The following is a 60,273-nucleotide window of genomic DNA, read 5'->3' on the forward strand; positions in this document are numbered from 1 at the left end:
GACTGAAGGTAAATTTGGGGATGGGGGTTGAGATTTGGGAGGGCAGCGTATTCAGAGGGGTACTGTCTGCGGAGAAGTGAGGATACCTGATGCTGAGGCGGTTGATGTCTAGTTGGCAATTAGTGATGAAGATATCCCAGAACAGGCAGAGAACCAGCGCGCTGAGTCCAAGAAGAGGAGGAGGGTTGGAGACAGGAGAATGTACCGTCACTGCTGGGGTAGTGAATCCTCGCCGACAAGGTGTGCTCGGAGACGGAGCTCAATGGGAAATAAATTTCACCTTCCCAGCAGCACCTCCTGAGCGTCTGAGAAGCTCCAACCAATTGTTTATGAAAGTGTCTGCAAAAATACCACATAATATTATATGTTGTGAAGTCGAGGCATTACGTTTTCACCGAGGGTGTAGTACTCCGGTTAATCCCCACGCGGAATTGAGACAACCAGTTGGCTGCAGGCAGGGAGTGAGAGACAGAATGGAACCGAATCCGCCAGGTTTTCAAAACGACCGTGGCAGGACTCGAACCTGCAATCTTCTGATAACTTCCACCATGTCAAGCACCGAAGTCAGACGCCTTATCCATTAGGCCAGACGGCCGTATTTTGTGAGAAAGGGAACATGCTGAATGCTGCAAGGAGTTTCCACCTGTTAAGTGGCTTCCTGACCGAGATAAAAGTACACGCAAACAGTGATTTCATCCCAGGTGAACATTCGACCTGTTGTCAATATCTCTCCATGCATTCCTGCTTTGGGCTGTACAATATTTAGTTTCTGTCACACAGAAAGGAATTCTCAAAGGCACATGCCACGGTCTTTTACAGCGGCGTTATATTCTGGGATTGGAATCAGTGAAATGGTCCACCACATTCAATACATTATTGATAGAGTGAACTCGATTTCTTTTCAGGTTTTCAGCCGTTGGTTTGGTATCCCGAACCGAGCAGCCATGTGTATGTGTCGGGTAAGCGTTCGGGTGTTCGGATCTGCGGCTGCGCACAGCCGGGCGTGCCGTCAGCGCGTCATAATGTGGTAACTATCGGGTTATTGCATTTGCCCAAAACAGGGAAAATCGTCATTCTGAACCAGATGGCAAATTCCTATAATATCTGTTTACTTGAAATCAAGCAATATGATAACAAAGCTATTCAAATTTTATTTAATTCGACATAAATTTATCTCATTTTACAACTCAAAACATTCACAGTGTCTCCGAGTTACAGAGCACGGATTCGATAGGTGTGTCACAGCACGTCCATGGGGTCCAAAGTGCATAAAATACCTATTTCCATGTTTCCTGTGGTTGGCACACATCTCTCTAAACTGTCCTTATCCAAACTCCATGAATTCTGGTAAGCACGGCGAGCAAAGTAATTCGGCCTAGAATCTGAACACACATGGGTGGGCCTAAAGCAGAAGTTTTAAATGCTGTGAAGAAAATCAGAACTTCGGAGCACAAGAGAGAGAAGAGCAGACGAGGTGGCCGAGAGGTTAAGGCGATGGACTGCTAATCCGTTGTGCTCTGCACGCGTGGGTTCGAATCGCATCCTCGTCGCGACATGTTAATCGGGGGGACCACTTTTGAAACTGTCACTTTAAAACATCCAAGCTTCCAAATTTTGTCACAGGGACGCCAGGCGGTTTGTTATCTGAGTCATGAAAAGCGATATTCATCATTAATTTATCACCAAATTTGGCCTCAATACCACAAGATATAGGAGCAAAATTAGGCTATTCGGCTCACCGATCTCCGCCATTCCATCACTGCTGACGTCTCACCTTGAATATTGTGAACAGTTTTGGGTCCCTCACCTTAGAAAATACGGGCTGGCACTGGAGAGAGTCTAGAGGACGTTCACAAGGATGATTCATGACTCCGGGACTGTACTCGCTGGAATTCCGAAGGATGGGAGGGGGATCTAATTGAAACTATTCGAATATTGAAAGGACTAGACAGAGTAGATGTGGAAAGGGTGATTCCCATGGTAGGGGAGTCTAGGACAAGGGGGCACAGCGTCGGGATGGAGGGGCGCCCTTTCAAAACAGAGATGCGTAGAGATTTATTTGGCCAAATGGTGGTGAATTTGTGGAATTTATTGCCACATCCAGTTGTGGAGGCCAGGTCGCTGGGCGTATTTAAGGCAGAGTTTGGTAGGTTTTTGACTAGACATGGCACCAAATGTTCTGAGGAGAGGGCTGGGAAGTGGAGTTCATGAGGAGAGAAAAAGAAAGATCAGCCATGATTGAATGGCGGAGCAGACTCGATGGGCCAGATGGACGAATTCTGCGCCTATTTCTTATGTTCTTATGGTCATACATATCATTCCTCTCAACTCAATTCACCTGCCTTCTCCTCGTCACATTTGACACCCTTACTACCTGTCCACCTCCTCAACTACCGCTTTAAATATACCCAGTTACTTGCTTTTCACGGCTATGCGTGGCAATAAATTGCACAAATCCATAACTCTCTGGCTACAGAAATTGCTTTAGAAAAGGGACGTCTTTCTCTGAGGTTGTGCCCGCTGGTCCTTGACTCCAGTACTACAACTCTAGTACTGTATGTCCAGTCTATCTTGGTCTGTCAATATTCGATAGATTTCACTGAGATCCCCGACTCGTTCTTCCAAATTCCAGCGACCAAGGCCCAGGGTCCTAAAATATTCCTCATAGGTAACTCTTTTATTCCGGGCATCAGTCTCTTGACGGTCCTCTGGACTCTCTCCAATGCCGGCACATCTGTTTTAGATAAGGGACCCAGACTTTCACCATATTCCATCTGCAGTCACATAAAAGTCTTATAAAGGCTCCGCATTACACATTTGTTTTTATTTTCTAGTTCTCTAGAAGTAAATGTTGACAGCCCATTTGTCTCCCTTTCTACCGTATAGTCCATCTGGCACTTCATTGCCATTTCATCTGACCAAGGTCTTCTGCAAATTTTCTGCTCCCTCAAGACCACCTACCCTTCAACCTACGTTGGATTGCCCGCATCTTTGGCGGCAAAGTCACCAAGTTCTGGCATATAAGTTGAAAAGATGCGGCCCTAATACCGACTAGTCACCGGTATCCTGACCAGAGAAGGAAGGGGCGGGAGGGAGGGGAGGGAACGTCGACTCAGACCATGAGAGGCCTGCGCCGGGCATTTTCATGCCTTACAAGCCGCAGATTGGAAGTCTGTGTGGGGCGCTACGCCTCGCATCTACTAGAGCAATGTGTGATTAACAGCCTTGCTCAAGGGCACAAACACGCTGACACAGCTGAGTCTCGAACTAGCGACCTTGAGGTAACTAGACGAACGCCTTAACCACTTGGCCACGACCAGAAAAAGTCCATTTTATTCTAACTGTTTCCACCCAAACAGTGATCCATCTATCTACGGCGGTATCTTTGCAGTATTATGAGAGGCCTTTCGCGTTTTTTAGCAGAATCGTGTGCTGCACTTTGTCAATGACCTCCTGAAAATCCAAGTAAACAACATTCAGTGACTCACCTTTGCATATGCTGCCTGTTATTTCCTCAAAGAATTTCATGCGATTTGTCAGGCTAGATTACTCCTTGAGGAAACCGTGCTGAATTCGGCCTATGTTATTATGTGCCTCGAAGTGCCGCGGAAACTTCATCGTTAATAATAGCCTGCAACATCGTCTCAAACACTGAGGTCGGGCTAACAGGCTGATATTCTCTCTTTTCCTTCCCTCCCTTCTTAAAGAGTGAATGACGTTTCCAATTTTCAAAACTATTCGAGAATATTGTGCTTCTCGACGGATCACTACAAGTGCCTCCACAATATCTTGGGAGAAGTAGATTGGCGTGAATGTGGACACAATATGCCATGGCGATTAGTTTCGCTTTATCGCTCTCCCTGCGCCTGTCCCGTCATTTATCGTCAAGGTGTGGAGACTTCATACAGCCTTCGGATTCGTCTCCATAAAGGCAGCCACGAATAAAAGAAACCTAATAAAACTAATTAAAACGAAAGAGGACTGTCAAACACCCGGTGAGCAGAGAGAGCAAGAGATACATATCGTACAAAAATAAAAGCATGAAAACAGTATTCAGGTCACAAAGCCAGGCATCACTGCAGCGGACAAGCAATCCACCAGTTGCAGGTCACAGCCTCAGGCCAGCACAGAGACGAGCAAAATCCCGCGGAGCAATAAGCAGAGCCGAGCAGTCACTTACCTGTAACAACGGGCCATTTCTATCTGGTCTGTTTCTTAAATTGTCAAAACTTTGTGACATTCCTCGCTCTCTGTTACTTCGATCGCCCTCGGGATCGGATTTCGTAGCTTCGATTCGGCCAGTATCCAACACCGGCGTCGTCTGTATTTCCATTTGACTTAGAGTGTGTTTCCAAGTTTTCTGATAACTGGAAAGGAGGTGAGAGGGCCGGTTTTAACGCGCAACTTTGGACTTACGTACTGGTAGATAGAAAGAGTAAGTGAAAAGTCGGTATGTGGAGGTTAATGGTGGAAAATGTGAGGGAAGAAGAATCCAGTAGAGAACATTACACGTAAGTGATGTTCAAAAGAGATTGAAATGTTCTTGTGTGTGAGAATAGTATGACGCTGCATGAAGCTGTCAAGGCAGCAAACGCCACAATGGTATTTATTACAACAGGGCTGGGGATTGGGAATACAACTGTACAGAGTATTAGCACAGCCACACCTCGACCACTATGTACGTTTCTGAATCAATTATTTAATAGAGAGTACGTTCACGTTGACAGTCCAGAAGATATTACCTCAGCAAGTTCCTGGATCAAAGGTGTTTTCCTATCACGAATGGCTGAAGATGATAGAATGAGGGGTGATCTATTTGGACCAGACAGAAGCTGAGAGGACACAGCAGGGTGGATGTTGAGAGGGAGGCAGTGAGATAAATAGCATGGAAATGGGCTCCTCAACCTGTAAACTTCATGATAGCCATCAAGGACTATTATAAAACTAAATATGCCCCAGCCCTTTATATTCCCCTCACATGACCACTTGCTCTCGTCTGCAGGCTGCCGCTCACCTACATTTAAAGAGACACATAAAGTAAATCAAAATCACACATATATTTGGGATGTTGGAGGAAACTGGGACATCGAGTCTAAATCACCTGTCATTACGCGGATTTGTGTAATCTCCACTTACCCCCACCCAAGGGATAGGTTTCGTTTTGCAATAGAGCTTTCAAAAAGGGACATAATGGTGCTGATGTACAACTGAGGTAGCTCGTAATTTCTTCCTGCAGAAAGAGCGAGTGGCTGGAATTGTCTACCTTAGAGGTTTGCTGAGATTAGATCACATAATGAGGTAGAGGATACATTTTCAAAGACTGGGGATTTTGACATGAACGAGGAGAAAACTTATGAGAGGAGAAAGATTCATAGATAGTATCGACTGGCAGGGCATTTTTGATGGGCCGAATAGTCTGCAGTTGCATCTATTTGTTTATGTTCCTGTCTAAAGAGAAAGAGCGATCTCGGGTGGTAACCTCAGAACACAGGGACTTGGCGGGCAGGTTTGGAGGATTACCTTCAGGATGATAAAGTGAATAGGGCTGGGCAGCAACGATATCCAGAGGGAATTCACACCTCTCCCCGCCCCTCGTCCCTCTTTCACCTCAGTCTCATTTGTATTGGTTGTTCAAAGTCTTTGGGAAGAGTCTGGTCACAAAATATTCATTGTGCATTCCCCCCCGCACAGATTAGTTGCCTGACCTTCTGAGTTCCTGCAGCAATTTCTTATTTTATATATACGAATCTGGAGTCTCTCGTGTCTCCATGGTGTTCAATGCTTCTGTGAATTTTCACCAGATGTTATCTCTGTCTCTGTGGTTCCCATGGTGACTCCATCTTACTCTGTCTGACAACCTCCTGTAACAAACACCACATCAGTCAATACTGCTGCCGCAAAACAAATAATTTTACGACTTACAGGTCAGTGATGATATATCTGATTCTGATTGGAAATGACCTATGGAAAGTATAACAGGCAGCAAGAAATTCAAAGTACTCCAAGCAAAATCATAGGTTGATCAACTGTGGCAATTGACTGCGTCGTGGGATAGGAATTTATAATCAATTTTAATAAATGTACTCACGCAGTAAAAGCCCATTCAAACCAAGTAGACTTAGCCTGCGTTTGTCATCTGTACCAGCTACATTAACCACGTCCCTTTTAAGTGACCGTCACATTACCTATCCCCATCTCTCATCATGCAATAAGACAGAGTCCCTTTGAATAAATATTAAGCTGAATTTATAGGAATTATCTCCATGTGTAAAGAATTCCCAATGACAGCTGCAGATATCAGCTGAGTTCCCAGGAATATAATGGCAACAATTCCCTGTGGAAAATGGCAGTGCACAGAATAAATCCCCCCACATTAGCACAATGTCCGTGTTGGACAATGGGATGTGCATACAGGAATATAATAGATATAGAGTGAGCGGGGCATACATCCCCACGATCAAACCCCATACAATAATGTTGAACCCACTGTGTGGTGCGCTCCCACGCATGAACATTTCCACCCGTAGAATGGCCTTTCATCATCAGTCCTCTCTTTTTTCTCACAATCTTCCTCAGTACCTGGATCATCAGAGTTTTGGTCACTCTGTTGTTGGAATAAAATTAATAAACTGGAAGTAGTGTAGGAAGGTTTGAAGAGGATGTTACTTGTCTACAGAGTCAGATTTATGGGGTGAATTTGTCCAGGCTGGGTATTTATTCCTTTGAACGTAGAGGAATGGGGACAAAAGTTACTGGAATGTTTAAAAACAGAAGAGTCATATATAAGGCTGTCGCTGACAGTTTTGCTCCTGAGTAGGAGTGTCGAAAATGACTGGCACATTTTTAAGTTGAGAGGGAAAAGATTCAGAAGGTGCTGAGAATCAGGAATGAGGCCAGAAAAAGTGGCTGACGCAGCTTCACTGGGATAATTTAAGGAGCGCTTGACATCGTCCGGTCCGTGAACTCCGTATTCCGGTTCACAGTCCGGTCCAACGACCCTTGCTCCAGGTTTTCCTGTCTACCCTGTTTCTGTTCTTGTTGAGCTCTAATTGAGGCAGCCGATGCTCGTTGGGGTTGGCTGCATAAATACCTCCAGAGACCAGGGCGTGGTTGATGGATTGTTCTTGTCCTTACTGCTTGTATCCCTTGCTCTGCTTTCTGTTTCCTCGCCTGAAGCCCTGCCTTGTCTTTCCGGTAACTCTCGCCTCACCTGAAGTTCTTGTCTCGCATTGCATTGCCTGAAGCCTTGCCTTGTCTTGCTGGTAACTATCGCCTCGTCTCGCCTGCAGTATTGCCCTGGAGCCACCCTGTACCTAGTTCCCTTCCTGTCTCTTGCCTCCGCCCCGGTAAGTCAGGCCGTCTTGCCGTTACCTGCCGTTGGTTCTGTCCCTTCCAGTCCCTTGCCTCCGTCGGGTAAGCCAGGCCGTCTCGCCGTTGCCTGCGGTTGGTTCTGTCCCTTCCTGTCACTTGCCTCCATCGCGTAAGCCAGGCCGTCTCGCCGTTGCCTGCGGTTGGTTCTGTCCCTTCCTGTCCCATGCCTCCGTCGGGTGGTGATCCGCGACCTGCCCAGGTGAACCACGCCCTGCCCAGGAGGATCCTGCCTAGCCTCAAGCCTGAAGACTCCAGCCTCCTGCTTCCTGCCAGGCCTCACCTCTAGCTTCAAGCCTGAAGACTCCAGCCTCGTCCTGCCTGCCTGCCAAATCTCGTCCTTGCCTAGTTCTGGGGTCTGAGCCAGAGGCAAGACCCAGGTACAGGGTCCTTGTCCAGTCTCTGGCCCGGAGTCCAAGCCCGGGCTCCTAGCTCTCTTGTCCAGTCCTATTCCGGGTTTCCGGTTTTCGTGACAATGTCCTTGCCCTCTGCCTGTATCCTAGTCCTGACCCTAGTACTTCAGTGTCTGTGTCTTGCACTTGGGTCGGTTCCCAGCCACCTCCGTATGAGAGCGCTTCGATCGGTACACGGGCGATGTTTAAGTAAGTTGATAATAGTTGGTCTGATTATTTATCTAAGGCATCCGTTAGTCTTGCGAGACCATGGATCTGCGCCTGGAAAGTCTTCACTTTCCAGGGCGCAGGCCTGGGCAAGGTTGTATGGAATACCAGCAGTTGCCCATGCTGCAGGTCTCCCCTCTCCAAGACACCAATTTTATCCAAGAGAAGGGTATTAGGACCCATACAGCTTGGCACCAGTGCCGTCGCAGAGCACTGTGTGATTAAGTGCCTTGCTCAAGGACACAACACGTTTCCTCGGCTGGGGCTCGAACTCACGACTTCTGGGTCATTAGTCCAATGCCTTAACCTCTTGGCCAGTATCAATATTGAAATGTAAGGGTCAAAGCTAAAGTCGAATTTACAATTATAATTAGCACAAGAGCATGGATGCACACTTACAATGTGCGAAGTTTCTGTACATCCAAACTCACCTGGAAGGACTGTTTAGAGTTCTGAATGGTAGTGAGGGAGGAGGTGTAGGGGAAGGTGTAGCACTTGCTCCGCTTGCAAGCGTACGCGCCAGGAGGGTGATCAATGGGGGGGGGGGGGGGGGATGGCCAAGGAGTCGGGTGGGGAGCGATCCCCGCGGAAAGCAGAAGGTGGCGGGGTGGGGAGTGAAGCGAAGATACGCTTGGCGGCGGGATTCCTTTGGAGATGGCCATAAGAGGAGAGAGATGGAGAGATTAAATATGAAGGGCATCATGCCAATAACATGAGCAATCATACATTTTTTTTCAGATATATAAATAGTAAAAGACATGGGAAGGCAAACATTCCATTGCTGGAAAATAACCCTGAAGAGACAGTAACGGAGTTCAGGGAAATTGCGGACGAACTGAACAGTATTTCCGCAGTCCTTATTGTGGAAAACAGTAACAGTATGCTGAGAGTTCGAGGGTGTCAGGGGGCTGAAGTGAGTGCATTTGCTTTGACTAAGGAAAAGCTGCTTGAGGAACTAATCAGTCTGAAGGTCGATCGGCCACCTTGAAATGACGGGAAGAGTTCTAAAAGTGGCGGCTAACGAGATTGTGGGTGCTATAGTAATCACCTTTCAGGAACCAATATATTCTGGCATGGCTGCAGACGACTGAGAGTACCAAATGACATTTCACTCTTTAGAAAGGAAGCCAAGTATCAGAAAGGAAATTATAGGTCAGCGAGCCTGCCTTCAGTGTTTGGGAAGATGTTGGAGTGCATTGTTAAAGATGCGGTTTCGGGATAGTCAGCATGGTTTCCTTAGGGGAATCTGACAAACCCGGTAGAATTATTTGAGGAAATAACAAGCAGGGTGGACAAATGAAAATCAGTGGATGTTGTGCAATTCGATTTTCAGAAGGCCAGGTCAAGATTCCACACATGAATCTGCCCAGTGTATTACATGAAAGATCCTAGCATAGGTGGAGTATTGGCTGATTGACAATCGGAAAAGTGGGGGAACAAAGCTATAACTTTCGGATTGGCTGCCGGTGACTAGTGGTGTCCACAGGGATTTTTGATACTTTTAAGTCCAAGTTGTGACGATTCCCTCCTAATCTATCTTCTCCACATCTGTAGGATCAGTATATGTATGTGTGTGTGTGTAGAAGAACCTCTTACATATCCTGTAATATATATGCATGACACTTCCTACTTGTTCTGTGGATTTTGAAAAGGGTAAAGTGACGGACAAAGCCGTTGTTGAATCTACCAGAGGAACAGTTAGATGCTGAAATACTGTGGCGTTCAATTGTCTATAGGAATATAATGGGCTGATAAGGCCGCCATTCACTGCCCTGTGGGTTACCAGCACTGCCATCAACACGTTTCACTCTGGTTTAAACAGTGTCATGACATTTGCTTTCATTTATAGATTCAACTCCCTAATCAGATGTCTTCATCTCCTGCTTAACATAAAGTACCTCTGTACTTGGGATTACTTCCACAGTGCCCTTGTAGAAATCAATGCAGGACCGCCAGATAAGGTCACACATCCAATAAACTCAAATTAGAATGCATTGTCACCACAGACGGACAGACAGACAGAGAGACAGACACACAGACACACACACACACAAACACACATGAACAATCACAAGCACTTTCTCCATTTCTGACACACACGCACTTCTTCCATTTGTCTCTATCATTCGCTGTCTCCCTCCGCTCCCTCTCTCTCCCTCTCCTTCTCCCTCTCTCACACCCTCTCTCTCTCCCTCTGCTCCTCTCACTCTCACTCACTCCCCCAATGTCTCTCTCTGTCTCTCTCTCTCTCTCTCTCTCTCTCTCTCCCCCGCCCCCCACCTCTCTCGATATCACGCCATTGTCCCTGTTCATGCCTTTCCCTTCTGTCACTGAAGGAAATAAACAATATTTTAGGTTGTGGTCTGCATATCGATTAACTGACAGAAAAAAACAAAACGAAACAAAACAAAACTGAAGTGACATTGAAACAGCCGCAGGACCATGTTGCAGAAACGAGAGCGGAATCAGGGAACAAAAACTGGGAGTCTTTCCTCTTATTTCTCTCATAATGGGCTGTACTATTCTGTGCTCTATGTTCTATATTTCTCCCAAAGGCATCGAGTAACAGCTCAGTCTACTGGAAATGAGAGGATTCAGAATGCAAGCAACACACATCAAAGTTGCTGGTGAACACAGCAGGCCAGGCAGCATCTCTAGGAAGAGGAACAGTCGATGTTTCGGGCCGAGACCCTTGGTCAGGACTAACTGCCCGAAACTTCGACTGTACCTCTTCCTAGAGATTCTGCCTGGCCTGCTGTGTTCACCAGCAACTTTGATGTGTGTTGCCTGAATTTCCAGCATCTGCAGAATTCCTCGTGTTTGCGGATTCAGGATGCAGTAGGTTTGAAGACGAAATTGAAGAGAGGGTTGATAGGAAATTCACATAAATTATGGATTAGTGATAGAGCAACAACAGTGCAGAGACAATCTACAAACGGGAGATATTCAGTCGGATAACATGAGAGTGTGCTGTTCAGTCTGTACCTGTTTGTCGCGGGTATAGTGTGCAGAGAGGTGGTTCATTTTGTACCCACCGGTCTCAGTGGGCTGTGAGAGTGTGTGGTTCCTTCTGTAAATATCAGTCCCTGGAGCAGCCTGAGAGTGTGGGTTTCGTTAGGTGTCACTCTCTGGATCAGTTCTAGTGTATGCATTTCATTCTGTAAATACTAGTCTATGCTATATTATGACAGTGTGGGCTTCATTCTGTATCTCTCAGTTTCTGTTACAGTGTGAGAGTGTGGGTTTCATTCTGTATCTGTCAGTCTCTGCTACAGTGAGAGTGTGGGTTTCATTCTGTATCTCTCAGTCTCTGCTACAGTGTGAGAGTGTGGGCTTCATTCTGTATCTGTCAGTATCTGCTACAGTGTGAGAGTGTGGGTTTCATTCTCAATCCGTCAGTATCTGCTACAGTGTGAGTGTGGGTTTCATTCTGTATCTGTCAGTCTCTGCTACAGTGAGAGTGTGGGTTTCATTCTGTATCTCTCAGTCTCTGCTACAGTGTGAGAGTGTGGGTTTCATTCTTTATCTGTCAGTCTCTGTTAGTGTGAGAGTGTGGGTTTCATTCTCAATCCGTCAGTATCTGCTACAGTGTGAGTGTGGGTTTCATTCTGTGTCTGTCAGTCTCTGCTACAGGGTGAGAGTGTGGGTTTCCATAAGACCATAAGACAAAGGAGCAGATGTAGGCCATTCGGCTAATCGTGTCTGCTCCGCCATTTTATCATGAGCTGATCCATTTTCTCCTATCTAGCCCCACTCCCCTGCCTTCTAACCATAACCTTTGATGCCCTGGCTACTCAGATACCTTCACTCTGCATCTGTCAGTCTCTCCCGAGCGTTAAGTGAGTTGTACCAGTCCTATCGCTCTGAACCTCTGATTCAGTGTGAGTGGGTGTATCTTTATCTCCATTTCGCGCTGCTCCTCAAATCTAGTAAATATCCTTAAAATAGATTCTGAATTCCCTGAGCTATTTTTAGAACAAGAGTCTCCTGCGTGGGTTTATAAGACCATGAGACCATAAAATATAAGAGCAGACGTAGAACATTCAGCTCATCGAGTCTACTCTGCCATTCAATCATGGGCTGATCCAATTCTTCCAGTCATCCCCATGCCCCTGCTTTCACTCCATACACTCTGCTGCCCTGACTAATCAAGAACCTATCTACATCTGTCAAAATAACCATATGACCATATAATAATTACAGCACGGAAACAGGCCATCTCGGCCTTCCTAGTCCGTGCGGAACTCTTCCTCTCACCCAGTCCCACCGACCTGCACTCAGCCCATAATCCTCCATTCATTCCCTGTCCATATAGTTATCTAATTTAACTTTAAGTGACAACATCGAACTTGCCTCAACTTCTTCTGCTCGAAGCTCATTCCACACAGCTACTGCTCTCTGAGTACAGATGTTCCCCTTCATGTTTCCCCTAAACATTTGCTCTTTAACTCTCAACTCATGTCCTCTTGTTTGAAACATTCCCACTCTCAATGGGAAAAGCCTGTCCACGTCAACTCTATCTATCCCCCTCATAATTTTAAATACCTCTATCAAGCCCCGCTCAACCTTCTACGCTCCAGAGTATAAAGACCCATCTTGTTCAACTTCCTCTGTATCTTAGGAGATGAAACCCAGGTAACACTCTGGTAAATATTATCAGTACCCTCTCAATTTTGTTGACATCTTTCCTCTAATTCGGTGGCCAGAATACTCCATAATACACAATACTCCAAATTTGGCCTTACCAATGCCTTGTACAATTTCGACATTACATCCCAACTCCTATACGCAATGCTCTGAGCCTACCAAAAGCTTTCATCACCACCCTATCCACATGATATTCCACTTTCAGAGAAGTATGCACCATTATATTCCGAAAGCCCTCTGTGTTCTATTCCATTATTCAATGCCCTACCATTTACCACGTATGTCCTATTTTGAATAGTCCTACCAAAATGTAGCACCTCACATTTATCAGCGTTAAACTCCATCTGCCATCTTTCAGCCCACTCTTCTAACTGGCCTAAATCTCCCTGCAACCTCTGAAAACATACTTCATTATCCACAACTCCACCTTTCTTACTATCGTCTGCATACTTAATAATCCAATTTACAACCCCATTATGCAGATCATTAATATATATGACAAACAACACTGGACGCAGTACAGATCCCTGAGGCACACCACTAGTCACTGGCTTCCAGTCTGACAAACAGTTATTCACCACTACACTCTGGCGTCTCCCATCCAGCCACTGCTGAATCCATTTTACTACTGTAATATTAACACTGTCACACTGCGAGGCATTGGGAACGGACCCAAATGCGAGACACAGACACTGAAGAGGACTCGACTGGAGTAGGGACGTGACAGGATACACACAAGGAGCAGGGACAAGAACGCAAACTTGGGCTAGGACATGGACTAGACAGGGAACCCGGACAAGGAACTAAGAAGTAGGAGCCTGTGCTAGGGAGAGCGGGAGCAGGACTAGAAACCACGGACTAGGAGACAAGGCTTGGAATCCTAGCCAGAGACTGGACAAGGACCTCGAGCTCCGGTCGTCCCTCGGGCACGGACCCCAGAACCAGGCAAGGACATGTCATGACTTCAGTACAGGACGTGGCTGTGGTCTAGAGGCCTGAGCTTGGACACAGGCTGGGGTCTTGGGTTCTTGGCTCTTGAGGCTTGAGGCCTGGGTTTTGGCTCTTGCGGCTTGAGGCTGGAGGCTGCAGGCTGGGGTCTTGAGTCTTGGAATGCAGAGGCTGATAACTCGGAGGCTGGAGCTCGGAAACAGACTGGGAACTGTACATCAACATAGAGCCGGGACTTATCCTTCGACAAGCCGGGACTCAACTTCATTTCCACACCAATGTGGGACAGATCCTTCCGTTAGGTAATGGTAGAACGACCGGACTTACCCAACAGAGGCGAGGACAAGACAGGACAGATCCCCCGCAGGGCAACGGCAGAACAGGCTGACTTACCCCACGGAGGCGAGGACAAGAAGAGACAAACACCAAAAAACAACAGACAGATCCATCTCTGCATTGGGGTTGCTCCAAGTCGCAGTTACAGCCAGCAACCTAGGTTGGCTATGGAAACAGGTTGATCCCTACCTAGCTCAGAGTGACTGACGGCCAATCAGCTGGCTCGGGAAACAGCCGAATCGATACCGCAAAGACGGCTGCGACTATCGAAAGCAAGGCTCCATGAAGCGATGGTTTTGTAACGCGGCCTAAAGATGGCAAGTGGCCGCTCTGGCCTTCCACCGGCAGGTTGCTCCCAGGGAATTTTGATAAGACATCCAGCCGCCCACACTTAACCGCAAAGCTACTTATATTCTAACCCCCAAGATGGGAATCAGGTGACTATGATTAACTCAACCAAAACAAGGGACAGCTGGAAGACCCGGAGTCCTGAGTCCAAGGACCGGACCTTGAACTGTAGTGCGGATTTCACGGACCGGACCATGACAAATACCTAACGATTGAACCTTCCTAACTAACCTTTGGTGTGGAACATTGTCAAAGGCCTTACTGAAGTCCGTATAGACAACATCCACCGCTTCAACCTCGTCCACTTTCCTAGTAACCTCCTCAAAAACTTCAATAAGATTTGTCAAACATGACCTTCCACGCACAAATCCATGTCCACTGTTCCTAATCAGACCCTGTCTATCCAGATAATTATATATACCATTTATAAGAACACTTTCCATCAATTTACCCACCACCGACGTCAAAATCACAGGTCGATAATAGCTAGGTTTACTCTTAGAACCCTTTTTAAACAATGGAACAAGATAGGTAACACGCCAGTCCTGAAGCACCATCCCCGTTTCTAATGACATTTGAAATATTTCTGTCAGATCCCTGCTATTTCCACACTAACTTCCCTCTAGATCCCAGGGAATATCCTGTCAGGAAATACACCCAATGACTTGGCTCCACAGCATATCTACAAATTTACCACCCTCTGACTAAAGTAGTTTCTCCGCATCTCAGTTCCTACTCCCTAAAGGGAGTAAAGGGAGGCCGTGGCTGACAAAGGAAGTAATGGACAGTATAAAAATAAAAGAGAAAAAGTATAACATAGCAAAGACGAGTGGGAAGCCGGAGGATTGGGAAACTTTTAAAGAGCAACAGAAGGTAACTAAAAAGGCAATACGCGGAGAAAAAATGAGGTACGAAGGTATATTAGCCAACAATGTAAAGGAGGATAATAAAAGCGTCTTTAGGTATGTAAAAAGAAAAAAAAAATACTTAAGACCAAAATAGGGCACTTGAAGACAGAAACGGGTGAATTTATTATGGGGAACAAGGAAATGGCAGACGAGTTGGACAGGTACTTTGGATCTGTCTTCACCAGGGAAAACACAAGCAATCTCCCAGATATAATAGTGGCCAAAAGACCTAGGGTAATGGATGATCTGAAGGAAATTTATATTAGGCAGGAAACGGTGTTGGACAGACTGTTGGGTCTGAAGGCTGATAAGTCCCCGAGACCTGATGGTCTGCATCCCAGGGTACTTAAGGAGGTGGCTTTAGAAATCGTGGACGCATTGGTAATTATTTTCCAATGTTCTATAGATTCAGGATCAGTTCCTGTGGATTGGAGAGTGGCTAATGTTGTCGCTCTCTTCAAGAAGGGTGGAAGAGAGAAAACGAGGAATTATAGTCCGGTTATCCTGAAGTCGGTGGTGGGAAAGATGCTGGAATCAATTATAAAAGATGAAATTACGACACATCTGGATAGTAGTAACAGGATTGGTCCCAGCATGGATTTACGAAGGGAAATCGTGCTTGACTAATCTTCTGGAATTTTTTGAGGATGTAACTATAAAAATGGACAAAGGAGAGCCAGTGGATGTCGTGTACCTGGACTTTCAGAAAGCCTTTGATAAAATCCCACATAGGAGATTAGTGGGCAAAATTAGGGCACATTGTATTAGGAGCAGAGCACTGACATGGATTGAAAATTGGCTGGCTGACAGAAAACACAGAATAGCGATTAACAGGTTCCTTCTGGAATGGCAGGCGGTGACCAGTGGAGCACCTCAGGGTTCAGTGCTGGGACCGCAGCTGTTTACAATATATATTAATGATTTAGATGAGGTAATTAAAAGTAACATTAGCAAATTTGCCGATGACACAAAGCTGGGTGGCAGTGTGAAATGTGAGGAGGGTGTTAGGAGATTGCAGGGTGACTTGGACAGATTGGGTGAGGGGGCAGATGCATGGAAGATGCAGTTTAATGTCCATAAATGTGAGGTTATCCACTTTGGTGTTAAGAACAGGAAGGCAGATTATTTTCTAAATGGAGTCAAGTTATGAAAAGGGGAAGCACAACGAGATCCTGGTGTTCTTGTACATCAGTCACTGAAAGGAAGCATACAAGTACAGCAGGCAGTGAAGGAAGCTAATGGCATGCTGGCCTTCATAACAAGGGGAATTGAGTATAAAAGCAAAGAGGTCCATCTGCAGCTGTACAGGGCACTGGTGAGACCACACCTGGAGTACTGTGTGCATTTTTGGTCTCCCAGTTTGAGGAAGGACATTCTTGTTATTGAGGGAGTGCAGCGTAGGTTCACAAGGTTAATTCCCGGGATGGAAGGACAATGATATGTTGAAATATTGGAGCGACTGGGCTTGTATACTCTGGAATTTAGAAGGCCTAGAGGGGATTTTGTTGAAACATATAAGATTATTTAGGGATTGGATACGCTGGAGGCAAGAAGCATGTTCCTGTTGATGGGTGAGTCCAGAACCAGAGGCCACAGTTTAAGAATAAGTGGTAGGCCATTTAGAACGGAGATGAGGAAAAACATTTTCACCCAGAGAGTGGTGGATATATGGAATGCTCTACCCCAGAAGGCTGTGGACGCCAAGTCTCTGTATGCTATCAAGAAAGAGATGGATAGAGCTCTTAAAGATAGCAGAATCAAAGGTTGTGGGGATAAGTCAGGAACTGGATACTGATTGTGGATGATCAGCCATGATCACAGTGAATGGCGGTGCTTGCTCGAAGGGCCGAATGGGGTACTCCTGCACCTATTGTCTATTGTCTATTGTCTATTGTAAAAGGACGTCGTTCAATCCTGAAGGCGTACCCTCTTGTCCTAGAATCCCCTACAATGGGAAATAACTTCGCCGTATCTAATCTGTTCGGCCTTCTAACATTCTGTAAGCTACTATGAGATTCCACCCTACCCTCCCTCCCCCCACTCATTCTCCTGAACTTCAGGGAATACAGCCCAAGAGCTACCAGACGCTTCTCATATGGTAACCCTTTCATTCCTGGAATCATTGTCGCAAATCTTCTCTGAACCTTCTCCAATGTAAGTATATCCTTTCAAAAATAAGGAGCCCAATACTGCACACAATACTCCAAGTGTCGTCTCAACCGTGCTTTATAGAGCCTCAAAATCTCATCTCAACATCACACCTGCGCTGATCTTCTATCCCTCTAGAAATGAATGCCAGCACTGCATTCGCCTTCTTCACAACCATCTCAAACTGGAGGTTAACCTTTAGAGTATATTGCACGAGGGCCCTCAAGTCCCGTTGCGTCTCTGCATTTTGAATTCCCTCCCCATCTAAATAATAGTCTGCCCCGTTATTTCCTCCACCAAAGTGCATGACCATACAGTTTCCAACATTGTATTACACTTGCCACTTCTTTGCCCATTCCCCTAAACTATCTAAGTCTCTCTACAGGCTGTATGTTTCCACAACACTATCCGCTCCTCCACCTATCTTTGCATCATCGGCAAATTTAGCCACAAAGCCATCAATGGCGTCGTCCAAGTCATTGACATACATCGTAAAAAGCAACTGTCCCAACACCGACCCCTGTGGAACATCACTGGAACATCACTGGTAACCGGCAGCCAGCCAGAATAGGATCCTTTTATTACCACTCGCTCTTTTCTGCCGGCCAGCCAATGCTACACCCACGCTCGTAGTTTTCCCTGTAATTCCATGGGCTCTTAACTTGCTAAGCAGCCTCATGTGCGGCATCTTGTCAAAGGCCTTCTGAAAATCCAAGTACTCCTCGTCTACTGCATCTTCTTTGTCTACCGTGCTTGTAATTTCCTCAAAGAACTGCAATAGGTTTGGCAGGCAGGAATTTCCTATCAGGAAACCATGCTGCCTTTGGCCTCACTTGCCATGTGCCTCCAGGTACTCCGTAATCTCATCCCCAACAATCGTTTCCAACAACTTCCCAATCACTGATGTCAGGCTGACAGGTCTATAGTTTCTATATGTCAAAATTGTGAGATGGACAGCGCACTTATGAATGATGACGTATTACGGAGCAGTACATTCTGCGTAATAGAGTCATATAGCAAACAGACTGTTCGGCCCGACTTCATTCTGCACGCTATTCCTTGCTCAACCTCATAGAGCCAATTGAGCAGCGCCTGATCTGTAACTTTCTATGGGTTGGCAACACAACTTCTTAAATGTTGAATAAAAATAAACTAAATAAATTAATTAAATTACTTAAATAAGTAAGTGCGTATTTAAATTCGTAATTTACTCGAAATAAAACTCTCAGAATCAGCGCGTTTACGTTCCAGCAGCGTTTATATGAATACATTTCTCTCTCAGCAATTCCAAATTGCTCCCTTCACCGTGTATCACTGTACACTTAAGTTTGCCGATTCCGTTATCCGTTCCACTATATCTGCACCACAGTATCAATTTATTCGAGCGATGTCCCATTCATAAATAATATAATATTCATTTCGGTTTTCTTCTGACAGCTTCAGACTGGTCTGTAATATGTCTGGAATATTTTTCATGGAGTGTGATGGGACGGTGCAGAAGGAGCTACACTCTGTGTCTGACCCCGGGAGAGTGTACGATGGGACAGTGTCGAGGGTGCTTCACTGTTTTCGGACATCCGTGATATACTGTATTTAATCAACCAACTAATGCTGTCGAACCCCTGTCATGCTATCGCGATTGCATTACCGTGCTGGATTTATGCTGGATCCTCGGAGGTATTATCGCCAGAGATTTTGACACTTCTCTCCGTGTCCACTGCTGAGCCATCAGAGAGGGTTACTGTTTTCTCCAGAATTCCTCTTCCGGAATGCTGCCATCAGTCCCTCTGTCATTCTGATGTTGTTGTGTGGGGTATGCGTTTCCGCAGCATTTAAGCGACCGGACTGGTCATGGACGATTGCGTTGAGAATTTCTGAAATGCTGATGGGTTTACTTTCCGTGTTAACCAAAGCAACTGCAACGGGATATGGAACAAATTCGCTGTGAAGAGTGGGGATATGTATGATATAAACATAGAAACATAGAAAATAGATGCAGGAGTAGGCCATTTGGACATTCGAGCCTGCACTGCCATTCAGTATGATCATGGCTGATCATCCAACTCAAAACCGTGTACCTGCCATCTCTCCATACCCGCGATCCCTTCAGCCACAAGGGCCATATCTAACTCCCTCTTAAATATAGCCAATGAACTGGCCTCAACTGTTTCCTGTGGCAGAGAATTCCACAGATTCACCACTCTCTGTGTGAAGAAGTTTTTCCTCATCTCGGTCCTAAAAGACTTCCCCTTTATTCTCAAACTGTGACCCCTCGTTCTGGACTTCCCCAACATCGGGAACGATCTTCCTGCATCTAGCCTGTCCAATCCCTTTAGGATTTTATATGTTTCAATAAGCTCCCCACTCAGTCTTCTAAATTCCAACGAGTATAAGCCTGGTCGATCTAGTCTTTCATCATATGAAAGTACTGCCATCCCAGGAATCAATCTGGTGAACCTAATTTGTACTCCCTCGATGGCAAGAATGTCTTTCCTCAGATTAGGGGACCAAAACTGCACACAGTACTCCAGGTGTGGTCTCACCAAGGCCTTGTACAACTGCAGTAGTACCTCCCTGTTCCTGTACTCGAATCTTCTTGCTATGAATGCCAGCATACCATTTGCCTTTTTCACCGCCTGCTGTACCTGCATGCCCACTTTCAATGACTGGTGTACAATGATACACAGGTCTCGTTGCATCTTCCCTTCTCCAAATCGCCCAGCAGTCAGATAATAATCTGTTTTCCTGTTCTTGCCAACAAAGCAGATAACTTCACATTTATCCACAGTAAATTGCATCTGCCATGAATTTGCCCACCCACCTAAACTATCCAAGTCACCCTGCATCCTCTTAGCATCCTCCTCACAGCTAACACTGCCTCCCAGCTTCGTGTCATCCGCAAACTTGGAGATGCTGCATTTAATTCCCTCATCCAAGTCATTAATATATATTGTAAACAACTGGGGTCCCAGCACTGAGCCTTCCGGTACCCCACTAGTCACTGCCTGCCATTCTGAAAAGGTCCCGTTTATTCAGTGGAAGCCAATTCTCTGGATGCTTTCAGGAAGGAGCTAGATAGGTATCTTATGGATAGGGGATTCAAGGGTTATGGGGACAAGGCAGGAACCGGGTATTGATAGTAGATGATCAGCCATGATCTCAGAATGGCGGTGCAGGTTCGAAGGGCCGAATGGTCTACTTCTGCACCTATTGTCTGTGGTCTATTGTCTATTGAGACTCGTTTATTTAAACTTCGCGGCACTGGCTTTTAAGCAGTTCCCTTCCAGCCCTCCCGGGCGGAAATGACGTCAGAGGTGCTGTACAAAAGTCTCTCCCCGCGCACGGGCTATTTTGTGAGCCGGCTCGCTTGTGTGGAAAGTGGGTCGCCACAATGCGATAATTTAACTAGCATTATCGGTGTAATTTTCGAGCCTGAATGGCAGGTTTGATATAGAAACAACTTAACAACCATTTATCAGTATACACAGCAGAATTGACTTCCGTCATATTAAGCTGAGAGTAGGTGGAGGAAATTTGTACATGTCAAGTTGTAATTCGTTCAGATTACTTTTCGGATTTGATGAGTCTGAAAACAGGTCATTCTTGCTGTAGGTCAGATTTACTGTTATAAAATCATCAAATGTAATTTCATGTACAAAATATTGATTTACATGTCATCTTCTGAAGGAGACTTGCACACAGAGGTGTTGGAGGGAAGGAGCGAGTTGAGTCCTTAGCTGCAAAAGATGTTAAAATACAACTCTGGATATAGACCTCCACTTAGAAATTAGGAACTAAGGGATTGGTGGCGTTAGCAATTATGGGCTTTTACCATGACTTTTTGGCAAAATAGGTACAAGGGGTCTTAACAAATGGTTAACATATCATACTAGTTTTACTTAATGTATTTCAGAATATGTTTATCAGAAAAGGTGTTAAAACAAGAAGGGAAGGAATTACACAGACACGACTTAGAATTAGCCATACTCTGCTTAATTATTCCTTATGTCGTGTTGGAAAATATCTTTCTGGGTCGTGTAGATTTTGTCATTGTGAAAAAGTTGCACATACGCTATTTCAGTGTGAAGCATATCGGGGAAAAATAAATAAAATTCACGATCCAATACAATTTCTAAGGTTAATAGTTTTATTTTTTAAAAAAGAAATTATTAGGTTATGGGAGTGATTTTAATTTAATTCACAGCATTTTGTTCCATTGATCTATAATCTAGGGCTTTTGGGTTAATTTACCATTTATCAGAAAAGAAAATAAGCCGTGAATGGGTTTATTTACAATTTCCCAGTACCGTGTGACAGTCCGGTTGGTGGCGGGAATGCGCCTTTATGTAGGAGTGTCTACCGCCGTTTAATCAAATCCCGCCCTGTTTTATATATATATATATATATATATATATATATATATATATATATATACACACACATATACGTTAAACAGTCATTCAAGGGGAAGACCGAGCCTAGTATAGTTGATATTCGATTAGCCAAGCAGTACCTGAATAGTGCGACAAGGTCGGACTGAGGTTGGTGGGCGTGAATGGAAGAGATTGACATATTCACAGACCAATGGATGGTCGGCATTCTGGAGTAGTTCTTTGACTGTTTGGGCCGCAGGGGTAGAGGGTCGTGAGGACGATGGTTTGCCGCCAACACCTAACCACCCCCTCCCCACCCACACACACTACCCTAATGTCATCGGTCCATGAGACAAACCGCCCGGGATTTATAACTGACGGTGAGATTGATGTGCTGGAGCCCGGAATGGAGAAACTTCGGTCGCCTGTGGCTTGTGCTCAGGACGTGACTTTATTAATGAACTGAAGCACCGAGGTGACCGGATATTTCACGGCACTGATCACCTGCTCCCTGAATTTCGACTGTGTGACCGCGTAAATAAAGGTGTTCGTGCAGCAGCTGATATCCCTCAGGAAATTCCCGACGTAGGGAAAGATCATTTCAGAATAATTGGAATCGAATCCTTTTCCTGAAATCTGATAGTATATGACATGTACAGTGTACGTCATCCACAGGAGGATGAAGCTGCCGGAGAGGGTGAAGAGTAAAACCACAGACCTTCTCCTGCTCTCCATCTCCGGGTCACTGCGGTTCTCCCCCTTGCTCTGACCTCTCAGCCCCTTACGGACCCGACTGGCCAGTAAAATGTGTCTGACTGTCAGAGCGTTGAGCAGGAGGATCCCAGCGAAAGGTAGTAATGGAGTTAAAATCGTATCAAGCCAGTCATATCCTACCCACCCGGGGTCAGTGAAGTAATTGTCCAAGTTAATACAGAACCACTCTGTATTGTCGATGGTCACCCAGTGTTTCCACGTGAAATACCGCGGAACGTTTTTCAGACAGCACAGTACACCGGTTGTTGTTAGAACCACAACCGCAGTTTTCCCGGTGCAATATTTTGTTTTCAGCTTCGTGCAGCAAATAATGACAAACCGATCAAAGGTGAAAGTGACCGTGAACCAGACAGAGCAGTCACTGGCTGTGTACATCAGTACATCGACAACCCGGCACAAAGGGTCGATATTCACAAAACTCCACGTGAAGTTAAGCCCAATGATTTGAATCAAAATGACCTCGGTCGCAATGGTCAGTAGATCCGCCGTTGCCATGGCTACCAGGTAGTGAGTGATACAGGTAGAAAGGCCGCACTTTCTCCGGGACAGGATTACAATGGTCACAAAATTCACTGGAGAGAGAGTGAATGTGAGAGTGAGAGCGGAAGAGTGAGAGAAGGAAGAACACATTACCCTGAGCACATTCTCCGGGACGTAACACCGGATCGAGATTCAGCTAAAGATCAGGGGCTAGAATCTTTAAAAGGTGGACATCAGACACAGGTTACAGTGTCGCTGACCTGATTTTTTCTATATGAAGACAGGACGAGCTGAGGAATCGTCGGTGAGAAAAACGAGCAGCATGAACAGCAATGATCTGTGGTCATCCCGATTCCAGTCGGTGATGGGGCCGGTTTCACTGATTTAACCGTAGCTGACCAGGCCTCTGGAAACTCTGCATCTGGTGGGGCGGATAAAGGACACAGACGGGACCAACACAGACAAATTACCGGAGGGGCTGGCACGTCAGGCTGCATCCACGGAATCGGACTAACTCTCGTTTCTAGCCAAGACCTTCTTCAGGCCGAAGCCGTGCTCCAGTTTACGACGTATCTCAGAGCGAACGTAGCGACAAGGTAGTAACCAGGGACTGAGTGGCTCTGTCAATAGATTTATTCTGGACACGGGTTCAGGTATCAGACCCAATTATTGCCCAACAGGCAGTAGAATCAGACTCTAAAGTCCCCACAGGGAGACGTGAAGCACGGGACGAGGGTTTAGAAACAGTGTCTTAAGCGGCCAGTGAGTGAGTTGGCCAGTGAAGGCGTGGGGCTTTGAGGCTTTGACTCTAGAGGCTTCGACGAGAAGAAGCGGAGGACAAGCTAGCTCGCAATTGGTTTTGACAATGTCTCCTGAGACGATGATGTGCCTCTCATGTGAGATGTAGCAGTCTTCGGGGAATGCCCCTCTCCCGCAGAGTCACATCTGCCAGAAGTGCATACGGCTGGGCGATCTGGATGACCGTGTAAGGAATCTGGAGCAGCAGCTGGATGTCCTTCGACTCATCCGGGAGAATGAGGCAGTCATAGATCTGAGCCACAAGGAGTTACTCACACCTAGGCTGCCGGAAGCAGGACGTTGGGTGACAGTCAGAGCGGGGAAAACGAAGGTGAGCAGACAGGTAGTGCAGAGTACCCCTGTAGCCATTGCCCTGAATAATAAGTTTACCGTCCTGGATAGGGGACGACCGACCAGGTGTGAACCACGGTGGCGCTGAGTCTGAACCTGACCCGGTGGTGCAGAAGGGTGAGAGAGAGAAGAGGAGACCTTTTGTCATTGCAGACTCTACAGTCAGGGGAGCAAACAGGAGATTTTGTGGAAGTGAGAAGGACACCCGCATGGTTTGTTGCCTCCCGGGTGCCAGGGTCCGGGATACCTCTCACTGGGTACACGACATCCTGGTACGAGAGGGAAATCAACCAGAAGTCGTGATACATGTTGGCACCAAAGACATAGGCAGGAAGAGGGATGATGTCCTGAAGAGTGAGTTTTGGGAACTAGACTGAAGGTTGAAGAACAGGACCTCAAGGGTGAAGTTCTCAGGAATTCTGCCAGTACTACGTGACAGTCATGGTAAGAACTGGAGGAGATGGCAGTTGAATGCGTGGCTAAGGAGTTGGTGCAGGGAGCAGGGTTTTAGATTTTTGGACCATTGGGATCTCTTCTGGCGAAGGTGGGACCTGTACCGGTTGGATGGTTTGCACCTGACCTCGAGGGGAAATAATCCTTGCAGGTGGATTTACTAGCATGCTTCGGGAGGGTTTAAACTAATTTGCAAGGCGGATAGGATCCGGAGAGATAGAGCAGTGAAAGAAGTGCATCGCGTAAAGCCAGATCTAACATATAGAGTGTCACAGTATGTTGACAGACCAACTAGGGGAATGCCGTACTGGATCTAGTATTAGGTAATGAACCGGGTCAGGTCACAGATATCTCAGTGGGTGAGCATCTGGAGGGCCATGACCACCGCTCCCTGCCCTTTAGCATTACCATGGAAAAGGATAGAATCAGAGAGGACAGGAAAATGTTTAATTTGGGAAGGGCAAATTATAAGGCTAGAACTTCAGGGTGTGAATTGGGATGATGTTTTTGCAGGGAAATGTACTATGGACATGTGGTCCATGTCTAAGGATCTCTTGCAGGAGGTTAAGGATACATTTGTCCCGGTGAGGAAGAGAAAGAATGGTAGAGTGAAGGAACCATGGGTGACAAGTGAGGTGGAAAATATAGTCATGTACAAGAAGGCAGCATACATGAGGTTTAGGAAGGACGGATGAAATGGGTCTTTTGAGGAATATAGGGTGGCAAGAAAGGAGCTTAAGAAGGGGCTGAGTAGAGCAAGAAGGGGGCATGAGAAGGCCTTGGCGAGTAGGGTAAAGGAAACCCACAAGGCATTCTTCAATGATGTGAAAAACAAAAGGATGACAGCAGTAAAGTTAGGACAGAGTAGAGATAAAGGTGGAAAGTGCATGTTATCTATATGGATTTTAGTAAGGCATTCGACAAGGTTCCACATGGTGGGCTTATTTAGAAAGTCAGAAGGCATGGGATCCAGGGAAGTTTGGTCAGGTGGATTCAGAATTGGCTCGCCTGCAGAAGGTAGAGGGTGGCGGTGGAGGGAGTACATTCGGACTGGAGGATTGTGACTAGTGGTGTCCCACAAGAATCCGTTTTGAGACCTCTACTTTTCGTGATTTTTATTAACGGCCTAGATGTGGGGGTAGAAGGGTGGGTTGGCAAGTTTGCAGACGACAAAAAAGGTTGGTGGTGCTGTGGATTGTCGCAGATTGCAGAGAGACATTGATAGGATGCAGAAGTGGGCTGAGAAGTGGCAGATGGAGTTCAACCCGGAGAAGTGTGAGGTGGTACACTTTGGAAGGGCAAACTCCAAGGCGGAGTACAAAGTAAATGGCAAGATACTTGGCAGTGTGGAGGAACAAAGGGATCTGGCGGTACATGTCCACAGATCCCTGAAAGTTGCCTCACAGGTAGATAGAGTAGTTAAGAAAGCTTATGGGTTGTTAGCTTTCATAAGTCGAGGGACAGAGTTTACGAGTCGTGAGGTAATGATGCAGTTCCATAGAACTCTGGTTAGGCCACACTTGGAGTATTGTGTCCAGTTCTGGTTGCCTCACTATAGGAAGGATTTAGAAGCATTGGAAAGGGTACAAAGGAGCTTCACCAGGATGCTGCTTTGTCTGGAGACTTTGCATTATGATCAGAGATTAAGGGAGCTATGGGTTTACTCTTTGGATAGAAGGAGGATGAGAGGAGACCTGATAAAGGTGTACAAGATAATAAGAGGAATAGATAGAGTGGATAGCCAGCGCCTCTTCCCCAGGGCGCCACTGCTCAATACAAGAGGACGCAGCTTTAAGGTAAGGGGCGGGAAGTTCAAGGGGGATATTAAAGGAAAGTTTTTTACTCAGAGAGTAGTTGGTGCGTGGAATGCACTGTCTGAGTCAGTGGTGGAGGCAGGTACACTAATGAAATTGAAGAGACTACTGGACAGGTATGTGGAGGAATTTAAGGTGGGGGGTTAGATGGCGGGCAGGGTTTAAGGGTCGACATAACATACTGGGCCGAAGGGCCTGTACTGTGTTGTACTATTCTATGTTCTCTGTCAAAAATGTAAAACTCCCCCGGTCACCCTTGCCATAGAGCCCCATGTCCCCATCATTGGAGAGAGTCACATCAAAAGCCGCCCTGTCTCACCTTCCGGGAGAGCAGCACTTGGACAACCCTGGATATGGTGTCACTAAAAGCGAGAACATCGTCCGAGTCCATTCCATGTCTCCATAAGTCAGAGGAGAGACAGAGATTCAGTTTCGTCTGTCATTAAATATGAAAAATCAGAAAGTTGAATTGACAGGATCGATATCACTGATGGATATTTCTACAATGATCCCAAAGATGGCAGGGTGTAAAATGGTTATAAACAGTGGTTAGCACACAGAAATACCAAGCATGAATTGCTCTGCGCACTCACCAGGAACTCCAATGACGGCGATGATCACGTACAATATTTTCTCCACACTCACGTACCTGTCCAACATTGTAGACATTTTCTCTGTACAGTGATTTGTGCCCCTGCGCTACAGACGATCTCTCGGAATGGAATGTTGAGGCCGCACATGCCTGAGGCTTTAAATACCCTTCAGCGACTCCAGAGGGAGAGATTTCAACAGATTTTAAAATAGAGTGTTTGAGATTATTTACGCACTAATTGCATCAGTCAATCCCCAGAGTGACAGATTCTAAGTAATTGCGTGAATTAATTTTAGAACATTCGTGAGGCTTAATTTGTCCAAACAAAGGTGACTGAACCTTCGCGGTGACCTGCTGATTAAATGTGCTTCCAATGTAAATATGCACTTCAAAAGAAACTTTTCCCAGACACAGAATATTGGAATAAATTAGGTCATTTACGGAGAGCTGCCGAGGCAGATTAGAAAGTGTTGTGTTTTGTGTGTGTGTGTGTGTGTGTGTGTGTGTGTGTGTGTGTTTGCGTGTGGGCCCGTGTGCTTTATTTTATGTGTCTCTGTGACTGTATCTCTGTGTCAGAGACCAGCTAGCAGGCAGCTGTCGTTTTATTTTTATCTCCAGGACCAAACTTACACAAACGCATTGCTCAGGGGCTCTCTGCATTTGCCCTATCTACATAACACTTATCACTCCGTATATCTCAATGAAATGTCCAATCGTGTTTCAAAACTTAAGTCCCAGCAAACGTACTGTAAATTTTCTCTTCACTCATTCAAATTTATTTCCCTACTATTGCAATTTTCTATTTTTGACGAGGAAGGAAGGTTGTCTAACACACAAATATTAAGCAAAAGTATGAATATTAGCTCAAGAGTGTTGTCATTCTTATGTCTAATCATACGCTAACATATATTATCCTTTCCTGGAGACTTTCGCCCTCATTAATAAGTGTGTGTGGCCTCCGTCGGTCGTGGTCGACCATCGGTACTGCGCCACTTGTAGTCACTGGACAGTGGCCTCTTCAGGGCGCAAGCCACAGCAGAGTTGATATGGAGATCCGTCCTTCGCCCATGCAGTGGGATTCGCCTCTCCAGGCTGATGACAGGTCCAAAGGAACGACGAAAGTCGGTACAGTTTGGTGCCAGCAGCGTCGCAGGAGTTGCGGTGCCGGTGCTGGGTACAGCAGCTAGCCGCCTTCGGGACTCCGACTCCGGATTTTTCCTCGGGTGTTACTCCCAAAGCCTTTCCCGTGAGCGGGTGTAGCCGCAAGGCAGCGGAGGTTTGAAATCGGAGATTTCCCTCTCCTAGCTGAGCTACCATCCGTGGGTAACGAGCCCCATCTGCCCGGAGCAACTGGTTTTAAGACGCCAGTGTCCCGCCTTTGCCCCTTCTTCTGTCAGTGAGATCAGCTCTGCCGGGCATAAGAACTATGCCCCACGTGAAGGCCAGTATTTGGACTTGGTTTTCAGAGGCTGTTTGAGATGCAGGTCATGAAGAACATTTGTTTAGCAGTGGGAGCTCGTCCCCGCTACCACCCTTGACTACCGGCCATGACTACTTTGGAGCCATTAATGATAGCCCTCTTAAATTCACACATAGATAATTCAACATTACTGATACTATCATTGCTACACTCGACTTCCAACACATCAGTGTTCTCACTGAGAACCTTATCCCTACATTTTAACGTCTTCACTTGAATAATCCTGTTTATGAATCGCGTCAAATAACCCGGGTAGCACCTCACCCTTCACTGTTTGAGTAACAATCATTTTACCTTCATCAATCAACACTGAAATATCAGGATCATTACGAATCCTACCCTACATTTCCTTTAATCACTCCCCAAACATCTCTAAGCTTAATATCCCTTCCAGAATAAAATCAATATGCCCTCCAGTAAACGCTTTTCTCAATCCTCAACACTCACCTCACCACTGCCTGTAGCCTTTTTATTTTTGATAAGGTCACTCGGAGGTAGACACTTCTTAACTTGCCTAAACTCTTTATTTCTCTCCCTAACTGATTCTGTGCACTCTACAGTCCACCATAGTGCAGCCTTTCTCCCATGAATGCACTTTTAACTGGAATCACCTTCAATTCAGTCGGATGAATAATGTGGCATTATTTCATTGCAAAAATCGACATCAGACTCAGTATTCAGCCCTGACCGACTTTCATCACATAAAACATTAAACTCCTCCCAATTTGCTTCAACAAAAAAAAAAATCACGTCCTCAAAGTGGCCTCTTGTCCGAGATATAAATCTAAACAACAGCTTATAAAGACAGGAAAATGTCACTCCACAATGTCTCATCACTCATAACGTCCAGCATACTCACGAGAGCCGATATGTTCAAAACTAAAGCTAAATCTCTAGCTGTATCAGAATTATTATGAATATTGAATTTCGTGGTGAGAGCAAGGATTCCTGAATACATGTAACTTCGGGAGGATTTCACAAGTCAGATATAGTCTTTTTTTAGTGTATGGACATTGGAAATCATGCTTCTCCGATATTAATCCCATAATGTCAACTGGGATACAGACACCGCACGCATTAGAGCTTCGTTTAGTTTCCCACATAACATCAGTTATACCGAGATACTTTTCTGTAGGTTTCGAAAGGCTTTCAATTTCCACAGTCTGATGTGACGACTGAGCAGCACAGTTCATCACATCCTTTGTAAACATCACAAACTTCATTTTATCCTGCTGTAAAGTATCGTTAGTAAGAGAACTGTCATGCCGACTTATATCCATTGATCTCACAGTCTCCTATCTGACTGGGAACACTTTATCAACGTTTGGTTTAACTGTGTACAGAATCACTCTCCCTTACTGACGTTCATATGAACTAATCATCGTATATCTGACGACAGACATCTCAAGTAGTGATAACAGGGTACAAAAGTGGATCTGAGCTACGATAGACCCGGGTGAAAATCTGCCCGAATCTCAGCCCATCCACTTCTGCTCCCTCGCCATTGTGGAGTACAGCGATTTTCTGCAGTCGGTGGTCGCCAGCCCGCGGTTAATCTGTACCGGCGATGTTTGTGGTGGCTAAGGAACTGTTTTGAGGCGCGAACGAAGAGCAAAGACATTGTGACTACAATGCCCCGAAGGCTACGCGCCTCCCCACCCCACAATCCCAGTTCAACAGCGGCTGCTGATTGAGCGCGATGTTTGACGGAAGTTGTAGTTCCTATGCAAAATGTGCGACGATCTTGTGCCCTGCTGGACAGGAGTTGCAGTGCATTTAGAATCGCGTTGTCAAGTTCCTGAAATATGAACAACAGTGTCTATTATGAACAACCTGTGTCATTTGCCGTATTTTGCTTAATCACGTGGTCAGCTTTTAAATATTTAATTATCAGGAAAAGTACCGGTTGCCCACTCTATCTGTGCCTCTCATATCCCCACAAACTTCTATCAGGCGCCCCGAGACCTCTGTCACTCTAGAGAAAATCCAAAGGCTGTCCAATTTCTCGTTATCCAGGCAACATCCTTGTAAACCTCATCTACTCACCGTCCAAAACCTCCACATCCTCGTAAATGCAATATTTCATGTCCGGTCAAACTAGAGATTTATAAAGGTGCAGCATAGCTACCTGACACTCGAACTCAGTTCCTCGACTACTAGTGACCACTTTCTATCATCCTGTGCAGCTACTTTCAGTAAGTTATGAACTCATATCCGAGGTTCCATCTGTAGATCAACGCTGTACAACACACAGACCAGTCTCGCAAGACGTCACGATACTGGTTAATCTCTTCTGGAGACTTCCAGCACAAAATATTCCTTGTATATGCTGAACTGAATGCAGTATTTCAAGAGACTATTCAGGGCAGGCAGTATCTATTGAAAGGAAGAGAGTGGACGGTTTGGAGTGGAAATTTTAGACGAGACCCTTCCATTTCAGCCCACCACCTCCCTGTCGACCACCAAAATAGTCCCACTCGCCTGCGTTTCTCCCGCCTCCCCTCGGGCAAGAATTTGCTTGAATCTGCATCTCAGTCACGTGGGCACAGAGCTGAAGGTCCTTTGTCCTGCTGTAAGTGCCGATGACCAACCATTTCCTCTCCTGAACGGATCCACTAAAGAGGTAGTGTTTGGTCTCTTAAAGAGCAGTAAGGTGGCTCATTCCCAGCAGCCTGGCGGGACACATCGCAGATTATTGAGAGAGGCAAGAGAAGAGATAACTGGCGACTTGACCGGTATATTTGTGTTATCTCCAGCCACGCACAAGATCCCAGAAAAGTGATGATAAATGATATTCTATTATTTAAGAAAGAGAACGGATAATCCTGGCAAATATAGACTCACGTCAGAGGTAGGGAAATTACTGGAGACGATTCTTAGGGATAGAATGTAGATGTATCTATCACCACACATACAAACAGAATGCCTGGCTCTTCCAAACTGTGCCGACCTGTTTTCCGTCCTAGCCCATTAACCTGCGGAAGGACTATAGCCTATCATACCCCTCCCATCCATCTATCTGTCCAAGTGTCTCCTAAATATTGCAATTTAACCTGCCTTCACCACTTCCTCTGGCAACTCATTCAACATTCACACTGCCCTCTGAATGACGAAGTTCCCTCTGATTGTCCACTTAAACATTTCACTTTTTACCCTTAAAACATGGCCTCTTATTCTAATTTCACCCATCCTGAGGGGGAGAAGCCTCAGTTTGGGTGAGCCTAAAGGTATTGAATCTTTATTTCTAACCGCGGTCCTCAAATCTTGAAAATTATTAATTTTCAATTCTTGATATCGTCCACGTAGGCAGGTGACCCAGGCTGCACGCATTACTCCAAAATTGTCCACACTGACGTCCGCTGCAACTTCAACATAACATTCCAATTCGTGTATGTTGTACTTTGCTTAATGGAGGCCAATGTGGTAAAAGTTTTCTTTATTACCCTGTCGTGGAATTACGGAACTGTAGCCCCAGATCGCTCTTTTCTCTGCAGAGCACAATTCCCTGTCATTCCCAGTGTAAGACCTACCCTGGTCCTGCCTGGCAAAGTTCACCTCACAATTGTCTGAATGACACTCCATCTACAAAGTGTTCAACCCATTTATCCAGCTGCTCCACTCATACCCCATGTTTTGATAACTACTTAGCTATCCAATCACGTTCTGAATCTTGGTGTCATCTGTGAACCCAGTTTGAAATACTGCCATTGAAATGCAAATACTCATGTATCCTGTCCATTAGAATGTTTTCCAATAAGTTATCAACGAGTGATCTCAAGCTCATCTGCCTCGAATTCCCCGGCTTATCGTCAGGGACTTTCTTAAAATATGGAAGCTAACACCTCGCACCTCAGCCGTGGCTCAGACATCTTCGATACTTCTGGCAAGGCGCCTGTAATGCCTGAATTAACCTCCCGCACGGGTCGAGGGGATATCTGTTTGAAACCGGATATTTATTCACCCAAGTTTAGAGTATGGGACCATAAGATATAGAAGCAGAATTTGGACATTTGCCCCGTCAACTCTCCTCCGACAGTTCATCATGGCTGATACATTGACGCTCTCTCCCTCATCTCCATCCTTCTCTCTGTATCGCTTCAGGCCCTGACTAATCAAGAATCTTTCAACCATTGCCTTAAATATTAATAATGACCTGGCCTCCACTGCTGCTTGTGAGGCCTCTCCATTGCTTTAGAAAGTCTCAAAATCACCTTCTTGCTTTTTTTTTTAATGTTCTTGTCTCCTTGAAATGAATGCTAACATCGAATTTGTCTTGCTCACCAGACATGAACAGCAACCTTTCAGGAATTCTGCACAAGGACTCACAAGTCCCTTTACGCATCAATGTTTGTATTGATCTACATTTAGAAACTACTCAACGAAGTGCATGTCCAGGGAGGGTGAGCAGCCAGAAGACTTGGAACATGCTGGACCCAACAACATAGATACAAAGGAGCAGGAGAACCTGAAAAATGGATACGACTAGTTACGAAAGAGCTAAGGACCATGACCTCAAGGATAGTAATATAGGAATTGCTCCCTATACCTCGCGACAGTGAAGATAGGAATAGAATGAGTTGCCAGACAAATGCGCAGCCAATGAAGTGAAGCGGAGGAAAAGATTTTGATTTCTGGATCATTGGGACCTCTTCTGGGGCAGGTGTGACCTGCACAAAAAAGATCGAGTTACACATGAATCCCAGTTTGACCAATATTCATGGAGGGAGGATTGCTAGAATTGCGGGGAGTTGTTGAAACTAATACGGCAGGGGGATGTGAACCAGTATGACAAAGTTAAGGATGACTCTGTAGGATTACAAGTAGATGATGGATGTAACATCAATGCAAGCAAGGACATGCCAACAATTTGGTACAAATGCAGGCAGGTCAAAGAGTTAAATTGTACACCAAGGGCAGAATTCAAAAGGGCGGGGAATACAGGAACGAAGGCGCGTAATACTTTGAATAAGGTGGACGAAATCATAGTCCAATTAGAGACTGGTTGATATGACGTTGTGGACATCACTGAGTCATGGCTGAATGAAGGCTATATTTGGGGGCTCAACATCAAGGGATATGCTTTGTACAGAAAGCAGAGATCCGATGGCATAAGTGGTGGTACTTCTCTGGTGGTAAGAGATTGAATTACATCTTTCGAAGTGGGTGACATTGGGCAGAAAATTTAGTATCTGTGTGGATGGAGTTAAGGAACTGCAAGAGTGAAAAAAATAAACAAAAAACAACATTATGGGAATCATATATAGGCCTCGAGATAATAGCCAAGATGTGAGGTCGAGATTGCAAAGGGAACTGAAAATATCGTGAAATGAGGGTAATGTCACAAATGTAAAGGAAGCTTCAGCATGGAAGGGGTTGTCAAAATCAGGTTGGTGTCGAATCACAAGACAGCGAATTTATTGAATGCCTACAAAATTCTTTTTAGGGCAGCGTAAGCGTACTCGAGGAAAGGTTATCTTTTGCTGGGTGTTGTGTAATAACCAAGATCTTATCAGGGAGCTGAATGAGAAGGTACACTTAGGAGGCAGGAATCATAATGTGACTGAAATGATACTGCAATTTGAGAGGGAGAAGCATAACTCACATTGTATCTGGTTCGAAACGAAATAAAGGGAATTACAAAGGCATAAGAGAGGAGCTTGCCTAGGTGGATTGCAGAGGAGATGACGGGAGAGAGATGACAGAAGTTTCTGGGAATAGTTCTCAAGGTGCACGATAGATGTGCTCCAAAGAGGAAAAAGTTCCCAAATGGTAGTGTAGGCAACTGTGGCTGATATAGGAGGTGAATGATTACATAATAGCCAATGAAATGGCAGAAAGGCAGGTGAGTAAGGAGGAATTTGGATGATTGGGAAGCTTTTAAATTCCAACAAAAGGCAACTACAAAACAATAAGAAGGGAAAATATGAAATATACTGGCAGACTAGCCGATAATATAAAGCAGGATAGCAAAATTAATTTTCAGTATTATAGATAAAAGGGAGGCAAGAGTTGATAATGGGTCACTGGAAAAATGATGCTGGCGTGATACTAATAGGGGAAATAAGAAATGCCAGATGAACATCGGTTCAAAAAAGGCAGTACAGATAGTCCGGGCAATTATAGCCTTACATCTGCGGTGGAAAGGCTGTTGCAAAAGATTTTCAGAGATAGGATCTATGAGCATTTGGAGAATCATGGCCTGATCAGGGACAGTCAGCATGGCTTTGTGAAGGACAGATCGTGTCTCACAAGCCTGATAGAGTTCTTTGAGGAGGTGACCAGGCATATAGATGAGGGTAGTGCAGTGGAAGTGATCTATATGGATTTTAGTAAGGCATTTGACAAGGTTCCACACGGTAGGCTTATTCAGAAAGTCAGAAGGCATGGGATCCAGGGAAGTTTGGACAGGTGGATTCAGAATTGGCTTGCCTGAAGAAAGTAAAGGGTCGTGGTGGAGGGAGTACATTCGGATTGGAGTGTTGTGACTAGTGGTGCCCCAAAAGGATCGGTTCTGGGACCTCTACTTTTCGTGATTTTTATTAACGACCTGGATGTGGGGTAGAAGGGTGGGTTGACAAGTTTGAAGACGACACAAAGGTTGGTGGTGTTGTGGATAGTGTAGAGGACTGTCGAAGATTGTAGAGAGACTTTGAGAGGATGCAGAAGTGTGCTGAGAAGTGGCAGATGGAGTTCAAACAGGAGAAGCGTGAGGTGGTACACTTTGGAAGGACAAACTCCAAGGCAGAGTACGAAGTAAATGGCAAGATACTAGGTAGTTTGAACGAGCAGAGGGATCTAGGTGATAGGGTAGATAGGGTAGTTAAGAAAGCTTATGAGGTGTTAGCTTTCATAGGTCAAGAGATAGAGTTTAAGCGTCGCGAGGTAATGATGCAGCTCTATAAAACTCTGGTTAGGCCACACTTGGCGCACTGTGTCCAGTTCTGGATCGCCTCACTATAGGAAGTATGTGGAAGCGTTAGAAACGGTACATAGGAGATTCAACAGGATGCCGGTGGGAAGTTTAAGGGTGATATTAGAGGATGTATTTTTTTTTTAACTCAGAGAATGGTTGGTGCGTGGAATGCACTGACTGAGTCAGTAGTGGAGGAAGATACACTAGTGAAATTTAAGAGACTACTAGACAGGTAGATGGAGGAATTTAAGGTGGGGGGCTGTATGTAAGGCAGGGTTTGAGGGTCGGCACAATATTGTGGACCGAAGGGCCTGTGCTGTGCTGCACTATTCTATGTTCTAACATAGCGAGTGCCTTGCATCAGACTTCAGTGTGGAAAGGTCGAACAGTGTGCCAGAGGCTCGAGAGTGTCAGTAGGCAGTAGAGAGCGACTTTGCTATTGCAAAGGAAAATGTGCAAGGTAAGCTCAAAGGTCTGAAGGTGGAAGTCACCTGGACCAGACAGAAAACATCCCGCAGTCCTGAGAGTGGATGCTGAAGAGATAACGGCTGCATTTGTCCCGATCTTTCAGGAATTACTTGCTCCTCCATGGTCCCGGAGTATTGGAAACTTTCAAATGCCACACCACTTATTAAGATGGGAGGTAGTCAATAGAAAGGAAATTATAGATTAGTTAGCCTATCTTCAGTGGTTGGTAAAGTTATGGCGTCCATTATTAAGGATGAGGTTTCTGGGTACTTGGAGATTAATGATTAAATAAGTCAAAGTCAGCATGGATTCTGTCAAGGGAAATCTTGCCTGATTTGTTTTAGAGTTATTCGAGGAAATACTAAACAGGGTGGACAAAGGACAGACATTTGACATCATTTATATGGATATTCAGAAGGCTTCTGATAAGGTGCCACACATGCATTCGGAAACAAATACAAAAACCTTCTACAGTTGTACCGTGGGTAGCATTCTGACAGGCTGCGTCACTGTCTGGTATGGGCGTGCTACTGCACAGGACCGAAAGAAGCTGCAGTAGGTTGTAAATCTAGTCAGCTCCATCTTGGGCACTAGCCTACAAACTCGTCAGGACTTCTTTTAAGAGCTGTGTCTCAGAACAGTAGCGTCCTTTATTAAGGATCTCCAGAACCCAGGGCATGCCTTTCTTCACTGTCACCATCAGGTAGGAGATACAGAAGCCTGAAGGCAGACACTCAACGATTCAGGAACAGCTTCTTCCCTTCTGCCATCCGATTCCTAAATGGACATTGAAGCTTTGGACACTACCTCACTTTTTTAAAGTAGGAGCATGTTAAGTTGTCAGGGGATAATAAACGAGCAGACTATTATTTAAATGGGGAAAGAATTCAAAGTTCTGAGATGCAACGGGACTTGGCAGTCCTCGTACAGGATTCCCTTAAAGTTAACCTCCAGGTTGAGTCGGTAGTGAAGAAGGCGAATGCAATGTTGGCATTCATTTCTAGAGGAATAGAGTATAGGAGCAGGGATGTGATGTTGAGGCTCTATAAGGCGCTGGTGAGACCTCACTTGGAGTACTGTGGGCAGTTTTGGTCTCCTTATTTAAGAAAGGATGTGCTGACGTTGGAGAGGGTACAGAGAAGATTCACTAGAATGATTCCGGGAATGAGAGGGTTAACATATGAGGAACGTTTGTCCGCTCTTGGACTGTATTCCTTGGAGTTTAGAAGAATGAGGGGAGACCACATAGAAACATTTCGAATGCTAAAAGGCATGGACAGAGTGGATGTGGTAAAGTTGTTTCCCATGATGGGGGAATCTAGTACGAGAGGGCATCACTTCAGGATTGAAGGGCGCCCTTTCAGAACAGAAATGCGAACAATTTTTTTTTTAGTCAGAGGGTGGTGAATCTATGGAATTTGTTGCCACGGGCAGCAGTGGAGGCCAAGTCATTGGGTGTAATTAAGGCAGAGATTGATAGGTATCTGAGTAGCCAGGGCATCAAAAGTTATGGAGAGAAGGCGGGGCAGTGGGACTAAATAGGAGAATGGATCAGCTCATGATAAAATGGTGGAGCAGACTCGATGGGCCGAATGGCCTACTTCTGCTCCTTTGTCTTATGGTCTTATGGTCTTATGGGATTGATTTCAAGAGCTGCCATGTAATGTTGCAAATGTAGAAACGCTGATCGAACACATTTGGAGAGTTGGGTTTAGTTCCGTACGTCACTTACAGGATGGAGGTGGCAGCTTTTGAGGAAACATACCAGAATGCTTCCCGGATTACACTGTAATTCTTATGAAGTTAGGCTGAGCTAATTATGCTTTTTCCTCTTCATACCAACTGAAAACGGTTTAGAAAAGGAATTAAGCAGAGCTCCAGTGGTTAGCAATAGACGTCTACGCAGAGATGAAATGGCTGCTGTAAGATGCCGAATTTGAAGATGTGGAGGAACGTTTAGGGGTCTGACAAATACCTTCCTTTTCTATATGGAGTGGTGAGTGAGTGTTAGTCGTTGACAAGGTGTTGGTAGTGGCAGATATATTAGTGACATTTGAGAAACTCTTACATAGGCACTTTGCTTGGTGGAAAATAGATGGCTATGTAGGGGGAATCGTAGTCTGACCGAATAAGTCAAAGTGTCGATAAAACATCTTCGGCGAAGGCTCTGTACTGATTCAATTTTCTCTGCTCTGTTCTATGTAAAGAATATATCAGCAAGGTTTCATTTGAAGAGATATTTGCAGAACATGGAGTTGGATGACGTGACATTTTTATATGAGACGATGGACAGGGTCCACATCTGAAGAACACTTACTATGAAGTATTAGATGTTTAATAATAAATGGTTTGTTGAGAGTGAATGCATTGACAATCGAATACAGATTGTACCCAATGGCGTTGGTTCAGTTCTGTGAGGAATATTTCACAGGGAATATTTCACAGGGAGAGTATTAGGAAGCCATCGAGAAACCTCCCAATTGCAGTGGGTCTTTTAACCAGGAGTCCATGATGCCCACAACTTCATATCTGCCACCTCTGAGTTCACTACAAGATCGTACAAGTCTTTTGCAATCTGCGTGCATCACCTTTAGCTTTGTATTTATCACCCTTTCCGATTTTATCCCGCTGTTGCTCTGCAACTCGACGCACTCACTGCAATTTTGCCCTGTCATTTGCCCGTGTTTCCTCACAGTCTCACTACAGCCTGCGTACAGCCACACTACAGCTTGTGTCCCAACTGCCATATCCACTGCCTTATCACGGAGTTTCCGATTTTCCTGTCAAATCTGATTAATTCCTCCCTTTTAACAATGGAGGGAGGCAAGATGCGAAAATTGTCGACTTGTTAGCCTGACATCAGTGGTTGGGAAGGTGTTGGATTCCATTATTAATGGGGATCTTTCGGTGTACTTGGAATCACATGATAAAACATGCCACAAACAGCATGGTTTCCATAAGGGGAAGTTTAGCCTGACAAACCTGTTAGATTTTTTTGAGGAAATCAGATGTAGGATAGACGGTGGATAGTCCATAGTTGTTTTCCTGGATTTTCGGAAGGCCCTTCAGCTGGTGCTGTACATGAGGCTGTTTTACGAGATAAGATTCCCTGGCATTACCGCAGCGTTCCCGACAGCATGAACACCCACCCGGTACAGCAGCGCCTCTAATTCATTTGTCATTTCGTATCCACTTACCCTTGCTTTCCAGCAACGAGCTAACTTCCTGCATTGCGCCTTTGTCTGCGGGAAACTATCGAGAACATTACATTCCCGTCATTACGAGCCCGGCTTGCCAACCCGAGGCCAAGTACGTTACAGACACCATCAGCCCAGACAGAAAGCGCAAGTTCGATCACCACTTCGGGCAACTAAAGAAACAAGCTGTAACAGAGAATAAAATGAAATACGAGCTCAAAGAAAGCCATAATATCAATGAAGATTCCAAAAGTTTTTCTGGATTCAGAATCGATAAGAGAGAGGCTAAAGTGGACCGTAGATTATTCTAAGTGATGCTGGAGAAATAGTAATGGGGAGAAGCAGTAGATATAGTGAATATGGATTTCAGCAAGGCATTTGGCAAGGCACCCCATGCACGGCGAATTGAGATAGTACGGATCGAGGGATCCGAGGTACATTGCTTTGTGGATCCAGTCCGGCTTGCCCACCGAAGACAAAGCGTGGTTGTAAACGGGTTATATTCTACATGGAGGTCGGTCACCAGTGATATGTCTTAGGGATCTGCTCTGGGACCCCTACACCTCGTGATTTTTGTAAATGGCCTGGATGAAGAAGTGGAGGGATGGGTTCGTAAATTTGCTAATGAAACAGAGGTTGGGGTGTGGTGGAAAGTTTGGAGGGCTGTCAGATGTTAAATCGGAGCATTGGTAGGATGCAAAACTGGGCTGAGAAATGGCAGATGAGGTTTAACCCAGATAGGTATAACGTAGTTCATTTTGGTCGGTCAAATATAATGGCAGAGTATAGTATTAATGGTAAGGCTCATGGCAGTGTGGAGGACAAGAGGGATTTGTGGGTCCGAGTCAATAGGACACTCAACACTGCTGTGAAGGCTTGATTGCCATTCAGAAAACACACGGCGCATTGGCCTTCATCAATCGTGGGGTTGAGCTGAGGAGCTGAGAGGTCATGTTGCAGCTATATAGGACACTGGTCACACCTCACTTGGAGTACTGTGCTCAGTTCTGGTTGCCTCACTAGAGGAAGAATCTAGAAACCATAGAAAGCGTGCAGAGGAGATTTACAAGGATGTTGCCTGGATTGGGGAGCCTGCCGTATGAGAATAGGTTGAGTGAACTCGGCCTTTTCTCCTTGGAGCGACGGAGGTGGAGAGGTGACCTGATAGACGTAAGAACATAATGAGAAGCATTGATCGTGTGGATAGTCAGAGGCTTTTTTCCCAGGGCTGGAATGGCTAGCACGAGAGGCTTGGAAGGAGGCACAGAGGAAATGTCAGGGGTAAGATCTTTACGCAGGGAGTGTCGAGTGCGTGTAATGGGCTGCCGACGACGGTGGTGATGCAGATACGATAGGGTCTTTTAAGAGACTACTTGACAGGTGCATGAAGCTCAGAGAAACAGAGGGCTATGGGTAACCCGAGGTAATTTCTAAGATAAGGACATATTCGGCACAGCTTTGGGGGCTGAAGCACCTATACTGTGCAATAGTTTTTTTTTCTCTCTATGTTTCTAAGCTACATGGCGGAGGAAGTAAGTAGGATCGCCGTGTCAGTCTTCAAACGTGAAGAAACCGGGACTTTGCCCCACATTCAAGAGATTCAGTGGGCACAGGTGAGGGCCGATGTCAGTAAGTAAGAAGACGTTTTTGGGGATGCCGAAACTCCCCAACGGGAGTAAATCACCTGGACCAACTTGCTACTCTCCAGAGTTCTGAGGTTCTGAGGGAGGAGAGGAATAGTAATGAGTTTTTCCGAAACACTGGAGTCATGGAGACTCCTAAGGGATTGGAAATTGGTAAATGTGATCCCTTGCCTAAGAAGCTGGGGAACTAATGAGCAGTTAACCTGACCGACGGGATTGATAACATTTTTGAATCATTATTCAGGGTAAAATTCTGTTGTCAGGAAAGAGCAGAGGACGGAACCCAATGCACTGTTACCATACAGGGGTTGGACATTGTCTACTAGAGCCTACGGCAGCCGTTCACAACGGTCCTTCCTATTGTAGGAGCAGCCTGAAGAGATTGGCTTCTGTCTGTCACCTCTTCGTCAGTAAGAGAAGCCAACATTTACTGTAGCCCCTCTGGTTCTTTTGTCGCCTGGCTCACAGTCACAGTGATCTAAGACTGTCTACCCTTCGGCTGTCTCACCAAGGTGATCTGACACCCCGTTCGGGATAGGGGAGAAGATAATGAACTCGGGACTCCGTATCCTCCAGTTGCCTGCCACAGTTGCCCCCCATCTCACTCAGACCTAATTCCTGAACCTTTCTAGAGGTTTTCAGAGTCACCAGCGGGACGCCAGCCCGACTTCCGTCTGCGCGCGTTGCAGCTTGTAGGACTCAGCGTCGATTTCAACACTTCCAACAAACCGTTTTCTTCTATTTCAGCCAGCATCGGACAGAGTCCGGTAGAGTTCCCTTGAATACAATTTCTTTCTCCCTACATGCCCTGCTGGACGAGCTGGATATTCACAACACCGCTCATCTACTGTCAGGTCTTTGCCACAGTCTGAACTGCCTTTCTCATCTTTCCTGCAACTCCAGTATCTCCCCGTATACCTGCTCTCGTTAAGCCATCACGCGGATCCTCCTTCTGCAGGACTGCCCTTTTATCCTATCACCCCGTCCAGTCCCACTGTCACTTATTGGCTGCCGGAACGTTTAATCAGGTGAGTTAGGAATTGGATTCAACTGAAGAACGTGAAGAAAATAAAGTATCAGAGGGCCTGTATGGAAAGAGCGATGCTTAGCGGCACGGGAAGTGTCACCAATAGGGGACAGAGAGTGGGAGATCGGACATGGATTAGATCTTCCGTGAGTTATTAAACAGGGCGAAAGGATGAGCATATGAACTGGGCTGACGATTTGGCTTTGGATGGTCACGTGAGATCTCTGCAGTGCACTATGCCGATTCAGGCTGACAACAGAAGACCAGGACGAACAGGATTTAGACATAAAGGATAAGCGAGAGTTTAGAATGCATCAATTGGAAATTATGCTGGAGAGGTTGGAATGAGGACCACCAAATTGGCGAATGAGTGCATGCATCTTCACTGTGAAGGACAACTTGACAAAAATTCAAGCTGAGTGTGCCGGTCAGACTACCAAGTCACCTCCATTTTGCAAAACGGCCGAGAGAGAAGGCCCTCCGTCCCATTTTATACTGATCGCACCAGAGAACCAACTTTACCCCTAGGTGTGTCGTCTACCACATGCAAAGAGTCACAAAGAAGATGTAATGATTGAAGGGAGCATTCTGCTTCATGAGCGTTTGAAATCATTTGCCTGGCTTAGGATATCCCTACGAAGCTTCCCGGCGAACATATCCACACTTGGGAAACGAGCTATAAATACCTGAAAGATGCAAATACCGTCGAAATGGGAACAGGGCACTTCCGATACACCACTCCTCCTCTCCTGACCCTGCTCTGCCATTCCATCACGTGAGATCCCCTTACGGTTCCGATCACTCGAAACCCACCCTTGAGAACAGTGACACATTCCCCTGCAGTCCCTACACCTCCTCCCTCATTAGCATCCCTGGACATAGACAACACTGCCATCCAAAACGGGCGTTGAACAATATATGCTCATAAACCACTAAACCACTCATTCTCCCAGGTTCCCAGCATTCACTCCTCCTGGTGTGGCATCAGATTCAGATTCAGATCAATCGACTTATCATTCGCTGACTCCCTTTTGCCAATCCTGACTCATGTTTCCGCACAGAATTCCAATCCACTTGTCAGGAACGATTTCCCCTGAGAGGACGCAATCTGAGTTCATCCTATTTCATTGTGTGCCATTCAGTACCCCCAAAACTGGTCCTTGATAGCTGATACCTAAAGCGTACTGATGTGCAGAATTTCCCAACCTCATGGAAAACATTACTCCGTGCTGAGAGATCTCCGGACCTTAACATCCCACAGCTGGGCCGCTGCCAGTTCTTCCTCCCGCACTCGAACTCGTAACCGGCTTCGATAGCTGAGACGCTGATAAAGAAGTAATCATCAACGCGTACAGCAGGGCTGGATATTCTCACTTCTCACCCACCTGTCGGGTCAAAGATAACAAAAAAAATCAACAAACAGAAAACATGCAGCCAGTCTGAAGGACTATTTCATTGAGCTTTTACAGACAACTTGAATGGTCCCCGTTATAACAAGATGGACACTTGCCCTCACACTGTAACTCGATGTGACGTTATACCATATGACTACCTGCACCCCACTTTCTCTGTGACCATAATGCTTTGTTGCACTGTGTTAATGTCCTGCCTCGACTAATAAATACAAGCACTCCATTTGACTTCTTCACCGCCCTATCAGTCGTTGCAGCCACATTCAGGGAGCGATGAACTTGGACTCCAAGATGCCTCTGTCCATCAACACTCTTAAGAGTCTTGCATTTAACAGTCTACCCGCTCTTTACACTTGACCTACCAGGATGCCAAGATGACCGTCACAACTCAAATCTCACTGAGTTTTTTTTCTAGTCCTGTTGAATTTATTGCCAAGTGCACAGGTCCAGGTACTGAGAAACACCAAGTTGCAGCAGCATCACGGGCAAGTACATTCAGATAAGACAAAGAACATAAATTATGCAATTCTCTGTCATTATCAATATAGAGTTATATGTTTTGTGTTAACAATAGACTTGGAAATATTAAATTCGGTCCCTCGGATAAATTGTTGACACAATTTGGGAACAACAGGGCTCCAAGCCCCGTTTCCTACAACACCCACTGGGACATCCTGCAGACCCCAAAAGGTTCTGACTATTCCGTCTCTTTAAACACACAGACAACAGGTACAGGAGCAGTCCATTCGGCCACTTCCGCCTTCTCTGTCATTCAATAAGACCCCGGGCCGTTCTATCGACCCGCAAATCCACTCCTTTACACACTTTCCACAGACCATTAGCCCCACTTGCAGGTCAAAATTCTGCTGGTGTTTGCCTACCAATGTGGTGAATCCCTCTGCTCGCCATTACCGTGGGATCGGACATTTCTACAGATGAGGTCCTCGCTGTCCACCCCACCGTCCCGCACGGGGACAAACTTCCTGTCACACAATTTTATTCTTACAATAACACCCCCCCCCCACCTTCTGTCGGGAAACCTCCCTGGGCAGCCGGCACCCAGCCAATGGGCCGAGCGGCTTCCTCCTACTTCCCAGCGATATATCAGATTCGGCCGCAGGAAACCGCTTCACAAACGTCTCCTACTCCCCCCCCCCCCCCTCTTCCCTCAACATCCCTCGGAAGGAAATGGAAATAAATCAAAAGCAGGGCATTTACTTTGAGATTTGGTCCGCTTTGTGGATAGTGCGGAGAGATGTCAGAGGTTACAGCGGGGCATTGATGTGATGCAAAACTGGGCTGAGAAGTGGCAGATGGAGTTCAATAAGTCCAAATAAGTGTGAGACCTTCATTAATCTTGGGATTGTGTTTAGGACCCGAGAGTTAATATTACAGCTATATAGGGCACTGGTCAGACCCCACTTGGAGTACTGTGCTCAGTTCTGGTCGCCTCACAACAGGAAGAATGTCGAAAACATGAAAAGGGTGCAGAGGAAATTTACAAGGATGATGCCTGGATTGGGGAGCATGCCGTATGAAAATATGTTGAGTGAACTCGGCCTTTTTACCTCGGATCGATGCAGGATGACAGACGACCTCACAGAGGTGTATAAGATTATGAGAGGCATGAATCGTGTAGATAGTCAGAGGCTTTTCCCCGGTGCTGAAATGGCTAGCACGAAAGGTCACAGTTTCACGGTGCTTGAAAGTAGGTACAGTGTAGATGTAAGGGGTAAGTATTTTTTTGACGCAGAGAATGGAGAATGCGTCGAATGGTCTGCCGGCGACGGTGGTGGAAGCGGATACGATATGGTCCTTTAAGAGACTCCTGGACAGTTACATGACTCTCAAAAGAAATAGAGGGCTATATGTAACCCGAGGTGATTTCTAAGGTAAGGACATGTTCGGCACAGTTTTGTGGGCTGAATGGTCTGTATTCTGCTCTAGGTTCTCTGTGTTTCTTTGTTTCTATGCTGATATGAATAATTACACATCACATACGTGAAATCTGTGTGTGTGGCTGCTCCGTGGCAATACTCAGTCTTTGAATTTAGAGCTCCAGCATTTTTCCACCAGGTGAGTCTCGGCTGAGATATTGCCCAAGAAGTTTGATGTGCTTATCTTCAATCAGCCCAATATTTACATCAGAGTCAATAGTATAAAATTAAACTGTTTGTTCAAGTAACTGTAGCGAAGAAAATTTGTCAGGGGTATAATCGTATCTCTAGAGGCCGATCCTCTGTAAATATCAGGGTCGTTTCGAATGCATAAAGCTCAGAGTGTCAGACGGAGCTGTGAATTCAGGATTCACACATTCTCACTGAAATGGTGTATCCAGTTATCTGGCGAATAGAAGACGTCTACTATCCTTTTATTTCAGCTTTTGGAATTCCCGGTAAGCCGCAGTGTCAGTTGTCGTTGGTGGGAAATGAAGCTTAATTCCAATCTTGTTTTTGTTTCTGTCTCTGGTTTCCACTGTCACATGCCAAGGCCTAATATTCCAATTTTCAGGAACGGTATGTAACCATACGGACAGTGGAATGTGGGACCTGGATCTAAAGATCGCTGCAGAAATGTAGAGATTCCGCCAACAATTGTGTAATTGAAACGGTCGGGCAGCGCTCTTCCAGCTGTTTGTGTTCAATAATGTTGCTTGGGTCTCTGTGATTCTGAACTTCTGAATATTGTCCCGCAGTGATACACAAATTGATCGTCTGTATTTGTATGTGACCAGTTCGCTGAGTTAGGACTAAAACCAAACTATCGACTGTTAGTAACACTTCAGCAAATGTGAGGAATTCCACATTGTGTGTGATATGACTGAATTTGAAACGGTTGATGGACACCACAATGAAGTCGTTGCTGAGCAATTAACACCATCGGCGCGTTGTTTCATAGTTATGAAAGGAAATATCTTTATTGTCATTGCATAGTACAATTTGTCATGCACAAATACAGCGCAAATGAGTTTGCAACTCCCATACTCAATGCTCTAAACCAAAAAATAAATAAACAATAAATAAAATCAAGTAACCAGCCACTACAAGCAATATCCAGCAGTACTAAAGCGCAACTCAGATGCATGCCAGCCATAAAACCATATTAGTAGCAATATAACAAATTTATGGATGATACTTGATTGATTGGTTCAGAGCAATTGTAGCTCTGGGGAAAAAGCTGTTTTTCAGTCTGGAAGTGTGGGCATAGAGAATCTTATAACGTCTGCCAGATGGAAGAAGTTCAAACAGATGATTGCATGGGTGTGTATTGTCCTTACAGATTCTTGTAGCTTTCCTTAGCCAGCGAGAGCTGTAGGTGTCCTCCAGAGCTGGGAGCTGTGTCCCGATGATTTTCTGTGCGCTAGAGATAACTCGCTGAAGTTCCTTCCGATCAGCTGTTGTACAACTGAGATACCACATAGAGATGCAGCATGTGAAGATGCTCTCAATGGTGCAGCGGTAAAAGATCACCGGCATCTGTTCGGGTAGACCAGCTTTCTTCAGCGTCCTGAGGAAAAACAACATGCGTTGCTGTGCTTCCTCAACTATTGTAGTGGTGTTAGTGGACCATGTAAGGTCTTCTGAGATACGTATTCCCAGAAACCTGAAACTGGACACTCTCTCCACTATGTCTCCGTTAATGTAGACTGGAGCGTATTCGTCATCCCATGACTTTCCAAAATTGATAATTAGCTCCTTAGTCTTTGCTGTATTAAGAGACAGGTTGTTCCCTGAGCACCAGCTCACTGAGTTCTGTACTTCCGCTCTGTACGCTGATTCGTCTCTGTTTGTGATCAACCCGATCGCTGTAGTGTTGTCTGCGAATTTGACGATGGCATTGGTGTTAAATGCAGGTACACAGTCGTAAGTGAAGAGGGAGTGGAGTATGGGACTCAATACACAACCTTGTGGTGTACCAGTGTTCAGGATAGTAGTGGAGGACAGGTGAGAGCCCAGTCTCACTGCCTGTGAACGCTCAGACAAGAAATTCAGGACCCAGTTGCAGAGTGATGAGCTGAGGCCTGGCTGGTGGAGTTTGGAGATGAGCTTGCTGGGGATGACAGTATTAAAAGCAGAGCTATAATCAACAAACAACATCCTCACGTATGTGCCCTTTCCCCCCAGGTGTGTCAGCACAGTGTGAAGAGATAATAAGATGGCATCTTCCGCGGACCTGTTTGCTTTATAAGCAAACTGGTGTGGGGGCAGTTTAGCAGGGATAGTGACTTTAATGTGGGAGAAGACCAATTTCACGGTATGAGTACTGTGAAATATATTCATTTTTGTCTAAGTCTGATAATGTTACAAACATAAGACTGTGGCACCGACCTCATTGCTGGACGTAGAATTCCTCTCCCCGGCTTCCCTGTGATGGTCTCTGTGGGAGGCGTCATGTCTGTCTCTGAGGGTGTGTCAGACTGCGATGTATCTGTTGGGATCAGTCAGTGATCTGATAGTGAGTAGGCAGTGGGGGATTGGGAAACAAATGCGGGGATTTCTGTAAGTACTGGGCCTCAGGCAGCTTAAATGGAAAGAGAAGTTAGTTAACGCTCGTGTCAGGGTCTTCTTTGAGAACAGATCTGAAAAAAGACTCTTCAACTGCTTTTCCACATATTCATTTTTTTTTCCTGGGTGAGTGATTCCAGCATGTTCTGTTTAGTTAGTCATTAGTCATACTTTATTGATCCCGGGGCAAATTAGTTTTCGTTTCTGTAGTCCGTTGGCTGTTCTGTAGCTGACAGGCATAGCCGTGAAGCTGATAATTATCTAAAAGAAGAATTCCGTAATCCGCGTCCGGATTTATTAATTTCATCCACATGAGATGCAGAAGGCGCCAGTAGAAAATGTTCCATCCAGTAGTGACTCTGAGGAGGTAGTTACCCAGTTATAGATTATCCCTGATCCCAGTTATAGATTAGACATTTCGGTCATCAGTAAGGAATCTGTATTCCGATCATATTGATTTTATTTTACTCTGTAAATTCCTTCTTGGTCTCCAACAGCTCTGCGCTCCGTCCTGACCCTTCCACCACTAAATGCAACATTAAAGTGGAAATATAACAGGATCCGTTCAAAATGCATCATTGAATTTTGCTCCTTTTTTCAACTTGCTGTTTCTTGTCTGCTTTCCAGCGAACTTTTTGTCGATTGTGATCCTGTCCCGGGGAAAGTGCGGTGTCACCAAATGTGTCACTCGCTACATGCTGGGAATGGCAGCGGCTGATCTCCTGGTCGTTATCTCGGATCCACTGCTGACAGTGACAGCGGGAATTTATTTTTCGCAATCATTCTTGTTCATCACTCCTGTGTGCAGACTCAGGATTTGGTTGGTTTTTGCGAGCACTGCAACCTCTGTCTGGTTGACTGTCGCTTTCACCATCGATCGCTTTGTAGCTATTTGCTATGAGAATTTGAAAACAAAATATTGCACCGAGAGAACGGCGGCTGTGGTTATCGGGACACTGAGTGTGCTGGCCTGTTTGGAGAGTGTTCCCTGGGGCTTTGCATACCAGCATACAGAGATAATGGATGGTGTTCCCTGGGACTGTATGCTTACACAGAGCTTCCAAAACTCCCCCTCATGGGCGGCATTTGAGATGTTTCACCGCATTTTAACCCCTTGTGTCCCATTCTTTCTGATTTTACTGTTCAATATTCAGACTGTCAGGCGGATTGTAGTGGCCAGTCGAGCCCGCAGGGGGCTCCGGGGACAAAAGAGCGGAGAGAATCACAAGGATCGAGAGATGGCGAACCGACGCAAATCCATTATTTTGGTCTTCGCATTAACTGGTAGTTTCATTTTGTTGTGGGTAACGCAGGTGGTGTTTTATATCTATGAACGGATTTCACTGAGTTTTGTTTATTCTGTCACAGACCCCCATTATATCACAGAACAGATATCGGGAATGCTGCAGGTTCTCAATTCCTGCACCAACACGTGTATTTACGCCATGACTCAGAGGAAATTCCGACAGGAGCTAAAAAATGCGCTGAAATACCCACTAAATCGAATTTTAAATTTCATTAAACGTTGGAAATGAATGTTGTACAGTATGGCGTTTCAGCTGTTTTCATGTTCCCTGCTCGGTACTCCCCCAACCCCCAGTGTGGGTAAATGAGGCGGACAGAGTTACAAACCAAACACGAGAAAATATGCAGACCTCAAAATTCAAAACAACACACAGAAAGGCAAAGGTGATGAAGGGTGTCGGCCCGAAACGTCGACTGGTTTCTCTTTCCAATGGTTTCTCTTTTCAATGGTTGCCGCGTGGTGTGATGGATTTCTCCATTTTGCGTGTGTTGCCTTTGAGTTAAGAAACAGCTATTTACAGCTGATCCCGACGGCATCACCGGCCCCAGCATCCCAGAGAAATCCCATTTGCTCCCCATCAAACGCTCCGATTAAATGGAAGCTTGAGGCGAACCAGTTACCGCTGATTCTCGGTTCGAATGAAACTGCCCAATCTTGGAGTATATTTCCCTCTGGACCAAACACCTACTGCCACATAGTCTGTCCATTTTAACAAACACATTCTCATCTTCTTCTACCTGTAGGTTCTTATTCTCTCTTTCATTTTGAACTATCAACAGTTATCAACATTTCAAATGTTTTACAAATGATGACAAATTATCACTGCTTAACGTATCTGCGACACAAAGAGAGAGAGAAGAGAGAGAGGCGAAAGAGAGAGAGGGGGGAGAGACAGAAAGCCATCACAAGGGAGACATCGCCTGATAAAACCGCGAGAGAGAGACAAGATGCAACTCATATGGCGTTATTATAATGCCAATAGGTTGTAATTTGCCAAAACGCATCTGCTCTGGTTTCTATATAGATAAGCCACTGCATACTCGATTGGAAATTATATCAAATAAACACCAATAGATAGATCTTGTTTTTACAGATCGGACGACGGAGCGAAGTGATTGAAGATCGCAGCAATGCAATCTGGTGCAGACACGTTACTCATTTCAACTTTAGCTTCCGTGCCGACATTGTTTCAAACTCTACGTGTGTACCATAAACTAACGCTTTCGATTAATCATCATCAGCATTTTCTTCATCATATCTGGCTGTGGAAATAATCAACACGGGACTGCCTTTTAACCCTGCGAGACGTATTTAGACAATAAAAAAAAACGCGTAAAGGGATTGGTACTGCAGAGGGATCTGAGGAAAAACCTTTCTAAACATGTACCAGAAGTAATCTGGTACGCTCTGAATAAAGTGATTTCTGTAGTGGGTAAACACAAACCATTTAGAAGTGTAACATTGCACGTCAATTGAGAAGGTTACCAAGTACGAGAAAGGCAACTGGATTTCATTTCCCGAACGTGACAGCTATCACAGATGTAGATTATTTCCTAAAGGGTTCCTACAAAGCAGTAAATACATCAGCCGCGGATCTTAGATGCGAATCACTAAATATGCAAAATTAGAACTAGAACGAAGTTTAATATCAGTGGCACATGTTGTGAAATGTGTTGTGATGCGGCAACGGTACATTGCAATAAAATATTTAGTGCAAAACTGCAAGGATGGTTTATGGGATCAATGTCGATTCAGAAACCTGCTGGCTGAGGAAAAGACGCTATTCTTATATTATCATTGCAGATCCGGACACATCACTGACCAGACTGCTGCAGCATAACCTCCCTACAATATAATTGAGTCTCTCCAGCAATGAAGGCTAACATTTCGTTCACTTACTTTATAGCCTGTTGCAGCGGCAAAACAGCCGTCTGTGATTCACTCCCAAGTCCCTGCGCATCTGCATGGTACATTTTTTACCATTTAAATAATAATTTGCTCTTTCATGTTTCCTTCCAAAGTGGATGACCTCGCAGTTACCAACATTGCACTCCATCCATCAGAGCCTTGCCCACTCACAACCTATCTTTGCCTCTCTGCAGACTCTCCCTATCTTCTGCACAATTTGAATTTCCACTCAATTTAGTTTCATCAGCAAACTACTGTCGGACGCCTCTTCCAGATCATTAATGTATATCGAGAACAGCTGCGGGCCCGACACCGAGCGCTGCGGCACACCGCACAAAACTGATTGCCAACCAGAGTAACAACCATGTCTTTAAAAGTGGGGTGATATTCGCCGTCTTACAATCCGCCGGGACCTGCATAGAGTCCAGATAATTTTGGAACTTATCCATAAAGCCTCCACTATATCTTCTGCCATTTCTTTCAATATACTGAGATGCATTCTATAAGGAGCAGGGGATTTATCTATCAACAGACCTACAAGTTTGCTGAACACTAGCTCTTCAGTAATAGCTATTGTATTGAGGTCCTCACCTGCTATCGCATCCGTAATATTTCGTTTTGCATGTTGGACGTTTCGTCTACCGTGAGAACCGACATTAAATAGTCATTCAAAACTTCTGCCATTTCCTCATTACCCAATAGCATTTCCCCCTTCTCGTCTTCAAGGAACCTATGTTCTCTTTAAAAACCCTTTCCCGCTTTACATATTTATAAGAGCATTCAACATCTGTGTTTTTTAACATATCTTGTGCTAGCTTATTTTCATAATCTAGCTTCCTTTTTTTATTGCTGGCTTGGTGTTCTCTGTTTTTTTTTAAGTTTTCCCAATCACCCAATTTCTCAATACTCTCCGGGACTTTGGATCCAAGAGCTTTTAGTTCGATGCCTTCTGTTGTTTCCTTAGTTATACGGCTGGCTCTGCCCAGCCTTGATGTCCTGCTTTTAACTGGAAGATATTTTTGTTGAGCACCGGGAAAAAAATCTCTGTGAAAGACTTCCAATGTTCCTCAGCCAACCCAGCATATAGCCTGCGGTCCCAGTCTACTCTCGCCGCCAAAACCTCCCTCACCCTATTGCTGTCTCCATTGTTTAGTCATAATACACTGGCTGTAGATAGGGCTATTGCACACTACATTTGTCTGAGAATCTCAATGATACTGTGATCACTCTTTCCATGAGAATCCCTAACTACAAGATCACTACTATTATCTGTCTCATTTCACGGGACGAGACCTAAGATCGTGTAGGCTCAGTCACATTTTGTTCGATAAAGCTATCACGAGCGCATTCTATGAAGTCCTGCTCGAGACAGCTTCGACTAACTTGATTCACCCAATCTATGGGCAAGTTAAAGCCCCTGATGATAACTACTGTTCCATGTTTAAACGCCTCAGATATGTTTCTGTGTATAGCCTGTGCCAATGTAATGTTATTATTCGATGGTCGATAGAGAACACACACCAGTGATTTTATTTTTTTTATTTTGCTTTGCTATTCCTAATCTCCACCTAAATGGACTCAACATTTTGCTCCTTAGATTTTATATCGTTTCTCACTATCGCCCTATTCTCGTCTGTAAATAAAAGCGCTTACCCACTCACTTTACCTTCCTGCCTATCTTTCTGTATTGTCTGATACCCTTGGCTATTTAATTCCCAATCCTGTCCACCCTGCAGCCACGTCTCTGTAATAGCCACTGAATGAGAACCGCGTGTACTGATTTGTGCCACAAGTTCACTGACCTGATTTCGAATAGTACTGGTATTGAAAGTAAAGTGTCCTTACACTCATCGTGCTTTTAAGATCTTGTAATCTTTTACTTTTTTTTGCACTTGGGTTTACTCAGACTACTAACATTATTTTCTTCATCACCGAGAGAGTGTGACAAGTGAATCCTCTGAAATCTGCAAGCGTTTGTGAGTTATAACTATTAAGGGGACTTGATTATGGAGATATAGTTGATGTATGCACACGATTGGCATCTCAGGCCTCCAGGATATTAATTAATAGATGAAGATTAAATTAAGTGAGGAGAAAAGTTTCACGCGTGGCTGTGGAGAACTTCATGGTAGTTCATAGAGTAGCTATGGAGAAAACGACCATCTAATTTTCTCTGTTCAATTTAAACGTGGATCACCACATACTAAAGTTAAAATTACAATTTCAATTTACTGACAATGAAGATGTATGTCACTATAGAAGTAGAACTCAGAGATACATTTGCTGGCGAATATATTCAATACAACCATTAACCATTGTAGAATCAATGAAATACTGCAGCAACAGGGATGGACATCCAGTGTGTAAAAGACAGCTCTATGTAACCTATAGCTCCGAGCTATAACCTCCTTTAAACCATGATTCACCGTATAATACAACATCATATGCACACAACACACATCAAAGTTGCTGGTGAACGCAGCAGGCCAGGCAGCATCTATAGGAAGAGGCGCAGTCGACGTTTCAGGCCGAGACCCTTCGTGAGGACTAACTGAAGGAAGAGTGAGTAAGGGATTTGAAAGTTGGAGGGGGAGGGCGAGATCCAAAATGATAGGAGAAGACAGGAGGGGGAGGGATAGAGCCGAGAGCTGGACAGGTGATAGGCAAAAGGGGATACGAGAGGATCATAGGACAGGAGGTCCGGGAAGAAAGACAAGGGGGGGGGGGGACCCAGAGGATGGGCAAGAGGTATATTCAGAGGGACAGAGGGAGAAAAAGGAGAGTGAGAGAAAGAATGTGTGCATAAAAATGAGTAACAGATGGGGTACGAGGAGGAGGTGGGGCCTTAGCGGAAGTTAGAGAAGTCGATGTTCATGCCATCAGGTTGGAGGCTACCCAGACGGAATATAAGGTGTTGTTCCTCTAACCTGAGTGTGGCTTCATCTTTACAGTAGAGGAGGCCGTGGATAGACATGTCAGAATGGGAATGGGATGTGGAATTAAAATGTGTGGCCACTGGGAGATCCTGCTTTCTCTGGCGGACAGAGCGTAGATGTTCAGCAAAGCTGTCTCCCAGTCTGCGTCGGGTCTCGCCAATATATAAAAAGCCACATCGGGAGCACCGGACGCAGTATATCACCCCAGTCGACTCACAGGTGAAGTGTTGCCTCACCTGGAAGGACTGTTTGGGGCCCTGAATGGTGGTAAGGGAGGAAGTGTAAGGGCATATGTAGCACTTCTTCCGCTTACACGGATAAGTGCCAGGAGGGAGATCAGTGGGGAGGGATGGGGGGGGCGAATGGACAAGGGAGCTGTGTAGGGAGCGATCCCTGCGGAATGCAGAGAGAGTGGGGGAGGGAAAGATGTGCTTAGTGGTGGGATCCCGTTGGAGGTGGCGGAAGTTACGGAGAATAATATGTTGGACCCGGAGGTTGGTGGTGTGGTAGGTGAGGACCCACGCCAATCTGTGAAGGTGTTACAAGTTCTTCTACCATATTCAGTATACATCGCACATTCAAATACCACGGCTTATGTCTGTTGTTCGCCCATTTCGATTTTATCCAACTATTAGGTTTCAACTCATCCTCTTGCCTTCAATTTTGCAGTACCATCATCCTTTCCTTGCTTGGAGTCCCACTACATATTCCGACTGTTTTGTCCAATAACTACAGCTTCTTCGGCACGATCACGGTGGTTCACATCCCCGTGACAAATTATTTCAAAACTCACCAAAACAGTCCAACCTACTTGCTCGCAAGGATATTAGACCATAACACATTGGAGCACAATTATGCCATCTGGCCAATCGAGTATGCTTCGCTATTCCATCATGGCTGATCCTATTTATCTCGTCCTAAACCCCATTTCCCGGCCTTTCCCCGTAATTTTTGATGCTATGTCGAATCAAGAACCTATCAATTTCTTCCTTAAATTCACGCAACTTCCTGACCCCCACAGCTGCATGTGGCAACTAATTCCACATATTCACTACCCTTTCTCTCAAGGAATATCTCTGCATCTCTGTTTTGAAAGGGCGCATCTCTATCCTGAGGGAGTGTCCTCTCGTATTAGACTCTCCCACCATGAAAAACATCCCTTTCTACATTCACTCTGCCTAGGCCTTTCAACATTCCAAATGTTTCAATAAGATCCTCCTCCCCCCACCCCACCATCCTTCTGCATTCCAGCGAGTACGGACCCAGAGCCAACAATCTTTCCTGGTATGATAACCCTTTCATTCCTGGAATCATTCATGTGAACCTTCGCTGGACCCTCTCCAACGCCAGCTCATCTTATCTAAGATTTGGGTAACAAAACTGTTCACAATACTCAAAGTGAGGGCTCAGCATCACATCCTCGCTCTTGTATTCGAGACCTCTTGAAATCAATGCTAACATGGCAATAGCTTTCCTCACCATCGACTCAGCGTGAAAGTTAACGCTCAGGGTGTTCTGCTCAAGAACACCCAAGTCCCTCTGCATCTCAGACTCCCTGTTAAGAAAATGGTCCGCACATTTATTTCTGCTATCAAATTGCATGACCATGCGTGTTCCAACATTACGTTCCATTTACCACTTTCTTGCCCATTCTCCTAATCGTGCGAACTTCTTCTGTAGCCGGTTTCCTCAGCACTACATGCCCCTCCACCAATCTTTGTATCATCTGCAAACGTGGCAACAAAGCCAATGATTCCGTCATCTAAATCATTTATATACAGCATAAAAAACGGTCCAATACCGCCCCCTGAGAAGCACGAATGGTTACAGGCAGCAAAACAGAAAAGGATCTTTTTTATTCCCCTTGATGCCTCCTACCAATCAGACAATGCTCAAACCTCGAGGGTTCATGAGTAACCGGTCCCTTTTGTCCAGGTCGTATCCTCCGCAGAATCTCCCCCACAACATCATTCAAAATCATTACTGCCTATGATCAAAATGGCAACAAATCGTCCCTGCTCATACGGCCATCCTTCACCAGCTCCCATGGCTGCACGTGAACGTGACTGGTGGTGTAGGAGGGCGGTGGTTGTGGGGTTTGCCATAATCAGGGTCTGCAGCATGCTGAAGTGTGACCTGAAGGCGAGCGGAGTGAAGCAGCGCCTTAGATCAATTTTATTTATTCTATCTGCACAAATAATATCTATCTGCCTCAGTATATCGAGTCTACATTACTTGCAGCTTTATACAGCTGCTTCATTTCCTGATCTCGATACTGGCAAGAACATAATAAATATAAACAACAGGAATTCTGCTGATGCTGGAAATTCAAGCAACATACATCAAAGTTGCTGGTGAACGCAGCAGTCCAAGCAGCATCTTTTGGAAGAGGCGCAGTCGACGTTTCAGGCCTAGACAGTTCGTCAGGACTAACTGAAGGAAGAGTGAGTAAGGGATTTGAAAGCTGGAGGGGGAGGGGGAGATGCAAAATGATAGGAGAAGACAGGAGGGGGAGGGATAGAGCCGAGAGCTGGACAGGTGATAGGCAAAAGGGGATACGAGAAGATCTGTCCCCCACTTTTCCTTCGCTATATCGACGACTGCATTGGCGCTGCTTCCTGCACGCATGCAGAACTCGTTGACTTTATTAACTTTGCCTCCAACTTTCACCCTGCCCTCAAGTTTACCTGGTCTATTTCCGACACCTCCCTCCCCTTTCTAGATCTTTCTGTCTCTGTCTCTGGAGACAGCTTATCCACTGATGTCTACTATAAGCCTACTGACTCTCACAGCTATCTGGACTATTCCTCTTCTCACTCTGTCTCTTGCAAAAACGCCATCCCCTTCTCGCAATTCCTCCGTCTCCGCCGCATCTGCTCTCAGGATGAGGCTTTTCATTCTAGGACGAGGGAGATGTCTTCATTTTTTAAAGAAAGGGGATTCCCTTCCTCCACTATCAACTCTGCTCTTAAACGCATCTCCTCCATTTCACGTACATCTGCTCTCACTCCATCCTCCCACCACCCCACTAGGAATAGGGTTCCCCTGGTCCTCACCTACCACCCCACCAGCCTCCGGGTCCAACATATTATTCTCCGTAACTTCCGCCACCTGCAACGGGATCCCACCACTAAGCACATCTTTCCCTCCCCCCCCCCTCTGCATTCCGCAGGGATCGCTCCCTACACAACTCCCTTGTCCATTCTTCCCCCCCATCCCTCCCCACTGATCTCCCTCCTGGCACTTATCCGTGTAAGCGGAACAAGTGCTACACATGCCCTTACACTTCCTCCCTTACCACTATTCAGGGCCCCAAACAGTCCTTCCAGGTGAGGCATCACTTCACCTGTGAGTCGACTGGGGTGATATACTGCGTCCGGTGCTCCCGATGTGGCCTTTTATATATTGGTGAGACCCGACGCAGACTGGGAGACCGCTTTGCTGAACATCTACGCTCTGTCCGCCAGAGAAAGCAGGATCTCCCAGTGGCCACACATTTTAATTCCACATCCCATTCCCATTCTGACATGTCTATCCACGGCCTCCTCTACTGTAAAGATGAAGCCACACTCAAGTTGGAGGAACAACACCTTATATTCCGTCTGGGTAGCCTCCAACCTGATGGCATGAACATTGACTTCTCTAACTTCCGCTAGGCCCCACCTCCCCCTCGTACCCCAGCTGTTACTCATTTTTATGCACACATTCTTTCTCTCACTCTCCTTTTTCTCCCTCTGTCCCTCTGAATATACCTCTTGCCCATCCTCTGGGCCACCCCCCCCCTTGTCTTTCTTCCCGGATCTCCTGTCCCATGATCCTCTCGTATCCCCTTTTGCCTATCACCTGTCCAGCTCTCGGCTCCATCCCTCCCCCTCCTGTCTTCTCCTATCATTTTGGATCTCCCCCTCCCCCTCCAGCTTTCAAATCCCTTACTCACTCTTCCTTCAGTTAGTCCTGACGAAGGGTCTCGGCCTGAAACGTCGACTGCACCTCTTCCTATAGATGCTGCTTGGCCTGCTGCGTTCACCAGCAACTTTGATGTATGTTACATAATAAATATAATTGTTTTTAAAAAATCCTGTATACACGGAAACATACTGAAACACGTTAACATTTTGAGACGATTGCTGCAAACAAATGTTGAGGTCAGTGTTGCTTCAAGCAGGATGTGTTTAACAAACGGAGAAACTATTGCACGTCACACCCATATTAATTGCAGTCAGAAATAGATGTAGTTGGCCCGTTGTTGTTCAGCACATGGAGAAATATGGAATAGGCCACATGTTGCTTTAAATGACAATAAGGCACGTGAACGGTGACGGGTTCTTGTAATTAACATGTAGAATGATCTACACTTTGAGAACACGTCACTGACCGCTCGGATCTTGTCATTGCAGCTCTGGATCTCAGCTCACTGAGCTGAGATGGTGATATCCCGACAGGCCAAGCCGTCGACGTCATTAGTATTCAACGTCCACTGTTGACCATGATGATAATGTTGTCTCTGGAGCCTCAACACTGACCACTGTGATATTGTAACAGTGTGTCCTGTTCATTCACTGAAATGCATTCCTAAAACAATCATATTTTATATTCCTCCCCTGTGCAAAGAATTCAATTGGAGATTTACCCAACTCCTTGAGCCAGCTGATCGCGATGAGCTGAATCAATGGCACCAGGAAATGCAGTCTTGTCTTGCTATGTAAATTGCTCTCCTATTACAAATTAGTTTGGCACCACGAAATAACAGACAGTTCATTGCATACGTTTAAAGGAATTATATTTATGAATCTTAACGTAACAAAAGGGTTAGTGAAGGAAAACAAAACCAAAAGAGTCAATTCTAATCAAACCGTCAAATGTGCACGTTGCAGCTTAACGTTTCACTATATTCACCAATCCTCCATTGATCTCGGCACCTGGCTTCATCGAATCACGGTCCTACACCAGGTCGAATGCTACGATCTGTTCTCTCCAGCGTTTTCTCTCTTCATCTCCCGCCGAACCAAAGTCCCTAGCCCAACCCAGTGTCCCTCACAAGAAAATAATTCTTCTCAGTTCATTCATCCCAATTGGATGGCACACATTCCACATCATCTATTATCCTCAACTATAGCCCAAACAGGCTGAAAGCAGAACAGACTCTTCTTACACAATTGCTGAATGAAATGCATAGAGCATACACTAAAAATGTGAACCAGAGCTTTACACTCTTCCCCCTCCAAAATACTCACATCCTCATGACTTTGAAATAATTGGTCATCCCATCATTATTAACACCGTTTTCAAAGGAATTTCGTGATGTCAGAACGTCTAATCCATTTGTATATTGTCGTGTCATACCTCACTCGGGAGTTCGTCGTAAAACCCTGTTTCCCCGGTGCTATAGGGCCGCCTATATGGGGGTGTCCTGACTCTTTGATACCTTTTTTTCACATCATCTACTTCTTCACTTTCAGACACTCCTTGGGACAATGTTCTACATGGCGAGGACTTCCTCGTCTATTTTTTGTGTCTGCCGACAACTCGGACCCCTCGACCACTTGGCTAAACTCAGCTTCATCCCCAGTTACCTTAGAGGCCAGTCCCTCTTCATGGTCCAGCTGCAAACCTGCATATGTACTGCTAGTGCCGCCGCCCCATTCCACCTGACTCAGCGTGCGAAGGGTCTGGACTCTCTTCCTGCAATTGTGATGATTTAGCGAAAGACAGCAAATACCACTGGTCCATTTCCTTCCCCTCCGAGTCAGTATCCCAATCAGGGGCCAGGGCCGGTCTAATCGTTCCCGCTGCTGGTCTTCCAGTCTTCCAGTTGCTGCAGTCATGTAGGATCTAGGTCAGCTCTGGGTCAACGCGCACCTCTGGTCGCAGAGGTAGAAGGTGGTTCCGAAGGTGAATCTTGACATGCCCATTCCCATCCTTTGGTTTCACTCGGGAAACGGGTACGTTTCGCATCTGACTCTCCAATAGACGGGACGTGGCCGCCCAGCTGTCAACCAATTTACGCTTCCCAGGTAGCCCCAAATTCTTAATGAGGACTCGGTCTCCAGGCATGATTTAGAATAACCTAACCTTTTGATCATAACTCCTCGTATTTCCTTGATTCTGTTTGGTAGCAGAAACATCAACGAATTCATAAGCGTTTTTCAGCTCCCTTCTTATATCAGACACACACTTCAGATAAGTTTTCTGCGGTAGCTCTTCCTCGCCAGTCCCTAAATGGAGGTCGAAGGATAACCTCGCCTCGTGCACAAACATCAGGTAATATCAGGTACCCGGTAGCTTTATCTCCCGCCGAACAAAAACCCCAAGACCAACCTCAGTGTATCTCACCAAATACCCGTCCCCAGTTCTAGCATCCTAATTGGATGACCCTTATCCCTCATCATCCCTTAACTTCAAAAATTACCCAAGCAGGCTGGAAGCAGAACAGACTGCTGTTACAGAACTGATAAGTGAAATACATGGAGCATAACAGTAAAGATGTGAACCAGGGCATTACACTGTCCTCCACCACACA

At 45.5% G+C, this 60,273-nt stretch overlaps 2 protein-coding genes and 2 non-coding genes across 5 annotated transcripts; 2 read left to right on the plus strand and 2 right to left on the minus strand.

The window, feature by feature from the left end:
• Positions 1–502: 502 nt before the first annotated feature.
• Positions 503–595, minus strand: trnar-ucg (transfer RNA arginine (anticodon UCG)). The gene is made up of 2 exons: positions 559–595; positions 503–538 (listed from the first exon to the last, which is right to left on the minus strand). It is a non-coding gene; the product is annotated as a tRNA-Arg (tRNA).
• Positions 596–1,468: 873 nt separating this feature from the next.
• trnas-gcu (transfer RNA serine (anticodon GCU)) lies at positions 1,469–1,550 on the plus strand. The gene has a single exon. It is a non-coding gene; the product is annotated as a tRNA-Ser (tRNA).
• A 20,584-nt stretch (positions 1,551–22,134) lies between these two features.
• Positions 22,135–27,105, minus strand: LOC134342049 (probable G-protein coupled receptor 139). 2 transcript variants are annotated; one of them, XM_063039987.1, is made up of 2 exons: positions 26,960–27,105; positions 22,135–23,042 (listed from the first exon to the last, which is right to left on the minus strand). In XM_063039987.1, exons 1-2 carry the CDS (start codon positions 27,033–27,035, stop codon positions 22,135–22,137), a joined length of 984 nt encoding a protein of 327 aa, XP_062896057.1. In that variant the 5' UTR covers positions 27,036–27,105. The 2 variants fall into 2 exon arrangements, 1 of the variants encoding a protein (XP_062896057.1); XR_010016925.1 differs by lacking the exon at positions 22,135–23,042 and adding an exon at positions 26,716–26,802 and having other exon boundaries at positions 26,960–27,022.
• Positions 27,106–40,536: 13,431 nt separating this feature from the next.
• Positions 40,537–49,138, plus strand: LOC134342050 (probable G-protein coupled receptor 139). The gene is made up of 2 exons (XM_063039988.1): positions 40,537–40,645; positions 48,231–49,138. The coding sequence occupies exons 1-2, from the start codon at positions 40,537–40,539 to the stop codon at positions 49,136–49,138; spliced, it is 1,017 nt and encodes a 338-aa protein (XP_062896058.1).
• Positions 49,139–60,273: the final 11,135 nt, after the last annotated feature.

The sequence above is a fragment of the Mobula hypostoma genome, unplaced genomic scaffold (assembly GCF_963921235.1).
Source record: "Mobula hypostoma unplaced genomic scaffold, sMobHyp1.1 scaffold_150, whole genome shotgun sequence".
In the NCBI taxonomy this organism is placed as follows: Eukaryota; Metazoa; Chordata; class Chondrichthyes; order Myliobatiformes; family Myliobatidae; genus Mobula; species Mobula hypostoma.

What these genes read in the sequence shown, in the direction of transcription:
- LOC134342049 (XM_063039987.1), bottom strand. Translation starts at nt 27,035, where the DNA reads ATGTCTACAATGTTGGACAGGTACGTGAGTGTGGAGAAAATATTGTAC. An exon ending in CGCCGTCATTGGAGTTCCTG is followed by an intron (nt 23,043 to 26,959) that starts GTGAGTGCGCAG and finishes CTCTCTCTCCAG; the next exon opens with TGAATTTTGTGACCATTGTA.
- LOC134342050 (XM_063039988.1), top strand. Translation starts at nt 40,537, where the DNA reads ATGGCGGAGGAAGTAAGTAGGATCGCCGTGTCAGTCTTCAAACGTGAA. An exon ending in ACAGGTGAGGGCCGATGTCA is followed by an intron (nt 40,646 to 48,230) that starts GTAAGTAAGAAG and finishes TCTGCTTTCCAG; the next exon opens with CGAACTTTTTGTCGATTGTG.